Source organism: Ochotona curzoniae, unplaced genomic scaffold (assembly GCF_017591425.1).
Source record: "Ochotona curzoniae isolate NIBS_2020 unplaced genomic scaffold, NIBS_Ocur_1.0 scaffold_1852, whole genome shotgun sequence".
In the NCBI taxonomy this organism is placed as follows: Eukaryota; Metazoa; Chordata; class Mammalia; order Lagomorpha; family Ochotonidae; genus Ochotona; species Ochotona curzoniae.
This window is the reverse complement of record NW_024467087.1, coordinates 53,696,375-53,768,463: the sequence shown is the minus strand read 5'-3', so window position 1 is coordinate 53,768,463 and position 72,089 is coordinate 53,696,375. Positions and strand designations below refer to the sequence as shown.

Genomic DNA, 72,089 nt, shown 5'->3' with positions numbered 1-72,089 from the left:
TTATTTGCTGCTCTGACTCCTGCCATGCGTTGGTAGTTGAGTGACACCACTTGGCTTCTATTATCCCGGAATCAAACTGCAGTCACACATCACTTAATAACAGTAAGACATGAAAAATGTGTAGTTAGGGGATTTCATCTTGTTGTAAACATCACAAAGTATGCTTGTACAAACTGAAATGGCTATGACGTCACAAGACAATCTAATCTCATGCAGATATTATATATGTAGTCTTTCACTGACTGAAATGTCATTATGTGGTACATTATTGTATTCCCAAGATATTCAGGTTTTCCAAATGGAAATGGCTGTGGTCTTCACTTTAATGTCTGGTTTGCAGAGAAAAGAAATAACTAAAGTCTTCAGGAATGATAGGGCATCCTCACAGATGTTTATGTAAAAGTACGTTGAAAGGTCAACCTGAATCCTCCAGATAAGAGTAAATAAATCTGAAACTTCGAGTATGTTCTTAATCCTTTCTCTGTGTTAAACCAAGAGAGATTTAACATTTCCAACTTACTCATGTTGAACCATATTTTATCCATATTTCATTCAACATGGTAGAGCTCTTTTTTAATTTTTTGTATAATGTGTCCATATCAGTAAATGCAGCCAGATCTAAATTAAGGTTCTTCTGCTGCTATCCACACACTTAATATCCATTACCATACATGTTCTCCGATTTTCTAGTTGTATAAATTAGAAAATGGGTCTTTTTTCTGAAGTATAATTCACTCACTCATGTATCATACTTTGTAATAGAAATTAGATACTTTATGGGATTTCAAACGAATTACAAGTTTAAACGGAAAGAGGGGTGGTGATGTTGATTCTTGAGAGGAATAAGAATTGGCTTCCATGGCAACTGTCTCAGAAGAAGCCATACAACTTTATCAGGCAATGCAGCATTGATCCTTTGAGGTTAATGATTTAGGTGGCTACTCCAAAGAAGTTGGATGTGAAGAATACTGCTACCACAGTAGGGGAAGAAGATGAAAACGTCACTGCCACTGGGAGTGGGGAATCACTCTTTTACTTAAAAGATTCATGAGAATTTGTGCACACGAAGTCTTCATTTTCATTAACATATGACTACACATAACTTTCCCATTTTATAGGATCATGCTGTTTAATATATACTTTTAGCAGTATACACAGAATGAGGCATTGTGCTGAATGTTTAGGAATTTCAGTCCCATTGCTACAAGACATGATATGCCATCAGGGAATCATCAATGAAGCTCTTAAATCATCTATGCTGTACTTCAGTTGAAAATTTCAGTCAGTGAATTTACCCATTTCCCATTCCACCATGTCCAAGGACATCTGGACTAATTAGCCAACATCATTGCATGCCTTAGTTTTCAAAACATGTTCAGAAATAAATATCATATGCACAATTACTTAATTGCATTATTATTTTGCCAGTTAAGTTAGCTTTATTTTTTATTTATATAAGATGATCAAATTTCACCTATTTCATATATACATATGATCATAATGACACTTCCCACCTTAACCTTCATTATATCCTTGTTCTCACTCTACCTCCTTTTTGCTTTCCTATACTTTTCTTCCAATCTTACTAGTGGTCCAAGGTTTGCTCAGTACTGCCTGGTGCGCCCATTCCATTGCCTTTTCATACATTGATGAGCCGTTGGTGCTACTTTGCCCAGCCTGTCCAACCTTCAGGTCTGGACCCCCTGTTCACCAGTGGGAGCTATAACTCACCAGGGGAACTTCCCAAGTTTCTCCCCCCAATCCCCTCCCAGACCCAGTTCTCATACATGCCACTGGGCTTTAGGCTAATGCCTGGTGCAGTCTGGCCCTCCCCTTGGCCTTGCTTGAGCTGGCCCACCCCACACCCCACTCAGGATGCACACTCGAGCGCTGCTGCCCCAACTTAGTCCAGACTGCTGTCAATTCTCCAATCTGTGATCAATGGTAGGCTCCCCGGTCACACCTGGCTTAGTCCACCTTCACTCCATCTCTTGAAGTAACCTGTGGGGCTAGAATTTCCATAGGGTTTGGCCCACAGATCCCCCACAGAATCTTCCCCCGGATATGGTTCTCTAGCGTGTTTGTTAATGTCATGGCCCTGCTTAATGTGACTGGACTCCGCTGGGAAAGTTCTGTTTCCTGCCCTACCATCCATTTGGATACATTCATGATTATCTCCTCAAGATAAATTAATAACAGTGGAATTTTTAAGGCAGATTTACAGAGATAAGCAAAGACATAGAGAGAGAGATCTTCCATCCACTGGTTCACTTCCAAATGGCCACAATAACCAGTACTGGGTCAATATGAAGCCAGGAGACAAGATCCAAGAGCTTCTAGTGCATCAGCGGCCCAAGGACATGACTATCTTCTGCTGCTTACCCAGACCTTAAGTAGGAAGTTGGATGGGAAGTGGAGCATCCAGGACACAAACTGGCACTAATATGGGATGCTGGCACTGTATCTGAAGGATTAGCGAGCTATGCCACCATGTTGGTCCTAAAAGCAGAATTTTTAAGTCAAACCATGCATTTTCCCATCCCCACAAACAAACAAACAAAAACCCCAAAAACTCACTGAACAGTAAAATTCAAAGAATTCATATATACTTATCCACTGTTAAAAAATTATTGCAAGGATAATAATCAGGGGTGGAAATGTAATGCAGCTGTTAAGATGCTCTGTAAGATGCCTATACTCCCTTAGTTCAAGTACTGGATGGGCTTCTGTTTCTGGCTTCCCACCTAAAGGCACAACCTGGGAACAACAGGCAAGGCAGAACTAATTGGAAACTTGCTAGTTATCTGGGAGATTTATGTTGAATTACTGGATTCTGGCTTTGAATTGGCCCAACTCTGGCTTTTGTGGCCGTTTGGAGAGTAAACCAAGATAATATGTTTTTCTGTCTCTCCCCTCTGTCTGTAGCTCTACTTTTCCAATCAATAAGTCCATCTCCAAAACAAAACAAAAACAAAGCAAAAATGAAAAAAATCTTAAACCAAAGAGACTATAGGAGAGATCATACCTATGATGAACAGCAACAAAAATACTCAATAATGCATTAACAAATCAAATTTAACAGTAAAATGACAGGTTTAATATACATTTTACATTATTCATGTATTTTGTTTTTAGGTAATTTACATATAAAATTAAATTCTTCTGTCTCCCCCACGTGGTTGTAGTGGCCCAGATACTTGGACTATCCTCTGCTGCTTTCGCTGGCACATTTGCAGGGAGCTAGACTGGAAGTAGCTAGGACTTGAATTGCACACACCTGGAATGCTGGCACTGCAGATGTAGGTTTACCCATTACACCATAGCACTGGCTCCTGGTATAGGTTTAAAATAATGCTGGCTCCATAAAATGAGTTCAGAAGTATTCTTTTGGATGAGATTGAAAGGCAGTGTTATTCAGTCACCAAGTGATCCAGTCCTGGGATTTTCTTTCTAGGCAGGTTTTGGAATTCTTACTCAACTGAGTTAGTCATTGTTCAGTTCAAGTCTTATACTTCATCTTGATTTAATTTGGTATGTTTCGCATTTTCAAGAATTTATCCATTTCTTCTAGGTTATTCAATTTGTTGATGCGTAGTTTTCCAAAGTAACTTGTTACGTTCTTTTGTTCATCTTTATTTGGAATGTCTCCAGTTTCTTTGTGATTTTATTTAAGCTTTTTTTGGTGTCTTAATCAGGCCAATATTTTATAGTATGTTATCATAATAAGCAATCTTTATTTTCACCCATCCTTCTGTTATTCTCTTTTAGAAAACTTGTTTTATTGAAAGGCAGAGTTGAGAAAAAGAGAGAGTGAGAGAAGTCTATTGGTTCAGTTACCAGATGTCTGCAACAGCAAAGATTCAGTCAAGCGAAACTTAAGTCATGATCTTCAATTAGAATAATCTTACACTCCACATGGGACAAGCTGGAGATTCCTCTTTCCTTTTGCTTTTCTTTTGGAAGAGCTTGTTCAAAATTGATACAAATTTTTAATAAAAATTTGTTGAAACAATTCACCAAGTAAAATCAATTGTTCTGGAGTTTATCTTCATCAGAATACTTTATTTGCTATTTCTTCCCCTTTATAGTTATTACTCTATTTAGATTTTTTATTTATTTCCACAATCACTTTGATTTTCACCTTCCTAACAATTATTTTCCTTTTCACCTAAGTTATCTAATTTGTTGGCATATTGTATCTATTTATTGTTATAATCCTTTATATACATTATGTATATGAAATATGTGTGTGATATATAATCACAACTGTTATTTCATTTATGAAATTAATAATTTGAAATTTCTTTCTTTGTTTTTGGTCAACATAGCTAATTGTTTTCCAATTTTATTATCAAATCAATGAGCCAACTCTTATTTCTGTTTATTTTTCCTCCAGTCTAATATTTTATAGCTCATTTATTTCATACATAATTTCTATTATCTTCCTTCTGCTTGATTTGGATAGTTGATTTTTTTTGTTTGTTTTTAAATTTCTTTAGACTGGAAGTTAAGACAATGATTTTCAATTTTCCTGTTTTTAGCATTGTTAACTTTAATAAATTTGTTTAATCTTCTGGAATAACTGTTTCAATTTTATAGTAATAATGTAGGAATGTGCCTTTCAATATGTGAAATTTCCAAACGTTCTACTGTTGTTTTATAGCTTCATTCCATTTTTTTTTCAGTGAAGATACACTCTGTGTAGTTAGTCTCATACCATTCAGATATATCCAGACTTGCTTAATGGTTTATACTCTGTCCTAGAGCATGTTCCACATGAACTTGAGAAGAGTACATATTTTGCGTTCAGAAAAGACCTTAGATATAGTTTAATGCTGCTCAGTTCTTCCATATCTTTTAATTGTGGTCACTTTAAAATCAATTCCAGATCATTTTAGAAGTTATTGTATTGTGATATGTATCTCATTTATTCTTTTTTCATTCCTATGGTGATTTTCTTATCTACTGGTATAGGAAGAAATTTTAAGATGAAATGTAGGCATTTAGAAAGTATTACATTATGAGAAATTTTCTCATCTGACACTTTCAGTAATGGTTGGGAGATAAGATTTCACTACTGACAAAGCAGATTTGTTTGTTTGAAAAAGATTTATCGATTTTTATTGAAAAGGAAGATTTACACTGAAAGAGATACAGAAAGATCTTCAATCTGCTGGTTCACAGTGGCCAGGACTGAGCTGATTGATCCAAAGCCAGGAGCCAGGAGCTTCTTCCAGGTCTCCAATGTGGGTGGAGGGTACCAGGCTACACAAAACAAATTTTAAGTTTAGGTCCCCCCCTACCACCTGGGGATGATTGTCTTGTTTCTGCCCCCATGTGGCCTCCATAGGTATTGGGGGAGATGATGTCATTACCCTTGGTGAAAGTCATGACTCTCCATTACTACTGCTCTGATTCCACCACAACTAAATGATGAAGGCAATCCTTTTCACGTTGGATCTTAGTGGGAGCTCAGGTGCAACCTATGTTCTTCATAGGAGAAAATACGTTGCCACATAATTAAGATAAAAGCCTTCACCCTTCTGTTGCGTTGGACAACTGCAATCAGAGAGGTGGGGGGGTTAAAAAAATCATGTTATATCCTAGGTTGTGTGTGTGTGTGTGTGTGTGTGTGTATGTAAGTGTATGTTCCTGTATATGATGGCAGGTGTGGAGCTGGGATCACAGTCTTTTTCTGCAGTATTTGGTTAGAGCATGAATTCTATTATAGAAACATTTTCATCCTTGCTACGTGCTACTTTTCTGATCCATTGGGTTACCCAATGCAGCTTTTCTTACCATTTTTCTATTATGTACTCACTGACATTTTTATGATGCTGCCTTTCCATCACCAAATGTGGAATACATGAAACAATAAAAAAATCCAGGGAAATACATTTCCCTGCTGCTCCCCAAGTCCTAATATTCATATACAATAGCCCTTCTTTATACCTCTCAGAATCTTCCAACTAGATGTATATAATGTGTGTGTATGTATACACACATTTGATGTTTATGTTTTCATTGTTGCTATTTTTGCACTTAGTAGGAGAAATAGAGGAAAACACATCTGCCTCACATTTCCAGAAACAAAATCAACTAATTTCTTTTCGTTTTCATATCTTTGATTGTCAGGACATTTTTTCAAGTGTGTATCAGCTACTATTTTTTTCCTCTTATTTGTTTCTGTGGTAATTATGTTAGCATTTAGTCAAAATCTTAAACTTTTCTATTAGCTACTTTTTTAGACTAGTCCTTGTCAATGATACAACCCTAATACTCACTGCAAGCGCTTTCTTTATGTTTAGTCATTTTCCTAATTATTAAGAAAACTATGTGGCCACACTAATGTTCTTTTTTTAAAAAAAGACCCCTGCATTTGATATTTTGCCTTCTCTGTTTCAAAGTTATTTATATATCATCACACTATTCTTCCACTGGCATGAAATCCTAGCTTAAAAATTGTTCACTTCTTATTTGTCATTAATGGGACTTTTAGGTTAAACTATACTGTAATATAGAGAAAAGAAAATAAACTTTATTTTCAGTGCACAGAGCCATATATTAATGTTAGCTTCCTAAATATACTTAGTTCTCTCTCTCTGTATTTCCTATTCACTATTCCCTTAACATTAACTCTTTCTCTAAATACTCTGAGATAACAAAGAGCTTCTGGAAACCCCATACTTAGATTTTCCATGCCCTTCTGTAGAGAAACTGAAAACACTTTTTAATGTTAACACCTGGTCATTAAGAGTCAGCAGGGCTTTTACCAGTTCATTAATTATAAGTGGCTCTGATAGTTTCCAGGCCCAGCTCAGACCAGAATTCTTATTAGGAATTAGGGTTTGGCCCTTAGTATAGAAACATTCCTGAAAAAACCAAGATCCTGCCTAATGTTCATTTCAAATATCAGAATTCTACAGATTCAGAAACCAGGGTCTTGGAAAGGTCTGCAAAAAGTGCTGACATCTGTTTGGAGATTAAATGTGTGGAAACAGATCAAACCAAGTTAAGTCCTGTCATAAGAACCCCCAAATTATCACTTGCCCTCTGCACTTCCCTCTGGAGGAAACACCGAGTAGATTTCTCGGCAAGACAAACAGAACACTATCATCCTTTGGCCTCTTGTGTATAGGCTGTCCTGGAGACCTCCTAAACCATGCCACGAGATTGGAAGCCTTACACTAAATTGCAGGAATTTGCTTACTTTTTTTCATTTATTTTGAGTATCTGGTGACCCTTTTACATTCTTGGAGCAGAAGCCAGGTATAAATCAGGGCATGAAAATGTTGGACTCATTTTTTTTCCAATAGGTGATATGTCTCATTGCTGTCCATCGATATGCTTTCAAGATACGCATTTTTGAGGAGAGTTTACAAAGTTCTCTATTCCACCCCCTACAGCCCCGTGTACAGAACACAGACTCTGGAAAGACCACATAGAAAAGTAGTAAAGAGTCAAGGAAGGGTAGTGGAGCTTAACGTTTTCAGATATTTTAGAACAACCAGAATTGAACTCTTGTGAAAATGCAAAGGAAGCTAATTTTGTCTTAAACTTCCTCTTCTTATTACTTGTTCTCTACCTCCTTCTCTAGAGTGTTCATACACCGTTTACTTCCTATTCAAAATGTCCTATATATGCCGAGGTGTGACTGACTTGTTCGTCGATTTTTCATTTATCGTGTCTTTGTACAAGGTTCTAGGTAAACGGAGATGAATAAAGCAGGATTCTGAAAGATCACAACTTAATATGTTATTACAGGCCAAGAGGGTGTCATTTTTTATTGAAACCATTTGTTTTTAAGTTAAAGACTGGCCAAACGTTGGCATTGTAGGCACTGCTGGGAGGCATTTGGAGGTCCCTAAAATAACTTCTGCAAAACTCAGCTGCTCCTAAACATAGATCCAAGTGTGTCAATGGGTTGTGTAGAATCAGTCATCACCAAGAAAGCTTAGAGAAGTAGAGAGGGAACACTTAAATTACACTGAAAATTCTTTGCTAATTCACAATCAGCCACTTTATATAGTTCAGCTGTGAACACCAAGTGTTTACCAGAGTTTAAGGTGCATGTATAGGAAACCTGTGTTCTAGAAGCAAACAGGAGAGGATGGGTTAGATGCGCTTGAGATTTCTCACAAAACACTTGGAGGCAACTGTCTGAGAAGATCCTCTTTCTTTTTTGTTACTGTTGGCGAGGCCTACATTTTCACAATATATTTTTATTCATCTATAATAAGATATTTCACCAACAAGCAAAGGAGCTAGAGTGTAACCAAAATTGGCTTCATCTGGCAAAGTAAATTTTTTTTAATATAGCTGATGACTATTAAATTAGTCAATATGCAAGAATTACACTATGAAGAGTTTCATGTTAAATATTATGCAAAATGAAAAAAAAATAAAAGCAATATATCCTTCATCTTAGAAAGATTGTTTACTTTCACGGAAAGAAGAGAGTTTCTGGACATATAGGGCTTGAAGGCCTTAATGATTAAACGACATGTGTAATGGTTATCATGGACAAGTTGTTGTGGCAGCTTTTAGATATATGTGTTTCATTTATTTCAGAAGAGAGAATATTCCATCAGTCAGGAGCATGAAGTACATTCTAGGTCTCCCATATGAGTGACAGGAACCTAAATATTTGAGCTATAACCTGTTGCCTCCCATGGTGCATATTATCAGGAATGTGGAATTAGAAGTAGAGCCAGAACTTGAACCAGACACTCCAATACAGGATGCTGATGTCCTAAGTAGCGTTTTAACTGTTGTGTCAAACACCTGTCCCACATTAGAGGAGGCTTTTAAACATCAAATTTCTAATTTGTGAAATGTGCATAACAACAACACTCATATGAGGTGGCTCTAAGGATTGCATGAAATAATATATGTATGCAAAATTTTTATTTTGGAGTTAGACTTTGAGTTTCCTGCCAAAGCTTCTCATTTAATCTTGGTATTCATATACTACTGAGGTCTCTGATACATAAGCAATGTTCAGTGTTTTGGCTCTAACAATTGCATGAAATAATATATGTATGCAAAATTTTTATTTTGGAGTTAGACTTTGAGTTTCCTCCCAAAGCTTCTCATTTTAATCTTGGTATTCATATACTACTGAGGTCTCTAATACGTAGGCAATGTTCAGTGTTTGTGTAGTTAATTAGCACATTACGTATAATTTGTGCAGAAATAAATTCACAGCCTATTTTCCAAGGAACAAAGAAACAGCAAAAATAATAGCTTGTTCTGTTTTAATAGGATCAACCATGCAACAATAATTAAAGACTTATTCAAAAATACATTTATAAAGTCTAAATTGCTTCACACACATATACGAAGGCTTAGCACTCCAAAAGAGGATAATCTTATTTTTTTTAAATGTTTTTCAAATGATTTGGAGTGTACTTAAAGTTTAAAGAAAAAAATAAGTGTTTCTCAGCCAATCCTATAAGTCTGAAAAAACAATTACAATTGTGTTGAAATTGCATCACCAACTGTAGGAAATTGTGGAAACAGGACATCTGCAGTTCAATTTTTACAGAAATCTGTGATAGAGTTTGAAGTAGATTAATTTGTTCTGGTCTGGAAACACTAAGTAACCTAGGTATATTGTTTTTACTTAATGATTTGCATGAACACAGTGTTGCAATGCCAAGATTGCACTGCACTGTGACTCTTGGGTATTGGCGTCAAGAAGGAATCACTCTTCAGAGCAGGCTTAAGGCTACCTCCATCACCCCCCAACTAGGTGAACGATACTGGTTTCTCTTGAAGTACTTTTCCGTCTGAGAAATTTGTGCAAGCAACAGAAATGTGGGCTCAAATAAATATGATGAAGGGGAAAGCTCATAGCAATTAGAATTATGTTTAATTCCTGTGTTCTTTACATTCATGTGAATAAAGTAGATTTCCTTTTTATTACCACCAATCTACTCTTTTAAGAATTGTAGATTCCTCTCTATTAGGGTCCCTTCAAGTTGGAAAATAAATCGTGATATGCTGAACAAATACTCCTTGGGTGCAGAGGTCATGTGAGCATAGTGTTGCAAGTGCTGGATACATCCGCCAGGTGAAGTAGCTCTGCGGTCAGCTGAAAACACTGATTATCTTAGATTTCAGCTCCTGTGAATACTTAAGCTTTTCACTGCTTTAACACTGCCTATCCTTATGCAGTAGCCCTGGCTTTGCATACATCATTGTTCTAGCCTAAAGTTTATATTGAGGTGCCACAGCTTATAGCAATATCATAACCACTTGGATTTTCTTCTGTATATTAAGCAGATAACAAAATAATCTTTACGTGCAAAAAAAAAATATCCCAAGGCAAGAAAGGTGACTGAGGATCATTTAATATTCCCAGATCCTCAAGTTACAATTACATGAACAGTAAAGTCAGCATCTGAGCGGAAAATTGAGGATATTCTAAATAGTTCACCTACTATTTGTTTCAAAATACTGCTTTCACTGCCTATATTTCTCTTTTCAGGCTTAAGTTTGCAAATGACTGTTGGCTAATCCTACCAAAAGGATTCAGTGATATCAAGATCATTAAATACTACATGTTTCCCTTTGAAATCCCTACCATTCTTTGGTAAGTTTTCTCCATCTTACGCATCTTACATCTCAAACATCCTATCTTCAGTATTGGTGTTAACAATTTAATGTGGGGCGCGATAGCCTGGTGACTAAATCCTCACCTTGCAACTGCCAGGATCCCATATGGGTGCCAGTTCATATCCTGTCTGCTACACTTTCCATCCATAACCTGCTTGTGGCCTGGGAAAGCAGTGGAGGATGGCCCAAAGCCTTGGAACCCTGCACCCACTTGGGAGACCTGGAGGAAGCTCCTGGCTCCTGGCCTCAGATCAGCTCAGCAACGGCCATTCCAGCCACTTGAGGAGTGAAACAGCGGACTGAAGATCTTTCTGTCTCTCTTCTTCCCTCTGTAAATCTGACTTTCCAATAAAAATAAATAAATCTATTTAACAAAGAAAAGAATTTAATGTGATAGAATGATCATTTTCCAAGACAAGTGTATAGAGGAAAATACTTAAACAAACCCTAAACAAGTAACCTTAAGCCTTTTTATCAAGTACAATGCAAAGTGCAATCTTTCTGGTGACCATAAATCATTTCATTTTGATGAGCCAATAAGATTTGTTGTAATTTCCAATGAAGAGCCTATTATTGCCACGCTTTAACTTTCGAAACAAGCAGTATGGTAGAGTACAGTAGTTTGTCATCAACAATTCAACGCAACTTGGAAAAATTTACCTCATATGACTAGCTTAAATATCATGGTTGATTCACGTGGATGCATGCCTCCATGCACAAAGAAAAAAAAAAAGGAAGAACAAAGATGATGATATAATAAGACAGGCGTGTGCAAACAGGAAGCTCTGTGCATTTTTGACACATTCTCTTTCCAAGCGCCATAGCAAAAACATATGCACATTCATGTCTTTAGATGGAAACAGCAGCCATTGTATTCATGTGATGTCCTAATGGTGTCTAGGAATATATCTTCTGTAAACTTTGCAGGATATGTAATGACTACCTCTGAGACTTCAGAATAATGCAAATGAATTCCCCCGAGAAGTAGATGCCTTGCAAGAAGCAGAATGAAGTTATGGTAAGGAACAAAATACAATGGACAAATAATGCGGGATCAGTATAAAAATAAATTATTACTGCTCTCTGTTAAAAAAAAGTCATTTGTATTTTAACTACATTAATGTTTATTTTTTTTTAAATGGCACACAAAAAAATTCTAACAGTTAAACTGGATTTGCATAACCCAAACTAAACTTTCAGAGTAGACTGGGAAAATTATGGTACTACGTGGCAAATTGAAGTCAGACACTGTTCCTGATTGAAGAAGTGTACAAATCATGGAAACTCTGAATTTATCAAGGCTAAAATTTGAAGCTTCTTTGCCCACAATATCCTCTGAGAGGAATGCTTTCCTAAACAACCGAGGGATGCTGACGAACACTTCTACCTCCCATTAGAGGTAAACGATTTTGTTTTTTTCCTGTTTTGCTGAATAAACTACGTTACTTCCTCTTGTAGCTGAAAAAGGCTTCACTCCTCTACAGGATATCTGGGTAGAAAGGGTAAGATTCTTGGCTTTCTCTTTATGCACTGAAAAAAACAGAACTTACAAATCTCTGTGAATTGAAAACAACAAAGTGAACTTTTCTGCTGCTTCCACTGAAAATGTAGTTGTGAATCTGCTGCTGTCTTACTTTTCGGGGAATATATTGTTATGAAGAATGGAGACTCCAGTGAGGTAATATCTATTTATAAGTTTAAGTGGGTAAAATGTTCATTGAAACTGCTGCTTGCTTTGTGAAAGGAAACGTGGCTGTCTAGATGGAAAGCTCCTTTCTCTGCAATTGAATATGTCGTTGACAAAAACCAGGAGTCTAGACTTATATTAAACACTGCTCCTAACAATTCTGTGCTAAAATAGAAATTGTGGTTCATTAAATGCATTGCTTTTTCTGTGAGCAAAGGGGGGGGGAAAAAGCTAAAGTTTTAAATCCATGGCTTATGTCAGCCAAATTAAGTGGCAATCAAACAGTAAATACATTTAAATACCTAAATCTTTTCATACGCTGAAACTTGACATGTTTTCTTGGATGGGACATTTTCCATGTGTACATTCTCGTGTGGGATGTGATGGCCTCAAATAGCACAAAAGGATTTTCATCAAACTGCGGAAGCTAAGCACAGCTGTCCAATCTCAGTGGAGCTGATTCTCAATTTACAAGGAACATTTCTTTGGATGTGTTTTTATGTTAAGAACAAGGGAAATATTTTAGTAAGAAGCTCCAATTATTTGGCTGTCTTTTTAAAAAAGATATATTCTTTTTACTTTCCTTACTTGAAAGAGTAAGAGCCCCTTATTGCTGTTCAAAGTCAGCTAATTTCACAATTGGAATTTGATTCTAAAATATAGAAGATTATCGCCAATATATAAAATTATATGTGGTCCTAGAGAAAGTTAGTGTAAGCCATTATAAGATCAGAAAAAATCTCATCATGTTGCCACATAATCATATGGGCAAGTTAGTATATTATGTATTGAAATTTTTTGGATGAAAAAGTTGGGCATACTAAATTCCCTTTTAGTAAAAAGTGCCTCCGTGAACTATTTCCTGTGAAATATAAGAACAAAGACTTTATTGTATGCTTAGCTTTTTCCTCCGGTGTGTGTGTGGGGGGCGGTGGGAAATGTTACTAACAGCTGTAGACTACATGAGCATGAATCACAGGATGGCCCTATCTGTATATTGTGGTTGCCAAGTGGCACCATAATATTGGATATTGAAAGCAGCTCTGCCTAATCTCTCTGACCACAAGTATAGGTGGAGTTTTTCCTCTGTTGAAGTAGTTCCAGAGTGACTGAGGGTGGGACAGTGTATGAGCTGGCTAAGAAGCTGCATTGCTCCAGGGGATCTCCCAAAAACTGTTGAAGCAATACTGCTTTAACAGACTTTCCTCAGAAACTGACTTGTGGTGGAATTGTGAAAAGAAAGGGCCTTCTCAGCAGATTTATAATCTCAGGATGGAGTTTTTTCTTGCTTTCAGTTGCTTTTCCCTCCCCACCTCAGTTCAATGAAGAGGAGACCGGTTACACAACAGATTGCTGAGGCCATGGATGCTGGGGACACTTGGGCATTCTGAAAATCAAAGTTTAGCCCAAAGCTCGTGATTAGTAGAGGTTAGACACTGGATGAATTGGAGAGCCCTGGGGAAGAAAAGGACAGCCACTGGCTGACTCTGTGGGGATGCCTTGCTTTCTGCAGCTGTGGATGTGGGTGTCCTAAAAGACAGAAATTATTACTAGATTTGAGACATTCTTCCACATAGTCAAGATTATTGATTGCTCCAGTCTGTAAACTGATAATTGTCTGTAGTTTCTTGAGGTGTGAAACAATAACACACCACTAGAATTAGACTTCCAAATTGGCAACTGCTTAAGCATACAAGTTCAATGCAGGGAAAGCATATTATTTTAAGGCACCCCCAGTCTGATGTGTTTTCTTGTACTCCCTCTGTCAGGCTCGAACTAGAACTACCATTATTAGTAATATTTTCCTAGAGGCTACTAAGTGCCACTCTAAATTACTATTTCTTGAAATGCAAATATTCCCGCCAGTGTTAGATTTATCATCTGGCTGTTCCAATGCTTCAAACGAGGAATGCTTGTATCTCAAAACATACTAAGTGATTCAAAAGATGGGAAGAAGAGCAAAGGAGATGTTACTGGCCAGCGTAAAGGGAAATTGGACGGAATACACAAATGATGCTTCTACCCCATATCTACTCAAAAACCTGTGAATGACTCATAGGGTAAACTTTTTTTTCTTGTACCTGTTCTGAAACAAATCTTGATACTATTTCTTAAAATTAATCATGAAATCATTTTATTTTTACTGCATCAATGTCTATTCACAAGTTTATTTAAATCATCTATTTCTATTCTAAAATTTATTTTAACTGACAGATAATAATTGTACATGTACAATGTGATGATTATAGCACGACTCAAACTAACTAACATACTCTCCAGTTAGGTCTCATCTTTTCTAGTAATCATATTTAAGATCTATCATTTTGGTCACTTTGAAACATGCCATATAGTTTTATTCTATGGCCACCATAATGTGCAATGTATCACTAAAATATATTCACCCTATCTAGCGAAACTTTGTATTCTGGAGAATATCTTCCCTTGCTTTACTGTTTCCCATTTCTTACTCATCCTTTAGAAATTACTTTTCTACCTTAAGTTTGTATAAGATCAAGATGATTTAGATTACACATGAACATGAAGTCACGCAGTATTTGTCTTTATGTGTCTGATTTATTTCACATAGTAAAATGTCCTTCAGTTTCATCCATGTTTCTGTGTGGAGGGCAAACTTCCTTTCATTAAGGCTGCATAATATTACTCTGTGTGTGTATGTGTGTATTCATATATTCAGATTTTCTTATCCATTTATTCCTTACATTGCTTTTATAATACATTACTCCCTTCTTTAAAAAGATTTATTTATTTTTATTGGGAAGCCAGATTTCAAGAGAGAAGCAGAGACAGAAATGAAGATCTTCCAAGTGGCCTCAACGGCTGGAGCTGAGCCAATTCAGGACTCAGGAGCTTCTTCCATGTTTCTCAGGCGGGCACAGGGTCCCAAGGCTTTGGGCCGTCCTCTATTGGTTTCTCAGGCCTCAAACAGCTTTCTGGATGGGAAGTGGAGCAGCTGGGACAGGAGTTGGTCTCTGCATAAGATCCTGGCAGTTGTAAGGAGATGAGTTAACCGCTAGACTACCACAATGGGCTCACATTCATCCCCCTTTCACGACTATAAAATGCCTGAGAGTGGATAATGTTTTAAGAGAAAAGAATTCATTTGGCTTAGAGTTTTGGAGGATGAAATCCCAAGATCCAATACCCTCATTGGTTCAATCTTTGATTAAAGATGTAGAACAGATGATATCACAGTGGTGGTCATGCATGCAAAAGAGATCAGATGGTGAGTAGCAAGTTAGATAAAGCAGAGAAAAGTCAGTCTTGTTCTTTTATAACAAATGATTTTCTCAAAAACTACTGAAATTCCATAAAACCTAAATCAACTCATTCGGAAGGCACTGATCCGAATACTCTATATACTCACAATAGGTTCTACCTCTTCAAAATATTATCTTCTCTCAGCATGTATGCTGAGAACTAAACTTTCAGCAACTGAATTTGCAGAGATCAGATACAAACTGTATGTGAATACATATCTTACCTATTGTGAAAATAATGAAATTGAACATGGAGCTACAGATATTTGTTTGAGATAATTATATCCTTTTCTTCAGATATATACACAGAAGTGGGATGACTGGATCTCATACTATTTCTATTTTTAGTTTTCTGGGAACATTCCATACTGTTTTCCAAAATGGCTGTACCTATATCAACAGTGTGTAAGTGTTCCATTTTCTGGCAGGGTTTTCTTTACTGACTTTAGACTGAAGCAATGTTATGCATTTCTGTGAGCAAGTCAGAGAGGCAGGAGTTGGCCTGCTCTTAAAAATCAAACTTTCTGAATGTCTTGTTTCAGTGCTGGCTCTAACAAGAGATTTCGTTCAGGGGCTGAAAAATGACCTCATATTTTCCCAGAGAGTTTTCTGAAGGTGTAGTTGTATTTCCCAAAGCCAAAGAGCAGTTTTTATGCCAAACAAAACCAAAGGAAAAAAAAAACCCAAAGAACTTCTTGATTATGGATCAACATTCATGACAATAAATATCATGGAAAGTTTCTGAAAAGTGTTTTGTATATGAAAAACCAATTAACTTTTCATTGGTTTCTTGACTGAGCCTACCAAAGATGCATCAGTGTAGTTCAACAAGACTTAAAAAGTTTTTTTGAAATATTTTAGTCTTATAAGAAGAAGTAAAAACTAATACAGAAATCATTGAGCACTCTTCACTCAGCTTTCCTAATAATAAGTAGTTGAAAATCTGCAGTACAATATCCAAACCACACTGTGTATTAACTAGATCACAGACAGACTTTATCTAGTTTTTCAACAAGTAACTGTTGTGACATTGGCATCCCATATGGGCACTATTTCATCTCCTAAGTGCTCCACTTCTGAAACTGTTTCCTTCTAAGGGCCTGGGAAACATTTTGGAAGATTTTCAAAATGTTTGGACCTCTGCTACCCATGTGAGATCTGGAAGAAACTTCTGGATGCTTCCTTCCTCCTGGCCCAGCCTTGGCTGCTATGGCCATCTGGGAAGTGAACCATCAGGTGAAAGATGTCTCCCTCTCTCTGCTTCTTTCTTTGTCACAATTCCTTTCAAATAAGTGAGAGAGAGAGAGAGAGAGAGAGAGAGAGATCATCCATCTGCTAGCTAGCTTTGCAAATGACTACAATGGTCTAGGCCAGGATGAAACCAGGAGCCTGTAGTTTCGTCTGAATCTCCCACCTGGGTGGCAGTAACCCAAATACTTGGACCATCTTAAAATAGTTTCTTAGTTGCATTAGCAGGAATTTGGATTGGAAGCAGAGCAGCTGGAACTTGAATGGGTGTTCCAATATGGGATACCAGTACTGAAAATGGTGACTTAACTCCCTGAACCAAAATGCTGGTCCTATTTCATCCATTTTAACATACACTTATGCTTACGTGTGTATGGTTCAACCACATTTCTTAATTATTTTATTTGTAAAAATTAATTCATCTGCCTCCATCTGACATACTGCCTTTCAAATAAAGATAAATCTTAAAAAAAAAAAAGCATAAAATGGCTGGAGCTGCTGTTTTGCAAAGTAGGTTGACCAATTACCTATAATGTTGGACACCCATATGAGCGTTGCTTAGAGTGTCACCTGCTCCAGTTCTGATTGAGCTCCCCGCTGATATGCCTGTGAGGGCAGCAGAAGATTACTCAAGTGCTTGGGACCCTGTCACGCGCGTGGAAGGCCCAGATTGAGGTACTAGCCTGCTCAAGCCCTACATGTTATGGGCATCTGTGGAGTAAGCCAGTGGTTGAAATATTTCTCTCTCACCCTCCACTGCCTTTCAAGTAAATGAATACATTCTTTAAAATAATTGAACACAAATGTGGCACATATATATATATTGGCATATATATATATATATATATATATATATATATTTCCCTGATACTTGCAGAAAAGGATTGGATTTGAGTTTATATAGCAAAGTGAAATAAGCTAGACCCAGAAAGACAATCATAACATCATAACAGACCCCATGTTCTCTGTTACATATGTAAAAGTCAAGAAATCTGCAAAAATTGTACATTTTGTAGTATACAGTGTAAGTGTTTTAATGCATACATGCAATATAAGCAGGCCAGGCCATTAGTATTTCTTTTTTAGCTACTTTAATTTCTTAAATTTCCATGTAAGTTATAGAGTAAGCTTATTGGTGCCTACAAAAATACATGCAGAGATTTTATAGAAATTTTATTAAATATATTGATCAGAGTAGGAAAATTTATATTTGTACTTTATTTATTCTTTCCAAAAATGAAAATATTATATTTCTCCATTTATATAAATATTTGATTATCAACATTTTATAGTCAGGCATACAATTAATGTGATGTTTGTTACATTGACATCAAAACATTTCTTGGATATTTTTGAGATATTATAAATGGTTTTGTGTTTTTAATTTTGTATCTCACATGCCCTTGCGGCTACCGTATAGAAATATAATTCATTTTGTGTATTAACATTATACCGCATAGTCTTTCTAAATACATAATTATTTCTAAGACTTTTTTGAAGGTTCATTGATATTTTCCACATGTATAATTATGTCACATAAAAACAAAGGTTTTTTTTTTTTTCCTTTTTAATTTTTTCTTTATTCCTTTTCCTTGCCTTATTGTCCTGGCTACAATATTCAGGAGTATCTTGACCAAAAGAGGAGAGAATGAATATCATTATTTTGTTAGTGAATTTTGAAATAAGATCTAAATGTTTAATTCTTAAATATAACATATCGGTGGGGGGTTTGGGAGATACTCTCAAGCTGAAGTAAATCCTCTTTATGTCAAACTGAAAGGGTTTGATGTTTTGTGAAATGCCTTTATGCATTTGTTAATATGTTCATGCATTGTTTCCTTCTCTTACACATTCATGTACTAGATTACATTGTGTGATTATGATTTCAATTTTAAGAAATTCTTATTTAATTAAACATATCACACTATTTATGGGTTACACATATTTATGGGGATTCAGTGTTAAACTGGGGAATACTCTTATTTTCTGCAAGTGCTTGTCTAGAACTGATGCTATTTCTTTACTAATATTTGAGGAAATTTGTCTGTAATACCATAGGGGCCTGATGATTTTTTGGAAGTTTCTGTCCGATTAATTCAGTTTGTTTAGTAGTTACAGTACTGTTAAGATGATCTGTTTTATCTTTGGTTGGTTTGTTGATTTGAGGTTTTTTGAAGAAAATACATTTATTTCATCTAATCTGTCGACTGCATAGACTAATTCATACATGGAATAATTCACAGTATGTGACTGTTTGTCAGGTTTGAAGTGAATTTTTTTTATTTTTGATGCTAGTAGTTTATACATTTTCCTTTTGTAAAATTTGCTGGTATTGCTAAAGGTTTGTCATTTTCACATGTCTTCAAAACTGGGAAAGACAAATAATTGAGGAAATAAATCAATAATTGAGGAAATTTGTTTTATTTATTTCCTCAATTATTGATTTATTTCCTCAATTTATTTCCTCAATAAATAAATAAATAAAACAATAAATAAAACAAATTTCCTCAATTATTGATTTATTTCCTCAATTATTTGTCTTTCCCATTTCAGGGATTTCTCATCTTTATTATCCCATTCCTTCTGTGTGTATTATTTTTCATTAATTGCTTATTTAAAGTGAAAGTGTATATTATTGCTTTGATAAGTGTTATTTTCTAATGTAAGTTCCTAATGATCTCAATACACGTCTAAACAAGTTTAACTGTCTTTCGCATATTTTGATATATTACATTTTGACTATCATGCAGATCAATGTGTAGTAGTATTTCCCACTAAACCTACTCTTTGACTATTGTAGTTAAAAGAAATGTGCCTTTTTATTTCTGAGGATTTAGAAAAGTACTTATAGTCTTTTAACTTGAGCTCTAATGTATTATTGATTGGTTAAATTCCTAGATTGGCTTTCATATTGGTTCCATCATAGTGAGAGAACACACCATGCATTTATTATTTTCTATGATACACTTTTGTAGGTTAACGGATTCTTTCCTGCAACTCCCCTTATTCCCCATCCCACTAAATCCACCCCCCCATATCATTATAATACTGTAGTCCTTCAGCAATAGTCACAAGTCCATCATTCTGTTCTTTAAGTGTATTATGGCACTGCAGGTATAAGCAATGTTAGACAATCTAGTTTTATATTATCAAGGTGTATTTAACAGTTTCATTGGGAGTCCTTTATTTGAGAGTAGAGATGCATACTTCAGCATGTCTTCACTTCCTTGTATGCTTGTCTCCATTACACAGTTAATCTATGAGACTATATACATGTTTATGTGTGTATCTGTTTGTTTTGTATTTTGTGTTTAAGTCATGGACAAACATTATACAAGAACTGATTGCATAACCCAAGGCACATGACTTATTACAACCACTTTTCCTAGATGGATAGATAGACAGATAATGGTTTGAATGCAATCTGTCTCTCAGAGGCTCACTAACTTGATACTTGGCCCTCCATTGTTTAATATCAGAGATTGAATATCAAAGCAGAAAAGCATAGTGAGAGAAATTATGTCATTACATTATGTCATTATGTCCCTTTCCTCAAAAGGGACTACTTTAATTCTTCATTTTAAAAGATTTATTTATGTATTTGAAAGTCAAAGTTCCGAGAGAGAAAGACATAGAGAGAGGTCTCCCCTGGGTGTCTCCAGTCTTCAAATCACCACAACTGCCAGGGATGGGCTAGGCTGAAAGTAAGAGTCAGGAGTTTCCTCTGAGTCTCCCATGTGGGTGCAGGAGTTCAAGCGCTTGGATTGTCTCTTGCTATTTAACAAGTACATTAGCAGGGTACTGGATCAGAAGTGGAGCACCTGGTACTTGAACCAGTATCCATATGTAATGCCAGGGTCACAGGCAGCAACTTTATACACTATGCCATAACACCGGCCTGTTGTCTAATTTTTCTTGGACGCTGAGTTACTTCCCACTAGAGTGAATAGTTACAAAAGTAAAAGGCTTACTCCTCTTCACTCTCTGGCCTCCTGTTTTGCCATGTGACGCCTTCACACACTATTGTGATGCTATCTTCTCTGAGGTTTTCATTAGGAGGCTTAATTGATAGAGATACCTAATCTTGGGCGTTCACCCTCCAAAAGTGTGAGACAAACATTACATATATATATATGTATGTATATACATATATATGTATATTGATATCGATATAGATAGATACACTTCACCCACTCTCTGCCCTTTTGTTTTGAACATTTTATTAGTATCAGGTCCGGCACACTAGTCTATTAGTTAAAGTCTTTGTCTTGCTTGTGCTGGGATCTCATATGGGCACCAGTTCTAATCCCGGCAACCCCACTTCCCATCCAGCTACTTACTTGTGGCTTGGGAAAGCAGTTGAAGATGGCCAAAAAAGCTTTGGGACCCTCCCTGCACCCGCGTGAGAGACCTGAAAGAGGCTCCCGGCTCCTGGCTTCGGATTGGCTCAGCTCCGGCCGTTGTAGTCACTTGAGAAGTGAATCATCAGATGGAAGATCTTCCTCTCTGTTCCTCCTCCTCTCTGTATATCTGACTTTGCAATAAAAATAAATGTATCTTCAGAAAAAATTTATTATTATATCTCTCTCACACATACACATATACACAATTTTATTGCAAAGAATCATTTTATGTAATTGCAAGTGCTGCCTAACCAACTTTAAAAATCTCTATGACAGATTTCAGAAATAAAGTGGTTGTGCTCTTGGAAAATGAACATTTCAGTCCGTATGTGCTATCACTTCTACACAGAAGTCTCAATAAAGGGTCCTCAATGGACTGAATCAGATTCATCTAGGACATTTATACTGACCTTCATTAAGTACTATAAATGAGAAGGTGATATTTGAGATACCTATACTGATCAGTCTTCAAATAAACAATTGTATAGGATATTTAAGCAACAAAAATTATTCTGGTTGGGCCCAGCGTGGCAGCCTAGCAGCCAAAGTCCTCACCTTGTACACATTGGGATCCCATACGAGAGCTGGTTCTAATCCAGGCAGCCCAGCTTCACTCCAATTCCCTGCTTGTGGTATGGGAAGGCAGTCGAAGATGACACAAAGCCTTGGGAGACCCAGAAGAAGCTCCTGACTCCTGGGTTCGAATCGGCACAGCTCAGGCCATTGAGGTCACTTATGGAGTGAACCATCAGACGGAAGATCTTCCTCTCTGTTTCTCTCTTCTGTGTTTATCTGGCTTTCCAGTAAAGGTAAATAAATCTTAAAAAAATTAATGTGGGAGCTGTCAAGGGCTTATTTAAGAATCTGATCCAATACAGTAGAATAAAAAAAAAAAAGTCTAAAAAATAGTTGTCCAGTATTCTCTTTGAGTAGAGCAGCATACTTGAGGTACCTTCTGGCAGGCAGGAACAAAGAGGGCAGCAATTGTGGGGCAAGTGCCAACACATGTCTAGTGCACTCAGAAGAGCACAATGACATCTTTTCTCATTGAAGAGTACTGCAGCTTCCCTGGTAGTTGAGAAAGAGATAAGTAGGATCACAGAACCTACACTCTTGAAAATTCCCTAAACCCTTGCTTCTATTGTCAATAATCACACAATTTTGGCTGCTGAGGAACCCCTCAATTGTTGCCAATATTGATCTCAGTTTTAAAGCTGCACCAAGAGCACACCATTGGGTCTTCATTGGAGTCAAAACATCTGCAGGTTACTCAGCTGAGGTTATTACACACACACACACACACACACACACACACATTGGGGAAGGTCTGTATCTGCTGGCTACTGTGGGCATTTAGGGAATGAACCAGTGAATAACAATGCTCTGACAGTGAATAGTCAATTGCAAAATGCTATAATATAATAATGCTACATAAATGGCATATAGGTGATAGCAAACAATCAATTACAATGGCATATGAAAAGTAAAAAAAAATGTGGAGCTGAATAATAAGGAGAATGAATCATTAATAATCACAAAAAAAAGTCCAAAACTGAGCGACTTCTACCAAACATTGAAAAGATAAATAACAAACTTTCACTACTTTTCCCCAAAAAATTAAAGGGGAAAACTTTTAATCTATTCTTTTCTGATTTTGGCTTATTTTATTTATAGAAAATGAACAAATTTCACTTACTTCACAACACAGATTTAGGAGCATAGTGATACTTCCCATGCTACCCTCCTTCCTGCCCATGTTCCTACCCACCCTTTTCCTTCCTTCTTTGGTCTATTTTTGGATTTTTACAAAAGCATACTGTCAGTTCACGTCACAATCACAGGCTCAACTTTTCGTTAGAAACAAAACCCCTCAAACAGCAAGTAAGAAAAAAAAAAAAAACCCTACTGTTCATAAAGAATATGGACAAAGGTTATAAATTTGTGAATTTTACTCAAAAAGACTGCATTTTTTAGACTCTTTGTGTTAGTCCCTACAGACCAAGGAAAACATGATATGTGTCTCTTTAGAACTGGCTTATCTCAATAATCATAGTAGCTTTCACTTACATCTTTTTAAAACAGTTGCAAAAGACAGGATTTTGTTATTTATATGGCTGAGTAGTTTTCTATAGTTTATGTGTACAATATTGTCCTTATTCAGTCACCTTTTCATGCATATCTGGACTGATTCATATCTTTTAAAATTTCATTTATCGTCATCATCATCATTTTATGATACAGTTCCATAGGCCCTGGGATTTCCCTTACCCCTTTCCCAATGCCCTCCTCCCAAGTGATTTCACCTATATTATTACAGTAATATAGGTCTTCTAGAGAGTCATATGTTCATCTTTGATGTGGAAGTAGAGATGCATCTTGTGCTGTATCCTCATACCTAGATTTGACAGTCTCCATTACACAGTTACTATACATCCCCTTAAATGAAAAGCCACAAAACAAGCTCAAGAACAGGAAGAAAAACTGAAATTGACAATGCCATGAAGTTATGCAACATGCTACTTGATATTATAGTCTCCATTACACAGTTACTGTACATCTCTTAAATGAAAAATCACAAAACAAAATCAACAACAGGAAGAAAAAAAAAAGGAATTAAAAACGACATGAAGTTAAATAACATGTTACTGAATAATGTGTCGCTGAAGAAATGAAAATCAATAATATTCTTGAAGAAAATGATGTTGCTGTATGATCTACAAGTCACTAAAGAATTTAATAAGAAAGTGTTTTAAGAGATGAAACTGGGATCTGGCAGTGTGGCCTAGCAGCTAAAGTCCTCACCTTGAACGCGCCAGGATTCTGTATGGGCGCCGGTTCTAATCCCGGCAGCCCCAATTCCCATCCAGCTCCCTGCTTGTGGCCTGGGAAAACAGTTGAGGATGGCCCAGATCTTTGGGACTCTGCACCCACATGGGAGACCTGGAAGAGGTTCCTGGATCCTGGCTTCGGATTGGCGCAGCACTGGCTTAATTTCTGATATATCTTAATTTCTGATATATCAGCTTTCACTTGATTCATTTCCTGTGTGGCAAGTTCCTTAAATTTCTTGAAATCGGGTGTTACAGGCTTCTCTTTGTTGATAAGAAGCTTTATAGCAATTGTTATTCTTTCTCAATGTCTTCTTCAGTTATCAGTGAGGTTGGCAAAGGCTTTTTTTTTTCTTCCCTTGCAGGGGAAGCTTCAGTAATATTCATTGTGCTTTTGTCTCCTCTTTTGCTCTTGGTCACTGTACTTCTGGTTGGCAGATTCTTCTTGGGGCAGGGCAGGTTTCTAAGTTGTGTCACCCACAGATCTCCAATTCAATTTTACTTATTCTGATTAGCACACTAACTTGTCTTTGTTTGTCACCACTTGTGTCACTCCCTACATCGAATTCCAGGTGTGGGTTCTTAAGTGAGATTTCCACCATTGTCTCTGTAGCCCCAACTCCTATCTCATTACTCTCCACCTCATGTGATACTATGCTGAGGCTGCACCATTATGTGCATGACCTTTCTCCCACTTCCAGTTTGGGGAAGTCCCCGGGATTAGAGACACACACTGAGTCATATATAGCTAGGTTGTTGATGGTTCTGATCTTGACTGAACCTCTTGGCCATTATGTCTTGGGGCCACACAAACCTCTTTTAACATGTGTGATGCCAAAGTCAGTATTATTTTCCCTGTGGAACCAGTGCAATGCACTGAGCTCAGCGAATTCGCTCCCAGCTCAGCACTTGTGCAGCTCACTGTTTCCCATGTAGTCTTAATTCCTTTGCCACACCAAAAAATGTCACCTGATGTGTCACTACTAGAGTTTTTGTTCTGCTGGCTGTCAGCTCCGAGGGCTATCCCGACCTATCTTGGTTAGAACATGTATGATGCAACATTATTGCAGTTCACTGAGCCAGAAATGAGTTCACTCCAAGCTCAGTGCATGTGCAGTCCTGTCCTGTAGCCTTTGTCTCTCTAGACAAAATGGCGCCCTATACAGCTCTAGGGGATAGTATCAGCTGTGAAATCCATCCTGTTCTGGCACCTCCGTCTGGGACCTTCACCCTGTCTCTGCTCCTGATCAAATCAAACAGACCAGCAGGACGGGCAGTTCTTTGTCTGGGTTTGCCTCCTGAGCTACTGCTGATTCTCTTCTCACCTTGTTGCTGGTGGAGTTCTGGCCGCTGCTGGAGTATCAGTCACTGCAGCACCACAACATTGTTTTCACTGCTTTCCTGTGTCTGTCAGTCTCCAGGTACCCCTCTGCTGTTGTTCTGTTCTCTCCTTTTTCCTGGAATGTACCCTTTGTGCTTCACACTGGCTAATGATTTTCCATCTGTTTAAACGTGTGTTTACCCTATTCCACTGTCTTGATTCTCCTGATTCCATACCTTATTGGAAATTGAGCTATATATATGGGTGTTCAAGAAGCTCTCTTATATTCTGACTTCATTTCATGTGGGTATAGTACCAGAAGTGGAATGGCTGGGACACATAGCACATTTATTTCCAGTTCTATTGACAATGTCCAAATTGTTTTCCACAATGGTTGTTTTAAAGGCCATGATTGCTTCTACACCAAAGCCAGGCAAAGACACTACAAGAAAACTCCAGGCAACTATCTCTGGCAAGTATAGTTTCAAATATCTTCAATGCAATACCAGCAAATCACATTTAAAAGCATATCATTGAAATTATAATTTATTCACCAAGTACAATTTATCCCTGGGACAAAAGAATGATTCCCAACACACAACTCAATAAATACAGTATGCCATGTTAACAAAAGGAAGAAAAATTTCAAAAGATACAGAAAAAGCATTTGATAAAATTCAACATCCTTTCATGATAAAACTTTTTTCGGAGATTTATTTGTTTTTATTGGAATGGTATTGCATAAAAATACGAGAGAGAGAGAGAGAGACAGAGGAATGTCTTGCAATCCTTGGTTCACTCTCCAAATGGCTGCAATGGCCAGAGCTGAGCTCCTCTGAAGCCAGGAGCCGGAAACTTCCTCCAGGTCTCCCATGTGGGTGCAGGGTCCCAAGATTTTGGGCCATCCTTCACTGTTCTCCCAGGGAGCTTAGTGGGAAGTGGAGCAGCTAGGGCATGAACTGGTGCCCATATGGGATCTGGGGCTTGCAAGGTGAGGATTTAGCCATTCAATCATCATGCTAGATTTGACAAAATTCTCAAAAATCACTTGTTCATGGCATGCCCAGATGCTCATGAAAGATATGGCAGTACATTGGGGCCTGCAAAAGACATCTGGTACCACTGAAGGGGAAGAATGGCAGAACAAATTTGACAACTGCCCCAGCCCAGCATTGACAACAAATATCTGGGCAAATGGAGACTCTAAAGAGTACTATGTCAGCCGATGGTACCTGGAAAGATTTCCTCACACTTGGAGCAACAGCATTTCAGAACTATTGAAACCACTTGAGCAGAACTTTTAGCACTCTCCACATCAGGGACCCTTGGATGATATCTGGTGGCCATTCCCCATCCCTGGACACTGGGACGCTGGGAGTGTTTTTTTTTCCCTTAACCACCCCCAGTCCTCCAGATACAGGCAGAAGAAATAAAAAAATTTGAAACAGTGCTCTCACCCACTTTCCCTTAACCCTCAATCCTTCCCACCCTCATTAACTATGTAAACATCATAAAATAAAATTAAAATATAAATTTTCCTATTAAAGAAATGTACCCTAGCATAGTAAAGTCCATGTCACAAACACATTGCTATTATGATACTCATCGTAATGATGAAAAGTTGAACACATTTCCTCTAATATTAGGACTAGAACATTCTAATCTGTCATCTTTAGCAGATATTTTCAACTACTTCTACCACTGTCCATTGCATATTTTCATTTCCTCCAGCAAGTACTTTGTCTTTCCCTGGATCTTTTCTTCAGGGTAGCAAACCAAACTTTCATTTGTTCCTCAGTATTATAGATTATTAAACATCTTCCCTGACTTTAGACATTGTACTTTTCATTGACTTTTCTCACAGATCTTGATAGACTAAGACTTCATAAAGGCACATTCTTCTATCCAGACATGCTGTTCCTTCAACCAGTAAACCAGTAAACTCTTTCTTACCTAGGTTATGTAGTAGCAACTTGTTTTAATCTGTCTTTAATTAGCATAATGAGAGCAGATTATTTTCTATGAACAAAATTTGTTTTAGTTAATGGTTCTGGAAGTGGGAAGTCTATGAAGCTTACCTGGTGATGTCCGTGTTGCTAGAAGAGTCTCCAGGTAAAAGACAAGTAGCATGTGCAGCCTAATTTTTAATGTCACTACATCTCAATTGTTAAGATGCCATCATATTAAACTGATATTAACAATTCATATTTTTGAAAGTCCTGCCTCCTAAATATCATATGGGACTAAGTTTCTACCATCTTAATATAATTAGCATATGATTTGGTGTTAAAGTCCTGAATGATTTTGGAGAACAAACCATATTCAAACTGTAGCATAACTCAATTTCCCCCTTGTAATCAGAATCACAATAAGTGAGGTCAGCAAGCCATTATCTTATTTGCCTTTGCCTTAGAGATGTAAGTTACTCAGTATCATGGAAAATAATAACAATAAAACGTTTTTAAAAGTGTTTAAATGGTAGTTTCAAACTTCCAGTTCAGTGGTATCATTGTCATGTTTCTACAGAAATCATTCCTCCCTTTCTGATTCATATCCACATAGTAAAAGCCAAGGTTGTAAAGATAGGAAGCAAATATTTTGCTAGGAGGTCACCGAAACTAATAGTGAGTTATGTCACTCCCATTTACATCCTTTTGATTATTGGATTCATGAATGAAACCACCAGGGCACCTATGCAACAGCAGAGGCAAGTCTCCTGAAGACTATAGATTTAGGCTTGCAAATTTTTTCCAATTAGTTTATGCTATAATCAAGTCTTTATACTGTCATTGCAGTCCAAAAGTCATTCTAATCCATTACATTGGGATCCTGGGGAACACGAGAAGAATATTGAAGCCTTAATTTCTGTTACTCCACACAAAATAATGGGTGGCACAGAGGGAATACAGGTTCATATCAGACAGGGCAAGCATTTAGGCTAGTGATTTTCCACTAGGAATTCCTGCATCTTATGTTGGAGTATATGGACTGAAGTTCAGGTTTACCTAGCTTCCTAGTAATATGCAGCTTGGGAAGCAGCAAGTGATGATTCAAGCTCTGAGTCCCTGCTACCTATGTGGGAGATCGGGTTTGCATCCCTAGCATATGGATTCCAGCTGTTGTAGAATTTGAGCAAGAGAATAGGAATCTTTCTCTCTCTCTCTCTCTCATTCTCTCTCTCTCTCTCTCACACACACACACACACTCTAAGATAAAATAATAAGTGAAAATTTAAGAACAGTGACTGTATGCTCTAACGAGAAAAGAGTGACTCTCCATTCATGAACTCAAGATAGAGATCAAATAAATCTGCCATGAGGTAGTGAGGTAGTGGGCTGATCAACATGCTAAGCCGGTTACTTAATAATGTTCTCCTTTGGTGTAGTTTTGGCTACTCAGGAATGATTTTTACCCAAATTAGTCTTGGCAATTGGAGATAAGTGTTTCAGAGGTCATATATAGATTCTGTTCCAGCAACTGTGGTCATTTGGTCATGAGTAGATTTTTCAGTTAGTATAGCTGGTGAAAGAAATTCACTTGTATTCACAGTCCATCATCCTATTCATTTGATTATTGAACATTCCTCTAATAGGGGCACACTTTGCTCAACATTCATGAAGGGCACAGATGTAATCACAATAATATTCAGACAGCTTTTACCCACATTTACCTGTCACTATTATACAATCTTGTTTTTCTAGAACTCCATCAAAATCATTGACTATGGCGCAAGGTTTGGCATGCACTTGTATTTTCTGTCATTTCTTTTTGTGATCAATATGAGCAACCAAGTGTACTACTTGTGTGTTCTACCCAGTGAAAGTGTTTGCCCTAACTATTCATCTTCATAGATGCCCCACAAAGAGACTATGTAAAGGTTGCAACTATCTACTTGGCAGTGGTACTGGTGAATCATGCAAAACCATCTGTAATCCTAGACAGAGCTATGTCTTATTAAATCAACTGCTTGAGGGGAATTATCCCATAAGGCCGTATTGACTGTAAATAAAAAGAAGAAGAAGAAGAAGACAATGTGGCAAGAGTGGTGGAGGGGAGAAGAACATTTGGGACACTTTGAGCAAAGTGCTTTTTTTATGATGTACTCTTCATGCTTGGTCCTGAATTCACTTCCATATGATAAACAGAGCACTGTTGTGTGCTATGGGAGTATATTTTCTGCATTTTTTAAATTCCAGATTCTTGCCCTTGTGCGGGATTAAAATTTCAAGTAGCGTAAGTAAGGTGCATAAATGAAGTCAGGGTTGATTTGGAAGTGAGATAGAAACTGAGAAAATATTCACATACATGGGGGTCAACCTGAAGAGGAAAGCTCCCAATGAGAGAGAAAGAGAGGTGCCCACAAGGACAGAACATGTGAGAAAAGACAAGAAAAGGAAGGACAGAGCAGTTAAAACAAAAACAAAAAAAGGACTTGTCCAACTTTCAAAATTTTACTTGCTAAAAGATTTACTTTTTATTATTGTTTATTTGGAACACAGAATTTTATGCACATTGATAAAGGAAAGAGAGCATGACGGACACAGAGAGAGAGAGACAAAGTGCTCAGCCAAGGCTGAGGTTAGGTGCCTGGAATTCCATCTAGGTTTCTCCCACAGAAAAATGATCACAATTACTTAGGCTGTTTTCTGCCGTTTTGCCAGATGTATTAGAAGGGAGCTGAGTCTAAAGGAGAGCAGCATGGACTCAAATTGGAGCTCTGGTATGATGCCATCATGGTAGCGTTTTAACCCTCTATACCACAACAGCAATCCTGAGCACTTCCTTTTATGCAATAATGGGTTGCTCAGAACTGAATATACAAGTAGGGTGATGTTTGGGTGGAGTTTAGTATGATTGAAGTTTTCTGGGAGTTTTTTTGATGAGTTCATGTGCAGTTTAACTCACATATGTTCATTATGGTGCTCCTCCTTCCTGGTCCTGGAAAAGCAAATATACTAGATCACTGGATAAAGGTGTGGAGATACAGTGACGGACTATAGAGAAAGAAATTTTGAGAAAATCCCAAGTTCATTTATTTCTACTTAACTCCCTGCCTAGTTCTTCCATGTAAATGTACATACCAAATTTATAATGTAGGGGTCAAGCAGCATCTAGTTTTCTGATGAATAGTTCAGGTGGCGTGCTTATTGACCCATAGTTTCATATTCAGTAACCAATAAGACCTGGTAGAAAACCATATATTTTAAGAACAATATTTATCTGCAGTGAATGACAAGGCTTTTCTGCAAATTCAGAGTATCAATAGTATGATTCTAAGATAGAGCTCCCTCAACAGTTCACACACCAGCTTTATCTTCAAATAACATTTTAAATATCAGACCTTGCAATGCTGTGATACACAAATAGCAGAATATTGGACTTTTAACTCTTGCTGAAGGACTATGTTGGTGTAACAGTATAGGAGAAAATTGTAGGGGAGAATGGGGAGGGAGAAAGGGGAGGATTCCTGTAAATACTAAATTATGTCATGGAAAATTTTTGAAAATCATCACATCTGTTAAATTATGCGATGCAAGTGGTAGAACATCTTGCACACTAGTCTCGATTTATTGAGGAGCCTTTCTTATTTTGGGATCTAATCACAGCTAGTAGCTTTTTGGCTCACTCAATGAATGCCATTGTCTTAGTGTACTTGTATAGCTCTAATAATTTACCATAAACTGAGAAGCTTATAAACAATAGAGACTTATTTCTCATTTTTATAGAGACCAGTAAGTGTGAGATTGAGGCGCCTTGGTATCTGATGATGATCTTTGTGATCCATTGATGATAAACCCTTGCAAAATCCGTAGATTATGGAGAAACAAGGCTGCTTCTTAGTGTATGTTTCATGAAAACACTAATCCTATTCATTAGGGACATGCCTTAATGATGCCATCAGTTGCAAAAAAAATCCCTCTAATGCCATCATACTAATGATTAGATTTCAATATGTAGATTTTGAGTAAACAAACATTCAAACAAAGTGCAAAGAAAGCACACTCAACTGCAAACTAGGTTTTTGGTAAAATTCAACAAGGTTGATTATATGTTCTGTTTCTCTTTTGGTATTAGAAGGGACCAGATACAGATATTCCCCCTTGACCTTAGAAGAGATGTAACAACATGGAGAATTTCTTTAGATACCGCAAAATTTCACTGAGATAGTAATCTTCAGAAATTTTGTGTGACATTTTTCCCAATTTCTGATATTCAAATGTCTTACCAATATGGCTGGAGTTACTTTCTACTCATCAAGTCAAATCAACATATCATCAAAATTGAATTCCTTATCTAATGCAAAGGAGAGATGATTACAGTGCGTATAGACTGGGCCCATTATTGTGGCATATCAATTGAATCTGTCTGTCACCAGCAGTGCTGGTGCCCAATATGAGAGCCAGTTTGAATCCCATACGCTATAGTTGTAATCTAACTCTTCATTAATGTGCCTTAGAAAGCAACAGGAGGTGAGCTGAATGCTTGGGACCCTGTATTTACATGGGAGACTTAGATGAAGTTCCTGGCTCTTTACTTAAACCTGGCCATTGTTGTCACTTGAGTAGTGAACCAGCAGATGAAAGATCTATCCTCTCCTCCTACGTAACACTTCATTTAAAATAAAACAAGTAATTGGGCCTGGTGCGGTGGCATAGTGGTTAAGGTCCTCACCTTGCAAGCCCGGGATCCCATATGGGCGCCAGTTCTAATCCTGGCAGCCCCGCTTCCCATCCAGCTCCCTGCCTGTGGCCTGGGAAAGCAGTCGAGGACAGCCCAAAGCTTTGGGACCCTGCACCTGCGTGGGAGACCCGGAAGAGGCTCCTGGCTTTGGATCGGCATAGCATTGGCCGTTGCACTCACTTGGGGAGTGAATCATGGGATGGAAGATCTTCCTCTCTGTCTCTCCTCTCTGTATACCTGCCTTTCCAATGATAAAATAAATCTTTAAAAAAAATAAAACAAGTAATTCTCCCAAAAAATACCCATATAGATGAAAGTATTTCACAAAACTGGGGAGTTAGCACCTCTGAGGTATAAAGGCATATTCCTGGCCTATCTCTTCTTTTAGTCTTTGCTGGCAGGTTAAAACGAAGCAAAACAAAACAAAAACAAAAACAAACAAAACATCAATAACAACAAAAGCTTTCTTAGTTTAAGATATATGGAATTGATATGGTGATGCAGCAAATTAAGTTGCCTCTTGAGACTCCCACACCCCATATTTCAGTCCTTGGTTACAATAACAGCTGTCCTGTGCTTCCAACTCAGTTCCTCTATTGTAACTAGGAGGCAACACATAATGGCCCAAATACTTGGTGTGTGGATTCATGTGGTAGACCAAGGTGGAGTTCAAGGCTCCTGATTTTGGCCTGGGCTATCCCTGGCTGCAGCAGATATTTGGGTAGTAAGGTGGTGTACTTGAGATCAATTTCTCTCTCCTCTCTTTCTTTCAAATAAAAAGAATTGAAAGGGAGATATGCAGGAGCTGACAATGTGACATGGTAGGTTAAGCCTCCTAGGGGTGTTGGAATCACAACATGGGTACAAATTTGAGTCTCAGCTTCTGCACGTCCCATCCAGCTCCCTGTTTGACTTTTAAAAAAAAAAACAAAACTTATGCTAAGTATATTATTCTTTTTAAAAAAGGTTTATTTTTGTTAGGAAGGTACAGTTACATAGAGAGAAGGAGAAAGAGAGAGATCTCCCACTGGCTGGCTTACTCTCAAAATGGCTGTAACAGCTGGAGTTAGGCCTGTCAAAAGCCAGAAATTGGGAGCTTCCCCTCCAGCCCATAACTCCCACAGGATTACAGGGGCCAAAAACACTGAGCCATCCTCCACTATCTTCACAGGCCACCAGCATATAACTGGTCAGAAATGGACCTGCCGGGACTCAAATTGCTGCCTGTATGGGAGACTGGCACCGCAAGTGGAGGTTTAGACTGCTACACCATGGTGCCGACCTCAAGTATTATATTCTTATAAATGATATTATAAATGATATTATGTTTTCAACAGCATTTAGGATGGTCTATTGTTAGTAGATAGAAGTACAATATCGTCTTTATATTGAGTCTGTATTTCCAAACAGAAATGCTGAAATTGCTGTCTTTTTTTTCTCATTTCATTCAACATGATGTGCTCCAGTTACAACCATTTTGCTGCAAGTAACAGAATTTCATTCTTTTCGTAGATCTGAATAATATTCCATTATATTTATTTTTATTTATGTGGGAGATCTTCTGTCTGCTGCCTCACTGCCCAAATTTGTTAATTTGCTTGGTATTATATTTTTTTGGTATTTTCTGTATTCAAAATTACATCATTTACAAATAAAAACGTTTACTTTTTCTTTCTTTTCTTGCCCAATTTCTCTGGATACAAATTATAGTGCAACATTCCATGGAAGTGCTAAGAGTGAATATTTTATGCTTCATTCCTTTCATTTACCTTAATTAGAAAGCATTCAATATTTTATCTAGGGTTTAAAATTAGCTGTGGATATTTACAGATATCCTTTTTCTGGTTGGGTAAGTGCCATTTTATTACGTTTGTTGAATGCTTTTAATGAAAGGAAGTTAGGGTTTTTTTTTTTTTTCATTCTTTTGAACTTATTGAGATGACCGTATGGCGTTTGGTTTCTATTTTTACCTTGATCAAGACTCATGTGGTAAACCAACTTTTGTTATGCAGTACAATTATTCACCTTCATTTCAGGATAATACTAACATCCTTATAGAATGTGTTGGGAAATGTCTCATCCTCTTCTGTTTTTTGGAAGAATTTGTAAAAGATTGGAGTTATTTCTTCTTTAAAAGTTTACTGTATATATTCTGGGCCTGGCGGCGTGGCCTAGCAGCTAAAAGTCCTCGCCTTGAACGCACCGGGATCCCATATGGGCGCCGGTTCTAATCCCGGCAGCTCCACTTCCATCCAGCTCCCTGCTTGTGGCCTGGGAAGGCAATCGAGGATGGCCCAATGCCTTGGGACCTTGCATCCGTGTGGGAGACCTGGAAGAAATTCCTGGCTCCTGGCTTTGGATCGGCATAGCATTGACTGTCACGGTTCACTTGGGGAGTGAATCGTCAGATGGAAGATCTTCCTCTCTGTCTCTCCTCCTCTCTGTATATCTGACTTTCCAATAGAAATACAATAAATCTTTAAAAAAAAAGTTTATTGTATATATTCTTAGAAGTGATATTGCTGGGTTATATGGCCTAAGTGCTTTTAATTGCCTACGTATCTTAATTGCCTAAGTATTTTCCATACTGATTTCCATAGTGGCTGCACCAGCCTGCATTCCCACCAGCAGTGGAGTAGAGTTCCTTTTCCTCCACAACCTCTCCAGTAGGTCTTGTTTGTAATTTTCTGTGTGGGCAATTCTTTCTGGCATTAAGTGGAACCTTGGTATTGTTTTTATTTGAATTTCCCTTATTGCCAGAGAGCTTGAGCATTTTTTTCATGTGTCTGTTAGCTATTAGAATTTGTTCCTTTGTAAGTGTCTGGCAATTTTTGCATGAGAAAGCATCATGCACCCCAGTGTTCATTGCAGCACAATCAACAATTGCAAGAACATGGAAGCAACCTAAATGCCCATCAACAGAGGACTGGATAAAGAAACTGTGGCTCATCTACACTATGCAATACTACTCGACAATTAAAAAAATGAAATGCATTATTTTGTGACTAAATGGACCAAACTAGAGACGATTATGCTAAGGGAAATGAGTCAATCCCAAAAGGTCTGATGTATGTTTGCTCTAAGATAATATGATGTCACATCTAGGGATATTATATGTGAATCTTACTCTATGTCACTTCATACTTACCTATACCTTCTGTAACAAGATCTTGTGATGTAATTCATTAATCAACCGTCCATAAGAGGCTGATTGTTTATAATCACCTGAGATGGTCAGTGTCCCCTTTATCACTGTTACTGGTACTGTCCAAAAATAACAAAGATCTAATCCTCATTGAACCTACTAAATTAAGGCCCCAGGATGCAAGAATGAACCAACAACAAAATGACAGTATCCTACATGGTTGGGAGACACTCCAACAGCAGCATGATGGACTTGGGAAAATTAATGAAAGACGCCCATTGTGAGACTGGAGAGGAGAACAGTGGGGAAGGGAGGGAAATTGGGGGAGGAATAAGGGAAAGCCCAGTGCCAACTAAGTTGTATCAAAAAACAATTTAAAAAAGTTTACTGTAAAAGTGAATATTTTGCTATGATAAATTGAATTACTGCTTGGGGAACCTAAATCCATTATCAGAGTGCCTGGTTTGAGGCTTCCTTGCAAAATGTGCCAGTACCCAGGGATGCAGAACCATCACCTGATATCAACCCAGGGTCCCGATGTGGTGAATGTTCCAAAGATTCTGCCCAAGTAGTTTAAGGTGTCTCTGAAATGCTGTCAATTTTGCTGATCCTAGGGTGAGGCAACCCTCCCAATATCCGTTAGCTGACATAGTCGACCTCAAGTCTCCATTCACCCAGATTTATGCTGTCATCATATGACTGGAGTAGTCCATTCTGTTTAGTTCTACTATGGCACTCAATGAGCTGCCAAATTCTCCATGTACATCAGGGTCTGCATCTACTGCTCCACTGTCGCTGTCCTGCAGCGATGGACTTGGTGCACGGAGCTGATAATAACATGCGTGGACTCTGACTGATGGTCAAAAGCCAAAGTTTATTAGGGGCATCAGACTTTATACTCTGAAAGTCCGTATGGGGTAGGGGAGGAAGTATCGATAGGGGAGGAAGTATCGAGCTCATACACAAAACCATCAACTGTTATCGCACTCTAGATTGGAATTCCTTTAGTCTTTACATCGCGCTATGTGTTCTCATTTACATGCTGTTTACTCAACCCGTGGGAACTATCTCCCAACAGGTATGCAAGAGATAGCCATTTGGTTGTTTCTATGCAAATACTGCCCAATGAACTGCAATCCTGTGCTGCTGGCCTTCCAGGGACACAATGTCCTCTTACACTCCACCTTTTTCACTTGTAAGCAGGCACAAAGACCCAGACCAGACAAACTGAGTCCCACCAGGTCTCCCACCGCTGGGGCTCACAAACCTATCATCTGCCTCACATACAGGCCCCCAGAACCCAGGCTAGGCAACTCAAGCCCTGCCAGATCCTTCACACACAATGCATATGAACCCAGAACCCATCTCGCAGTGAGCCCCAGGACCCGAGCCAGGCAATCAAAACCACAGCAGATTCCCCACCTCTGGGGTTCACAAACCTTGCACCCACAGACCCCAGGCTGACACGACTCACCTCACCTCAGCATTCAACATTGTGTTGCATAGCCTGGCTCAGTCCAACCTGCCCCCAGTTCCAACACCTACTGGTGGGTGCTACAGTCTAGTGAGCAAGCCCAGTGAGATCCCTACCCCAGCTCTAATGTGAGCTGGCTGGTATTGTGGTCCAACCTGGTTCCCCGCAGCTTGTCCTGGTTCTCAGGTGTACCAGTGGATATTATGAACTGGCCCAGCTTGGTCTGTCCCCAGACCTGAGATACATGTATGCCAGTGAGTACTGTAACTTGGCCTGGTCTGGGCTACTCTTTGACTTGATACTTGCACTCCCAAGCTCCTCTATCAGATCTCTTCCAAGTAGCAGATCTAGTGCACACCAGTGGGTTCTTGGTACAGATTAATATTATTCTTTTTAATGGTTGCGTAGTGTTCCATGGAGTAGGTGTACCATGGTTGCTTTATCCATTCCCCTTTTAATAGGCTTCTGGGTTGTTGCCACATCTTGACTATTGTGTATTGGATTGCAGCTCATTTTCTCATTCACAGACTTCACTTCATTTGGATATATGCCCAGCAGTAGGATAGCTGGGTATTATGGTAATTAAATTTTCATTATCTTAGCACTCTTCAAACTGACATCCATAATGGTTGTACTAGTCTACATTTCCATTAACAGTGAAGTAGGGTACTCTTGGGATGCTGAGTCAGTATTGCTTTCCACATGGGATCAGTGAAATGCAGTCAGCTGAAAGTAAAGTCTCTCCTGGCTTAGTGCATACAATACTCACTGTTGTCCCTCCACAGAGACTTTGCCACAGTACTCAGAATTGCTCCCAGTGTGGTATTGGTATGGCTCTTGACTGTGGAACCCACCCTGTTCCAACATCCAACTGCTTGGGCTTTGTCACTCTGCTTCTGCTTATAGTCAGATTTTAAAATCAGCAGGACCTGCAGTTCTATGGATGGTTTCATCTCCTGAGTTCCCAGTGGACACTCCTTCCCAACTGGCTGCCAGAAGAGCTAAAATGGACAGTGGGAAATCTGTTCACTGTAATATCACTTTGCTGTCTCTGCTGCTTCTCCATGTTCACAGGTCTCCATGTGTTTCTATGCCATCAGACCATCTTCTATTTCCCATGGTCAGGTCCCTGGCTAGTTCTTCTTCATCTGTTTAAACCTCTCCTCCTCCTATTCTGCCATCTTGATATTCCACAATGTTTTTATATTTATATTTTTATTTGTGTTACATAGATGTTTTCTTGCAGGTCACGTCAATTTATTTATCTTTCATTTTGCATGAATGTTGCAAAAATATCAGATAAGATATCAGAGAGAATATATGCTATTTGTCCTTGTGGGACTGGCTTATTTCACTGAGCATAATGGTCTCCAGTTGGGACCGTTTTGTTGCAAATGATCAAGTCATTCCTTTTAATGGCTGTTTAGTATTTTATACTGTAAATGTACCACAGCTTATTCATTTCTCTTTCAATGGGCATCTGTGTTGTTTCCGTATCTTCACAATTGGGCATTTTACTGCTATGGACATAGGGTTGCATGTTGCTTTCTCATATGCAGACTCACTTCATTTAGATATATTCCCAGGAGTAAGATATCTGGGTATTATTCAATTTTCAGGTGTCTTAGCACTCACTATCCATACTGACTTCCATAGTGGCGGTAGTAGCCTATACTCCCACAATATAGTGGAGTAGTTTTCTCCCCACATTCGTGCCAGCAAGGGTTGTTGGTAGAGTTCTGAATGTGGACCAATCTCACTAAAGTTAAGTATAGGCTAGTATTTATTTGCAATACCCTGATAGCCAGAGAGACATTTATCCTTTTTTCTAATCTTTGTTACTGAGGTATTTTTTTAAATTTAATTTCGTTTTATGACAGTTTCATAGACTCTGGGATTCCCCCAACTCCTCCCCATGGTGGATTCCTCCACATTGTTGCAGTAGTACAGTTCAAATCCAGTCATGATGCCTTCATTGCAAGGATGTACCATACATAGAGTCCAGCATCTTATTGTTCAGATAAATTCAACAGTTTCTTGGGGAGACCAGCCCTGATCTGAAGGCTGAGCTGGCAGAATATCATCCCGACCAATGAAAAGTTACAACATAACGTCAACAACAATTTACAACATTATGGAGTTAATTGACATGGTATTGATTGACCAATATGTTAGAAAACGCAAGTTCTTAACCACTTCCTGTGACTACTTCACTGACTTTTGAATTTCAGTTTATACACAACTGGCTGCTATACACCTTAGAATGGTTACAGAGTACTATTCAGCTGTCTAGCATCCATTTTAATTTTAGTATTTTGCAGTTTATACTATTGAAAGATAATTTTTATTGAACTTGGCAAATTTTAGGATAGTCCAAACTGGCTTATAACTCTAACAAGGTATACGTTAATAATTGAGGTGCATATGACCTCCTGTTAACAGGTTGCCAGGATTGCTCTTGTATCCCCCTGTATGTCTTCATAGTTCTGCTAATGTCTAATGCTGATTCGAGTCTGCTGCCTGTAAGTTACCTGTTATATTCTTGACAGGTTATACTTAACATCTTCCTCACACATTCTAAGAAGGTGGAAGATTTCTTTGCTCTCCCGACCCATTACGGAGTAACATAGGGCATTAAAAGTACGTTAGGTTTTACAGTTCTTTGATGTAGATCATAAGCAGTCTGACTCACATTGATTGTCGGTTCATTGGTTACATCACAATATCTTATTGCATGTGGTGAAGGCTGTTTGAGGTTGAAATAATATTACAATTTATGAGACATTTATTCTTTTAAAAATGTCTGCTCATTTCCTTAAACCATTTCTTCACAGGGTAGTTTACATTGTTATCACTGAGTTTATGAATCTCTTTGTAAATCGTAGGTATTAGTCCCCTATTTGTTACGTAGTGTGCAAAGATTTTCTCTCCTTACTTCTTCACTTTGTTGATCATTTTCTTTGCTGTTCAGAAGCTTCTTAGTTTGATGTAGTCCCATTTGTTTATTTAGGCTTTGATTGCTTGTACTTTTTGTGAATTTTCTAAGCAATCTCTAGCAATGCCTGTATCTTTTAAAGTGTTTTTCATATTTTTCTCTGTTGGTTTCTGGTCGCAGATTTAGGTCCTTGAACCATAGAGAGCTGATTTTTTTGTGTAAGATGACAGGTGGGGGTCTTATTGATTTGACTGGGTAAAATTATAAATAGAAGTAATTTATACAGGCTGATAATAGTAAGAAGTAAATGATATGATGGTTGTTTGAAGTAGAATAGAGGTGATAGATAAAGAAGTGGCTAAATTTGTAAAGACATCCTAGGATTTGTTGACTGGGACTAGGGCAATAGCAGATGAATATAGTAATGATATCGCCTAGGTTATATGGGTGAGTGTACTGCAGAGTAATCATACATAACATCAACAGCAATCAGATACTTTATAAGGCTGTGCTATTATTAATTGTAGTGTATTGATACATAAGCCAGAATTGTGAAAAGCAAATCAGGATACATGAATCATCAAAAACATGGCGACAATAGTGGAAAAGTAGCAACGTAAGATTTGTTCTAAATACTTACTAGGCTACACTTAAGTAGCAGAATGATGAATTTATGACTGCTTAAGAAATACTATACTATTGTAATAATATAGGGGAAATCAGTAGAGGGGAGAGAATTTGGGGACAGGGTAACTGAAATACCAGAGCCTATGGAATTCCATCTAAAATATAATAAATAAAAATAAATAAAAAATAAATCACATACACACAGTTAATAAGTAAATGTACTTTCAAAAAAATTAGTTTTGGGGCCAGAGTTGTAGTGTAGAAGCAAATGCTACACTAGCATATCATCTGGTACAGCAAGTGTGTGCTGCGGTGTAGGACCAGCACATGTCCTGGATGCCCCACTTTAAATCTGTTAGTTAGCTGTTTCCCATACCTGAGTCTTACTTATTCTCCAAAATCAGTAGTAGTAAGTGCAAATAGGAACAGAGACGATGTGCAATGAATATAGATAACATAATCCTTTCTGTTACCAAAAATAGTAGAAAGGAAATATTATAGTGGGGCTGGATTTACATATGTAACTGCAATTGCTATGATCTGAGGGATTCAAATATATCTCTCACCTCCAAAGAATCTATGAGTTAGATTTCTACTATTTGAAGTTCTACCATTCACGTTTGAATATTTTTTTTTAATTTTTTTCAGTTTTCTTAATTTTTTCCATTAAGTAGAAATATCCTTACAAGGAATATTGTTTGACTATACCCAGCCATCACCATTTCAGTGTGCTTTTGGGTTTTATATCATTGATTGGGCTGCTAGGGTAGAGATTGCAATAGAAAGGCTGTGAAAGGACAACGTTGGTGACACGAATGCAGGTAAAATGGAACCTTGATAAATAGGTAATAGTTCTTTAAGTGGAAAGAGGATTTGCTGTAATACAATCAGATTTCAAGCTCCATAAGGGAATAGAACATTTCTGTCTTTATGCCATTTTACTGCTAGTACCTAAAACAAAGTCTAAACATTGAAGGCATGGGGAATGTTACTCAGGTAATATCTTCTATTGGGAAGATAATGTTGTGATATGAGGTCCAAATATAGTTATGCATGTAGAGGTAACATGAAAAGCTATAACTAAGGGAAACATCCTAAAGTACTGTATGGACTCCCCCCAAAAAGCAGATAGGTGGTGATAGAAAAGATTAAATCATCCCAGGGAAAACAGGTGTTTGGGAGGCTGGGTGTGGCTTCTCTTTTTGTTTTCTCCCTCCCCCCAGATACAGGAAGTAAAAAAAAAAAAAAAAGAGAATGTGGAAATGGTGATTTCATCTAACTTCCTGTAGCCCTCTACCCTAATCACCCTAGTCAACGATGTAAAAATTATCAAAAATTAAAATAATGAATAATCTAAAAAAACTAAATGAGTATAACCAAAACTTTCTGTCGGAGCCCGTGTTTTCTCCCCACAAGAGGACAACTCATTTACTCCAAGATCTCCCTTACCCTTGTGCTTTATTTGTTTATTTATTTATTTATTTTTGATGAGGTGGTTGGTCAGGGGTTTATCAGCACTCTGTTCACTCATCATAAGTAGGGAGCAGCTAGGTGACATAGGATTATTCTTATTGCGAGTGTGGACTTCTGCCAATTTAAAATCTAATTAGTTTGGCAAGTGTTTTGATCATTTCATGACTGTTCATCCTCAAAAAAATATTATAAAAGTGGCCCCAGCATGATGGCCTAGCAGCTAAAGCCCTTGCCTTGCACACAATGGAAAGCCATTATGGGCACCAGTTCTAATCCTGGTGACCCTGCTTCCCATCCAGCTCCCTGCTTGTGGCCTGGGAAAGCAGTTGATGACGGCCCAAAGCTTTGGGACCCTGCACCCGCGTGGGAGACCCGGAACAGGATCTTGGCTGCTAGCTTCGGATTGGCACGGAACTCCTGCCATTGTGGCCACTTGGGGAGTGAATTGGCCACTTGGGGAGTGAATCAACAAATGGAAGATCTTCCTCTCTGTCTTTCCTCCTCCCTGTATTTCTGACTTTCCAATAAAACAATCAAATAAATATTTTTTAAAAATTATAAATGTAAACATTTAAACTGTTCTTTTTATTTTCCATGGGTAGAAGTTTCCGATGCTGAAACCAATGAGGTGAACTTTGCCTAAGCAGATAATTCGCTGTAGTTGTGTCTCGCAAATGTTTCTGAGGAAATAGTGTCCTGAGATAAACCGCTTGCAGGATCCTCAGTAAGAAACATGGAATTCAACAACAGTCAGAGGAGTATAGTAGTAGTGAGACTATCTTGTGCTTAACCTTTTTGGAAAAAAAAAAAAAAAACAACACTGAGACAGAAAGCTATCTCTATCTTAGCAGGTTTTGTCAAGCTGAGGTAGCATTCTTTGTCCCTCAATTCTAGAAAATTGGTAGCAATGGAGAATGGCCAAGACTAGGAAAGACTAAAGTCAGAACCCTAAAAGTTCATTTGGGCCTTTCACATAGGTGGCAGCGACACAAACCATTGGATCCTCTTCTACTACCTTCCCAGACACATTAGCAGGAAGCTGCGTTGGACCTGGAGCATTCAGGACTCAAATCAGCCCTCATATAGGATGCAGGTATCCCAGGAGCTGCTTAACTAACTTGCACACACATCAGCCCAGATTCTCTGGGATTCAATTTCTCATCCTTTAGGAACTAGCACATGGGCATAAGAACAATATCTCCTTCCTTAAGTGATTGTCAAAGTATATTGTCAAAATACAAAGCATTGGTTTAAATATATTTAGCCGACTAATTAGATAAATAGATAGATAGATAGATAGATAGATAGATAGATAGATAGATAGAACAAACTGTAGTGCCTGGCACAAACAAATGTCATTGTCATTAGTACTGCTGCCATGTGTTATATATTGCTAGATCCTTCAAAAATCCCAAGAAAGTTAAGGTCAACAAAGACAAAAGAAGTCAAAAGCAGTTTCCTGGGGTACATGAAACTTAAGCTGAATTTTGGAACATATTTGTGTGTCATCTTATTTCATAACTTAGAAAAATTATACAAAATGAAATGGAAAAATAGCAATTCTGGTTGTAATAATATGATTTATTAGATTTATATTGAATAACTATTTGACTGTAAGAATCCCAAGTTGTAAATTGTATAATGTAAGAAATTGTAGATAGTCTAAGTTAGGAAATATGATTCATATTCAAATTCAAATATTTCTAGGTCCAATGACTGCAGTTGGAACCACTGCATTACACTGAAAGTCAAGAAGAGTAAATAAACCTAGAAAACGAAATTAACATGTTGGCATTAGGTGAAAAGGCGTTTCAAGTAGGTGTTTGTAGAAGAAAGTTTATGTGACTTTCCATTTCTCAGGGAAAAGTTAAAATCAGAAATACGCTTTCCCTTTATAAATGAAAATTAGTCATAAGTTGGGCCCGGTGCGATGCCGCAGTGGATAAGGTCCTCGCCTTGCACGCCCGGGATCCCATATGGGCGCCGGTTCTATCCCGGCAGCCCCGCTTCCCTTCCAGCTCCCTGCCTGTGGCCTGGGAAAGCAGTCGAGGACGGCCCAAAGCTTTGGGAACCTGCACCCGCGTGGGAGACCCAGAAGAGGCTCCTGGCTTTGGATCGGTATAGCATCAGCCCGTTGCGCTCACTTGGGGAGTGAATCATCGGATGGAAGATCTTCCTCTCTGTCTCTCCTCTGTGTATATCCGCCTTTCCAATAAAAAATAATAATAATAAATCTTTAAAAAAAAAAGAGAGAATTAGTCATAAGTTATCAAAGCACTTACCAGTCACATTTTGAAAGCTAATGCAGTATTTTAAATCTATTGTGCTATTTTCTTAGAGTGAATTCACTGTCTCCAACTTTGGCATTCTAGAATACAGGAATGATTAGGTGATTATCTAAAATTTTATTTTTCTATAACATGTGGATAGTTTAGAAGTTTATTGACAACGGAATTTAAAAGTTTGTTTCCAAGTGAACAATGTTGACGTATGTGCATAATTGTTTCTTTGTGATAACCAGAACTCAGTCTTGAATAACAAGAACCCAATTAGTTGATCCATCACTACTACTGCCCACAGTCTGCACTGGTGGAAAGCTGGAATCATGAATTAGAGTTATCTTATCAGACTTAGGTACATCAGTGTGTGATGTGGACATTTCAGCAGGTGTCTGGACTACTAGGCCAATGCCCACTCCACACTATCTTCTGAGCGTATTTTCTCATAAACATTTGAAATATTTTTACATATGCTTTGATTTATATTACTCTTGAATTTTCAGAAATTATGTTTCCCAAAGTGCAAAAGTCACAAAACAGTTGGATCTGAAAATTAATTATAAATCTTACATTGAAATCAATTGGATAAGATTGTAAAAACGTTTCAGTAGTAAGTTTTTAAGGCTTTCTCAAAGATATATAGTAGTAAAAAATAATGATTAAAAGTTTAACTTTTCATTAGGATATTCAGAGAGGTATCATACCCTTCCAAATGCAGTAATTTAAAAAAACGAAGAATTATGCTGCTTTGATTTCTAAAACGAAAATGCAATACAACATTTTTGTTATGGTTGTCTTTTTTCTTACTATCACTTTTTATTTCCCAGCAAGATAGAACAAATAATTCAATGCAGGGAAATTGACCAAATTATAGTACACGATTGTAATTGTTAGGCCACAAACTTTTCCATGAGTTTCTTTGGGTCCCATATGAAAAAGAAATTATTACTGGTCTTTAATTGAATGATTCAAATGATTCATGATATTCATAAGGAGATAATATATAGATTTCTCAGATAAAGCATGGTACTTGCTTGTCTTAACAATCTGTTAAGGTGATGATTTTCAAAGTCTGGTCTCTGAGTCATATGAAAACATGTTGGAAATACATATTCTCAGTCTTCACATCAGAACTACTTAAGAAACTCTTTGAATAGTATACCCCTTTGGATAATTCCAATGCTTGCATAAATTTCAAAATCATAGTTTTAAGATGAGATTGACAAATCCTCTTTGGATTGGTTTGTGACAATGTAGAAGTTACTTCTCAGTTAAGTCTTAAATAATGAAACAAATTCTGAAGAGCTATCACATATCATAGTATTAGGATTAATTAAATGTACAGAAGACTTGATTATTCAAAAGCAGATTTACAAAAGTAAGCATGTTGGGTTATGGATATATTAACGTGAGTTTAGCATTGCAAACTGTATATCTTGAAAGATCACATTGTTCATCAGAATTAAATGAGTTCAGATTCTCTCATGTTTCTTTTCCCAACCAAATAAAATTTGTTATGTTTGGAAAACCCACATATTTGAAATTGTAATGTTATGAGAAAGAATTACTTTGGAATTTCACATAGGATGACTTCTTGAAAGATAACTCAGTATTATGCAACAAAAGCCTAGAAACTTCACTTTAAAAAATTTATCCAGCGCACGGCGCAGTGGCCCAGTGGCTAAAGTCCTCTCCTTGAACGCGCCAGGATCCCATACGGGGACCCATACGGGCACCCAGCAGCTCCACTTCCCATCCAGCTCCCTGCTTGTGGCCTGGGAAAGCAGTCGAGGATGGCCCAAAGCTTTGGGTTCCTGCACCCATGTGGGAGACATGGAGGAGGTTCCTGGCTCCTGGCTTTGGATCAGCAGAGCACCGGCCATTGCGCTCACTTGGGGAGTGAATCATCGGAAGAAAAATCTTCCTCTTTGTCTTTCCTCCTCTCTGTATATCTGACTTTATAATAAAAATAAATAAATCTTTTAAAAAAATTATCCAAAAGAAATAGTTGCTCAAGTTTACAAAGATGAGTGTACAGAAATGTTTGTTTCTAAACATAAAACAATTAAAATCTACCTTGCTCTCTAGTAGTTAGCTAAATTATGGTATAAAATTATAGTTCCATATTTATTGACATATATGTACATTAACAATTATTATTGAATTGCTAATAATTTTAGAAGAATATGTTTATACAAGTAAAATTTTATTAAATTAATTGCATAGGTGTCATTTATACATATATGTGCACATAGAAAAAGCCAAAAATGTACACACACAAAAATGTTACTAAAAGAAATTCTTGATATACATACATTTTATTATGTATAATATGTTATACACATAATTCTGGCTATATACATATATATTGTTTTATTTATCTTTGTTTTCTAGTATGAAACTCTAATCCTGTGTGAACAAATCATGGGAGTTTAAAAACAAAATAATCCAAGATACTTTAACTGGCTTCTTACACAATCTTATCACTAGGGACTAGAAATATTCATTTTTACAAAAAGGTATTTGTCCCAGAGTATTTGAAAGCAACTAATCCTTCTTGCTATAGTAGTTCACAGTGAAGGTCAATAGTCTAAAATCTGGCACCGATTCATTTCTGAGCATTTGTATTATTATTAGATAATTGTAAAAATATGTTTTTCATTTTAGAAGTCCCTGGAAAAATAGGAACAGCCAGTAATAAGACACAAGAGATCTTGGTTTAGCCTCTGCTGTTAGCATTTTGTATGCTCTTGGAAATTTTAGCCTCCCTCTTTCCTGGCCTTGCTTTCCTCACATAAAAAGTAACTGAATCAAAAGTTCTTGATGGCATTTAGCAGCTCTAATAAACTAGGAATCTACAATGCAGTTAGAAGTCAAACTGTCAGTAGAGAGCTATATGAAAAAAATGTGGGGGCTAAGAAAAATAAAAATAACCCCCAAAATTTTACAAACACTCTTTAAAAGAGTCTGCTTCCAAATTTGCACAGGGTGTGGTTGATATTTCTCTTTCTTAGGAAGATTTTTACTTTAGTGACTTTTAAAATATATATTTTCTGTTAAATACCAAAAGCTTCTTGAACGTTGGTATGCTTGTGACACCTGGTGGTCAACTTAAAAATCACAGCTAAATTTCATCTCCGACACTCATTCCCATGCTCTCAGTGAGCCATTTTATTTCTAGATTCATTATCCATCAGGTACTCAGTTATTCACCTAACAAGATTCAGTAATATTTTAAGTTTTGTGAATCTGTGAAATGCTTGAGGCACTTTACTAAACACTTTACGGTTGAGGAAAAGAGGAGGATGAGTCAACTGAAACGTAACCATCGTAACACAACTGAATCATAAAAAGTTAAATTACAATAGCATACTAGATGTGATAAGCATATTCTCGCTAAAGAAAATGATTAAAAATATCAATTCTTGAAGCCAGTAAAGATGTCTTTCTTGAGGTCTCAAATGTCCCATATGTAAGTTAATACCAATGATTTACTGTGTCACAGGAATGCTGTGAGAGATTGTAAGTGTATACAGAGTGTTGAGCAGAGAATCTGGCCAAAAGTAGATATTCAGTGACTGTTAGTAATTTTTATAACAAAATCTCAAAGTGTTTAGGAAAAACTTTATGTTAACTGTTGTTCTGCAATTTTATTTCAGGAATGCTTCTGGTCCAATATTGAATTCTAGTATATATATGAAGATTATGAAATATATAAGTATATTTTAAATTCACACTCACTAAACATGAGGTTTTTTGTTGGTTCAGTTGATTAGCAAATGAAACCACACAAAAAATACAGTAAGGTGTCTTTATTAGAATAATTGCTTGATTCAACAAACAGTTAACTAAATCTAAAAGAAAACAAAATTAATTGAAGGTAGCTGACTGAGTGACAGGGTTATTTGAATGCAATGAGCTGTCAGTTCAGTAAATAAGATGTTTCTCAGAGCCTCACATGAGCAGTGTAAAGCCATCAAATAGGTTGTCTGACACTGTGTGGGCTATACACATACATTTTCACGTTTTTAATGGTTGTATTTAAATTTCAGTAGACATACCTCAGACACTATATTGCTTTTCAAACTCTTATTTCAAGAGTTGTTGCAAAATGTGCACTCACTTTTGCACTATATACTGCCAACTTAATATTAAGACTCATTTCTCCTTTATTTCATTAAAATATATATCAAAATAAAACTAACTCCAATTGCAAGCAATTTAAATTACAAAGGAGTGCTAAAATCCTATAGTTTTGCATCTACAATAAAATGAATACACTGTATTTCCTAAAAGCATTAAAAATTTGAGTAGTTGAACTGTTCATTTTCAAAAATAAAATAAGCTATTTTGTTACTGGCTTTGGGCCAAAAGCAATAATGTTTGGACACAAAATCAGGAACAAGACCCATGTCATATTAGGAATGCATATTTAATCTGGATAAAGAAGATTTGAGATAGAAAAGGAGTATTATCTTCAGATATTTTAAGTGATTTCTTTTATAAAGGGAGTAGACTTCATTTTATTTGGCTTTGGCAACAACTAGATTGAAATGACAGGAACAGGTTTTGACTCATAGACGGGAAAATGTTTATTAAGAAGCATTATTTAAAAAGCATAACTTTCCATATCAATAACTTTTCACCAGAGTTACCCTGGGAGTTGGATGATATTGTTTTTTGTTTTGTTTTGTTTTAAGATTCATGTATTTGTCTTGGACAGTCAGATTTACAGAGACAAGGAGAGACAAAGAAATATCTACTGATTCACTCCCCCAAGTACCCACCACAGCTGGAGCTAAGCCGATCCAAAGCCAGGAGCCAGGAGCCTCCTCCCGGTCTCCTACGCAGGTACAGGGTCCCTAAGGCCTTATGTCATCTTCAACTGCTTTCCCCGGCCATAAGCAGGGAGCTGGATGGGAACTTTGGCCACTGGGACAGGAACTGGAGCTGATGTGGAAGACATTGAAAGGCAAGGGTTTTAGCCACTAGGCTACCGGGATGGCCTGAAAGTGCTTTGTTGTTGTTGTTGATGTTGTTGTTGATTATTTGCTTATTTGCTGCTATACTTACTACCAAGGCCTTTCTATCCTTCACATACTTTGATAGCATGATCTTCTGAAAGCATGATCTTCTGAAACTGTCATGAATTTGTTAATGGACATAAATGTTTAGTTGCAGAAGCCTGGCTGTCCAGGGGTCGGGGAAGTCCCAACTCTGCTCTGTGGAGTGCAGACCTGCCCCAGGGGTGGGTGTGCTGGAGCCAGGCTCTTGGCCCACACCCCAGATTCGCCAGCCGCTGGGCACCATTGGAGCCCCTCCCTTGCCTTTCCTCCTCACTTCCAGCCCCCTCAAATTCAGCTCCAATCCCACAGGTGGAGGCTGCGCCTCGGGGCCCAGCCTGGGGACATCCACAGCACCCCAGATGGACAGTCGGTGCCGGCTAAGGTCCAATGTCTCCCCTCCAGCTCTCGGCAGGGCCTGGCTGGGGCTGAGGGCACAACACAGTCTCTTCCTAGAGTTCTTGTTGTTCAAGAGGGTGGCCGCAGTCCTGGCCTGCAGGATCCTTCTCCCTCCTGGTGCCGGGCTGGTCACCTGCGAGGCCAGGACACCTTGCGCTCTTGAGTGAGCGCTCCTGACCCTGAGGTGACAACTCCGACCTCACCAGGGCCCTGAACCAGAAAGGGCGTGTCAGGCTCCAGCCGCCAGGCTGGTCTGCACTTGGCAGATGTAGATAGCAGATCGGCTCCACGCAGCAGGCCTGGGCACCGCTGTGGCTGTTGGGGTACACTTGCCTCTCTGTTCCTCCCGTTTCCATCTCTTTTGCATGTTTCTTTTGGGAAAAAAAAAATTTCTTAACTGCCATAAAACATACCCAAGAATAATTTTGTCCTCAGTAAAAATCAAGAAGGGAGAGGTAAATATTGTCAGAGTTGTAGTGTCTTTTCGAAGCCTCTGTTCTTCCAAGCCCTCGTGACCTGTCAGTCAGGGTCCATATCCCATATCTCATTCAAAAAGGTTCTAAGACACACCTCAGAAGTCACAGAATCCAGTAAAAGACTGTAGTTGAAAATGGAGTAAGTTTTCTCTCTTCCAGGATTGATGATAGGGAATTTAATTATATTGAAAGTAGAGCTGGTGACAACTGGAAAACAGAAGTGTGAAACTACCCCAAATATTGGAATATATGTGTAGGGTTATTTGGTAGTGAAGGCATGCCAATTGATTATGACTTGTGTTACTTTCTCTTACCACTAAAGGGAACACCTGACTATGGTTATTGCCAAAATACTACTGAAAATTTCTTTCTCAGTATTGTTATCCATTTGCAGATTGCGATGATATTTTCAGCTTCCACAGGCAACATGCTTTAGTTTCATAAAAGTTCTGAATGTCTCTGTGGTACGAAACAAATATACTTGTATACTGATATATGGATTGGCATATCCTTGATCCTGTTTTTGTTCTGTTTTCTGCAGATACCATCATTCTAATGCTTTCCAGAAGGAAGGAACATAAATACTCAAGATGGGAAGTAACAGCACCAACAGCACAAGAACAAAGTGCACTGATCTTCAAATGTCCTTTCAATACTCCCTCTACGCTACCACATATATTCTTATATTTGTCCCTGGTCTTCTGGCCAACACTGCAGCCTTGTGGGTTCTGTGCCGCTTCATCAGCAAGAAAAACAAAGCCATCATTTTCATGATCAACCTCTCTGTGGCTGACCTTGCTCACGTGCTGTCCTTGCCCCTCCGGATTTACTATTACATCAGCCACCACTGGCCGTTCCAGAGAGCTGTTTGCCTGCTGTGTTTCTACCTGAAGTATCTCAACATGTATGCCAGCATTTTCTTCCTGACGTGCATCAGTCTTCAGAGGTGCTTCTTTCTGCTCAAGCCCTTCAGAGCCAGAGACTGGAAGCGTAGATACGACGTGGGCATCAGTGTGGCCATCTGGGTCGTCGTGGGGACTGCCTGCCTGCCAATTCCTATTCTGAGAAGTGCTGGTTTAGCCAACAACACAGAATTCTGCTTTGCTGATTTAGGCCTACACAATATCAGCATGGCTTCCTCAATTGGCATGGTAACTGCAGCAGAACTTGGAGGGTTTATATTGCCTGTTGTAATTATTACTTGCTGCACTTGGAAAACCAGAAAATCTTTACAAGAAGTTCAAATCCCCCCTCAGAACACCAAGGAGAGGAAAAAAGCTCTGAGGATGGTCCTGATGTGTGCAGTGGTGTTTATTGTATGCTTCACCCCATATCATCTTAACTTTCCATTCTTCATGATGGTGAAGCAAGAAGTCTTTTCGAATTGCTCCTTTATTAAGGTTACTTTATGTTTGCATATCATTTCCCTGTGTCTTGCTAATTTGAATTGCTGTCTTGATCCAATTATATACTATTTTATGACCTCGGAATTTCGTGATCAATTTTCAGAGCATGGTGGCTTAGTTCTTCAGTCATGTATAAGATGTAAGGACAGTGCTTTGGAAATTCACCAGAGGCAAGAAGATCTTCAGACCATCTCTCTCGAATGTTTGGAGGATTCTAGGACAATGTAATCACATAATTTGTTAAAGAGATCTATATACTCTGTCGATTTAGCTATGTTCCCGAGAAGACATTTTCTTTAAACATGGTATTCCTGAGTGATTTAATAAAATATGGGCTGCCTCCTTCCCTTAATCACAAAAAAATGATAATTCTGAAAGAACAATTTGTGCCTGCTTGTGAACATGGAAATGTACTGTCCTGCAGAACATGTCAGAAGATATCTTTCTTTACAAAAATAATGAGCAACAGCATGAGTTGCACACCTGTTCATCAACAAGGAGTTTGGTTTTTTCACCCTCTCTTAAGTGGAAAAAAAAAACATAAATTGAATGTGTAGTTATGGATGAATTTCCCATTGAAAATGACCTATCAGACACATATATGCCTAGCATTATTTACAAAGTGTGTATGACTTTGAACAAAACAGGTTATGGAGAAAAGAAATTTTAACATCGAGTTATGAAAATTAACAACCTTATAACTTAGAATAACAATTTTTTTTCTTTCCTCGGGTAAATAAACAATTCAGATAAAATCCAAATATGTCAAATGTTTCATGGAATTTGCACACAACACATGCTTTAAACACAAAATAGAATCCTGTTGTAACATCCCACAAGCTTAAGTCTCGGGAGTTTCAATGATGATTCTATGCTTCATGAAACTAAACTGCAGCCATGGTGTGTCTAGATTTAAATCTCTAAATACAGTTTGAGTTGCAATTGCCCTTGATTTGTGAGAATCAGTGAGTTGATGAAAAATCAAAAGCAGTTATACAGTATTTCAGTTCCTAAACACTAGTCGGATTTTGTTTCTAGTATGTGAAGATGTGTATAAGAAGACTATTGTTGAACTGAATTCTATTATGGGTAGGGAATGAAAAGAGTAGTTATTCTTGAAATCCCCGAAGTTAGATCATTTAAAAACATTAATTGCTACATTTATATGTATTCAAACTGGATTTTTATATACATATCCATTTTTCCTTAAAATAATATTTTAAAGGTAGTGATTAGTTTCACAACGGTAAAAATACTTATCTGCTTGTATATGATTGGAAATCCACAAAAAAATTTGTGGGACTTTTTTGGTAACATATTGCTTATCAGAACAACAGCAGGTAACACGTACCACATGGGAGTAAACAAGGGAAGACCTAGGTGTTTGGAATTCTGGAATGGTACTATCATTCAGACTGGTGTATTTATGTAGAAAGAATTGTTTAACTCTGTAAGTGCCTGAACATTTTTTTAAAAACACAGTGCTAGGTGCAAATGTTTCTGCATTATATTTCTTCTGCCCTCGAAAGCAATTTGTGTTAAATTTGGTGAGTGAAAAAACTGATCCAGATTCAGAGGACCAGGATGCTACTTTGAGGCCTGTCACCATTAGGCTACTTTTGATAAATTACTTCTGAGTTTTACCCTTATTATTCATATGTGCAGCCGCTAGAATAGCTGGAGATCAAAGTGAGGCATGTTTTCTGGCACATGTGTTTTAAATACTAACCACTTCACAAATGTTTGTTGCCATTGTTGTTTTTACTATTACTAAAGAATGTCTAGCATTTGATGTACTCTTCAGTACCATGAGGGATCATTGCTATAAACACCAGTTACTTTCCTGACTGTACCTATTGCTCCTCCCAGGGCTTTAGAGATCTATGTTATTAATAGGTCCACGGATTTTTGTTCTTATCTATAAGCTATATGTATAGTGTTTCTATCTCTACAATTCCAAGGTATCAGTTCTCACATCCTGCCATTGTTAGTGGTCCTTTCTCAATAAGTCAATCTTTCTGATTAATTATTTCTAATCTTTGGTGGCATCCAAAACACTAACTAGTTTGGATAGAGGTACAATTCAACAAAGTTAGTAAAAGTGTATTTATTTTGTTTGGAGAGGATTGCATGGAAAAGGGAAAATCTCCTAAGGGAATGAAGTGTGCAGGGTTTCATCTGTACATTTTATGATGTCTATTTTGGCAGTTCAGAGCTATTTTTCTTCCTTCCTGCTCTGTCCACCTGTGTGTGGACAGATAAAATTGCCAGGTGCTTGAGCTCTAGATTACTGAGGTATGATTAGCTACTTTTGGGCACCTGAAATATCTTGGAATATAAATATTACTGGATGGGTGGCTAAACACACGTCTGTGTACCTAGCTACACAGAGATATAGATATAGATATAAATTTTGGATATATTAAAAGCCATTACTCACTTCATCAAGCATGAGTTTATAACTATTTTATTACTCTTAGTGAGATTATTTTCTATTTCCTATAGTGCTTTCCAGAAAACATTTCACCATGGCTATTGTTTCTTTCTTGTACAGACACACTTTGTTGAGATTCCCCTAAGTATTTAAAGTCTATCTGAGATACATTGATCTGCTTCTTGCAACTGACTTACTGTTATTCTGAATAATGAACATTATCCATTATATTTTAACAAAGATAATGGATTAGCTTACTCACTCTTCTGAAATTGTCAAAATTCTCCAGAAATTTTCAATTTATTCTTCTAAAGAAATATACACAAGAGTATGTCTGGGGCAAAGTAACTAACCACGTTTTTAAATTCACTGTTTTCTGAACCACTGGACTATAGGAATTCTAAAAATAGTAGCCTTGGATCTATAGCTGTAAATGACTGAGATTATATAATTTACCCACTAGTCCTACCCCTATTTTTACTTAACTGTGTGATGTCAAGCAAAATATTTTATCACTTCTCAAGACTCTTGGAAAGTTTAATAAGGGGATACATATACAATATATAATATATACTATATACATGTATATGCAATATATAATACATACCATATACATATCATATATAGGTATATATCATATATTGTATATAGATGTATATATGTGCATATATAATATATGTATGCATATATGTATATGTATAAAGCCATTTTAAAACTATAATGGTTAAATATAAGGCAATATTAAGAATGAAATCAGATCAGGGAAAATGCCTACTCAACTAATCACATCAGACAAAGCATTAATAAAGATGTTTTTAAACATTACCACATAGAAAGCATGAAGATTTGATGTAGTGCCCAGAGTGAAAACAGCAGTGGTGAAGATCCCTGTGTTTTAACATACGGAAGTATTTGCCTGCGTCCCTAAAATGAGCTCTTTAGGTTATGCATTAATGGAATTCATCAGTCCTGCATCTTTGAAAACTCAAGTGAAAGACTAACTATTGCTTTAGGAGCACAAGGAAGATCCAGGAGAGCATAGTCAGTTTCCCCAGTGGTTACACTGAGTAGATGGGAGGCAAAGTCTGTAGAACTTTGAAAAGGAGTGCATTTGAGAGAAAATTAAAGGAATATACACTTACAATGGAAAGAACTGAAGACATACAAAGGTTATCTAATTGTTGTTAGGGCATGAATGAATTTTCTCAGTGGCCTTTAAAGGTTCAAAAGCTTGATCTGGCTAATAAGTTGAATAATCAAATCTACATAAGTATGTAATACTTAGTTTAAAAAATTAAGTATTATTTCAAAAACTTTTAAAGAAAGATTTATTCATTTGAAATGCAGAATAACAGAGCAATAGACATAGAGAGAAATATTCCATCCACTGACTCACTCCCCAAATAGCCACAATGATTGGGAATGGGCTAGGCTGAAGTTAGGAGTCAGGAACTCCATTTGGGTCTCCCACTTGGATTATAGGGATGCAAACACTTGGACCATTGTCCACTACTTTCCTAGGTGCATTAACCAGGACCTAGATTAGAAGCGAAGCATCCAGGATGTGAATCCGTGCTCTGACAATGAAATGCAGGCAATTTCAAGGGGTAGTTTAACACTCCTTGGCCACAGTACCAAACCCATTCCAAACTTCATGAAAAATCATTGAACATGCACGTGTTTGGCATTGCTCCCACTGATTCCCTGTCATCCTTTCCTTCACTTATCTATACAACTTGATGCAAATATTTCTGTATTCAGTTTAAATAAACAGAGTACACATCATTTCTTATACTGAACGACGTAATTAGTTTGAATTTATATCTTACAGGAATATTGACATTTTGGCAGTTAATTTACATCAGTAGATTAGTTAGGGGGTTAATATTCTTTCTCTATGGGAGTGTGTTTACAGGAATAAACTAGATAGTCTTTTGATAGAGTAAACACGCAAAATAGTTCTCTTACATCATGAAAAATAGTCAATATGCTCCTGATGAAAGATTTAAAGGGAAATACACATTGATTGGACTGTTAAAATACTAGTCTTTACAAAATTTGTATCAACATATATCAACTTTAGGATGTAAAAGTTTTATGCAGTGGTCAAGATGTTGCTTGAGATAACTGCATCCCATATTGATATGCTTAGTTTTGGGAACTAAGTTTGTTTACAGTTTTCTGCTAATGTGCACCTTAGAAAGTAGGAGGAGATGTCTCAAGCACTGGGTTCCTGCAGACAGCATGAGAGATATAGTTTGAAATGGTCACTTCAGTCTGGCTTAAACAGATGACAGAAGGGGTGTGTATGTGTGTGTGCACGCACACGTGCACATCAATTTTTCTTTGTACTTTTCAAAGAAATTTAATTTAAAAAGCTGAAAACCATACTTTTGTTCTGCATTTACCATAACAACTGTTAAGAATTAGGGGCCTATAAAAAGGTTCTTTCAATGAATACCTCCCATTAGAGTCATAGCATCTTGGCAGATTTTGGATTAGAAATAACTCATCTGAAGTATATTCTGCCTTTTGTGGTTTTTTTAAATATATTTTTGAAAGATTTATTTATTTTTATTGCAAAGTCAGATATACAGAGAGAAGAAGAGATAGAGAGGAAGATCTTTCATCCAATGATTCACTCCACAGGTGACCGTAATGGCCAAAGCTGAGCCAAACCAAAGCCAGGAGCCAAGGGCTTCCTCTTGGTCTCCCACATGGGTGCAGGGTCCCAAGGCTCTTGGCTGTCCTTTACTGCTTTCCCAGGCCACAAGCAGGAAGATGGACTGGAAGCAGGGCCACCGGGGCTAGAACCGGTGCCCATATGGAATCCCGGCACATGCAGGGCAAGGATTTTAGCTGCTAGACCACCGCGCTGGGCCCAGAAGTTTGGTAATATATGTTTTTAAGCTATACTTTAAATTTTTCAGAATTTTTTTCCTTTTGATATTACATTTGTTGTTATTAATAAATGGTAACTTCACCTTTCCTTAGTAGGGAAATGAAGGTGTGAAAGAGTAGGTGCAGAACAATGACAGTAGCTCATTGAATCAGTGACTTTTGTTTGTTTGCTTTTCCTCTGCTTCATCAATTCTTTCTTTTTTATTTCCGGCTATTCCAAAAAGGTGCTGATAAACTCAGAACTGTGTGAATTCCATCCAGGTTCTATTTTATAGCATCATCTTCTTAAGCTTCCTCTTAAGTAACAATAACCTGCTCCTGTCCTCAAGGCCACTACAATTCCCATCTTAGCTTACCATTCTGAATGGGTCTTTCTTTCTTACCTTCTCTGAGGCTTTGGTTCACTTGGTTGAAGCTTTCTACCAAGAATTCCGTTGAACTTCGGTAGGTTTTCTTCATTAAAGAAAGTCGCTGTCACATTCTAGGCTCCAAACATCTGTCATACCAAATAATAGGAAAGCAACTTTGACAGGAAGGATAAGACCAGAAGACCACCTGTAGTATAGAGCCATGATGAGAGTGGGTATACAAGGGGAGCTTAGCATAGGTCATTGAGCATTGGGGTGATAGGTGTAGGTTTATTACTTCAGTGCCTCAAAATGTGTTAAGTGCCTCCTTCAATTTACATACCTCAACACACCTTCTTTGGCATCCACTGACTGACAGATCAACTTAGAGTTCTTGGTCTGATATTTAGTGTAAATCCAGATTACTTTACCCATTCCCACCTCCATCTGTTTCTATAATCACCTTAGTTTTTACTGTCCCCCAGGAATCCCTTAAGGTTTTCAGTCTCTGTGGCTCCTCATCCCTCTTTTGAGAAAATACCTTCTAATCCCCAAGCTATTTGAATCTCAGCATCTTTCACTATGTGTCCCACTTGGTTTACTAATGTATTACAAGGCTGGAATTATGGTGCAGTGCATTAATCTGTTGTCTGTAATGCCGGCATCCCGTATGAATGTCAGTTCAAGTGCCATGTCACTTGCAGTCCAGTTCATTGTTAATGTGCCTGGGAAGGCAACGGAACAATGCCTATTACATTTGCCCTTGTCATACATGAGGGAGATGAGGATGGAGGTACAGATTCCTGGTTTTGAGCTAGTTCAGCCTTCTATGCTTGTGTATGTGTGTGTCCATCTCTCTCCTTCTCCAACAATGCCTTTCAAATAAATAAATCTTTTAAAAGGAGTGTACTCCAATTCCCATTACTCTTAGTGATGATTTTATTTCATTCTTCAACCTAAACTGCCATTACCAATTCCTGTAAGTTCAGGGGAGGAAACAGAGTCAAAACATTTCCAGAGACACACAGTAAGTGATTTCACAGAAAGTCATGTTAAAATAAGAAATCAAACTTAGATGTTCTAATTGCCAGTCCTGCATTCTTTCCAGTATATCTCCCTTAGCTATGTTTAACTTTGTGAATACATTATTTTAATTCTGTTATATAATGCTGAATTTCCTTCATTCAGAATCTAGAAGCATTCACACTCATCTCCATTTCTTAAAACAGTTCAGCACAGGTTAAGAGAAATGGGTAAATAACCTAGAAAGAGTTGGCAATTTACATATTTACATTTAGTGCCTTATGATGATTAATATTTTTACTTTGCCATTATTCATCTTGTGTCACTTGGCAGCATAATTGAGTGGTCTTTAGCATAATTGCATCTATCTATGTATCTGTCACAAGACTATGACACTAGGCTGTGATTGATACTTTTGAAACCTTGAGCAAACCACAGTCTCTTTCAGGACCTTGTGGGATAACACAGTGTATTTGACAAACTTATGTAATTTTTATGTGTTATTGTAACACTAGTATATGCATGCCTGCAAACTATTGTGGTGTAGCGCATATTTACTAATATCTTTTCAACACTAAAATTTCAATAAGGCTGATTTATCAGATTTTCATTGCTTAAAAAAAATCTCATTACAATAAGAACAGTTCATATAATCGGTACATACAATAAGGAATCCATCAGCCTTTGTGGCACAACACGTTAATCTACTGTCTACTGTCCTGGCATCCCATATAGGCACAGATTTGAATTTTGGCTACCCACTTCTGATCCAGCTCCTTGTTATGGGCCTGGAAAAAGCAATGGAAGATGGTCAAAGTGTTTGTGTCCCTGCCACACATGTGGTAGACTTAGATGGAGCTTCAGACTCCTGGCTTCAGCCTGTCCCAGTGGTAACCATTGTGGCCATCTGCGGACTGCACCAACAGATGAGAGATCTCTCTCTCCCCGACCCTCTCTTTCATTGTGTCTCTCTAACTCTGCCTTTCAAATATATAAGTAAATCTTGAGCATAAATATGTATCACATCGCAGCAATTATTATCTTTTTAAAAATGTCTTTATTTATCACTGCTTTTAAAAATTATAATTTGAAAGGCAAATTTACAGACAGGAGAGACAGAGAAGGCCGTAATGGCCAGAGCTAATATGATCCAAAGCCGGGAGTTTTTTCCAGGTCTCCCATGTGCATGCAGGGTCCTAAGGACTTGGGCCATCTTCTGCTGCCTGCTCAGGTCATAAGCAGCGAGCTGGATTGGAAATGGAGCAGTCAAGACACAAACTGGTGTCCATATGGTGTGCTAGCACTACAGATGTAGAATTAGCCTGCCATGTTGGCCCTAATAATTACCATCTTAACAACATGTAATACCTGATGTTCACATGAGATCAATTTTAGCTGGATGGACACCAAAAATTGGTGACTGAAACTTGAGTCTATGAAACAGATCAATTTCCATTTATCTCTGGTACTTTTAATTTCCAAAATTGGGACAATATTAATATTCACTCTTTTTTAGTACTGAAATACCAAAGGAGGACAAAGGCATTAAAGTTGGATAAACTCATTCTTAAATGCCTACTGCTGCATTGACCATTTACCTTTGGATGAGTTACTTGGTTTTTCAAAACTGTAATTCTTCACTGGAAATTGGAGGTGAAACTCTTAAAGAATTGACATGAAGACAAAAAACATATACAGGAAAAGTCTTAGAATGACATATGACATCTGTTAGAGCTGCGGGACATTTTAATGACAAGTTGTTTCATGTGTGGTTGGTATTAGGAGAGGGCTTTTTATTATATCTTTTCTATGCAAAGCTAATAACGTATATCCCACTCAGAAATTTATAGTTTGGGCAATGGGATTGGTGAAAAAAGCACAAAATAACCTCTTCCTACTGATATCCTATGTACCATACAGCCCACAGTTTAACATTTACATGACAAAGAAACAAAAGAAGGACAAGGTGGTAGATGTTAAGAGGTGTGGCTTGAAATGATACAGAGTACAACAATACGCAGGCAGTCAGCAGAATTGTTATGAGCTGGTTCTTAGTACGAGCAGGCCCTTCAGCCCACTGGAAAAATCAGAATTCTCAGTTTTTAATAACAGATGCTGATTCATGGACCCCCTTAATATTGGTCATATACATAAATAAGTCTTGAGTGAGACAACTATTTCCATGGACATTGGAACTTGCTGTCATCTGAATCTCTCAAATGTACTACCAGTGATTTTGTCTTAATCCCTGTTTCCTTGCTTTACTCAATAGGTTTGATGTTGTAAATTCAAAGCACTGAGGTCAAATATAGAGAGTTGAATGAATAGATCTTTAAAAGAGGCAGAAGGAACAGAAATGAAAAACAGTGGAAAGCATTTGTCTCAGCAGTGAAGATGATGCTTGGAATGTGCACATTGAGTATTAGGAGTGATTCTCTGATTCCCCTTCTTGCTAATGTACATCCCTCGGAGGCAACAGAGGATGGTCCAAATATCTGGATTCCTGCCTCTTATATTATGTGGGAGATACAGATGGAGTTCTGAGCTCCAAGCTTCGGACTGCCCCAGCCCTGGCTTCTTTCTCTCTCTCTCTTTATCTTGCTCTTACTCTGTCCCTCCCTTGCTTCCTAACTTCCTATATTTTCAGTAAACTGAAAGTAAATAAATGGAAACTAGAAAAACAGAAAGGAAAGAGGAAGGGAAATGAAGTAAAGAAGGGAGAAAGGAAGGAAGGAGCTAGGGAGGAAGGGAAATTAAGTCAAGAATAAAGTTGTAGAAAAGAAACCAATTCACAAAATCTCCATACACTATAACCTAGAGACCAAGCTAGTCTTAAGCCAGCAAAATGGCAATATTTACTCCCCATGAGTCCCTAACTTGTTTTCAATCCTCAGGCATAAAATTCTACCCTGTCTCTGTTTCCTCTATCGTTCTGACTCCGTTGCTAATGGGACTTATCTTGGTGGCTGGATGTGCTAGTAATTATGAGGCAAAGTACTACTTTTGTAGAGGAAAGCACTGGCCTACACCCTAAGAGACCCTGGATATGTGGTCCTCCACTCATTTACTAGGGCTTGACAAATGATTATCTCTTTTAGGGTCACTGTTTCCTCTTCTGACAAAGGAGAAGGTTAAATTTAACCTTAGCTTTTTTCTTAAGCACTGTTGTTTGGTGACAAAAAGGGGTTATTAAAGTCAGCAACCTATAGGTATACTGATGCAAATATCTGAAGTGTCTGAGGTAGAGGAAAAACAGGCTACAGAAGATGTCAGTCTTCAAGAAGGGAAGATTAGCGCATAATGAATTTTATGCTTGCTGAAAATAGCCAGGCCCTATCATTCATCCTGCTTACCTGGGCCTATTTAGTCCATAAAAACTTATAGGTCTCCAGGAGAGATACAGTAAGGAACAAAGAACAGATCTAAGTCTAATGCAACTGGGAAACAGGAAGCACCTGGCCACTACTTTTCTTTTCCAACAGCCCTATTGAAAATGCATTCAAAATATTTATGTAAAGCAGTTTTCAAATCAGTATGCAGTTTAGAATTGTATTTATTTATATCCGGATAGCAGTTACTGGAGAGCAAAGTTATTTTCTGTGTCATTACAACGTTTTTATTATTATTGTTATAACCATCTTATCCACTTCTTAATATACTCCTGATCTCCTAAAACTATATTTCATACAGATTCTGGAGTACCTTTCCCTAAAAATATGAATCAGATCATACGAATCACACGGATCACTTGCTTAACAGCCACCAGCTGATTCTTATCACACCGTTAACCCAAACTTTCCAGGTCACTCAAAAGACCTCTGTCAGCTTCCTAACAGCTCTAGGAGCTTCCTTTCTTTCTGTTACTCTCCCTTCTTGGTCTACTCTATTTGTCTCCTAGAACTCCTCAAACCCAGTCCTACCTCAAGGCACTCTTCATTTTGGCTTCATGCCCTTCCTGTAAGTTTTCACTACTTATTTATCACCATTCTCGGTTTCAAAGTGACATAAGCACACAGGTTTTTCGCATCTCCATTTTATAATAATTCTTCACTCAACAGTATATTTTCTTGTTTGTCATTTTCACATTTTGTGACTAACACAAAATACAAATATTTCTTTTCAGTGTTGCCCACTAATCTGTAAGCTCTGTGACAGTAGGGACCGTATTTCTCTTCACCACTGCGTCTTCAGGCCTACTGTGTATGTAGTATATTAGGTGCTCAGTGTTGATGGAGTGGATAACTAAATAAATAACTCAGTTGATTAGCGTAAGTTACGTTTTTAAGAAGAAAAATTGAGAGAAGCAATTCTGTGAGAGCACCACTGCCACAGGACATCTTTAAGTGGTCTATATATCCCAAGAGTGAATGATAAGACCATTTAAGATGAGGAATTGGATCTAGAGCACGTGTCTGCCTTAGCAGTGTGACTGTTATTTTTGGGGTGTTCCCAATACCTAGGTCTTCTAAAAACACGCTGCTTGATTCTTTTATTCTAACCCTGTATTCTGTCTTATTAGTCAGTTATGTATCCAGTGATAATGTTATGAGTATCAATTAATAGAAAGTCATTGAAAATCTATTAGCCACCAGAAAGTTCTATAATTTCTAACAGAATTATCAAATTGTACAGGAAAATCTGGGGCTGTGGATCCAGTGGCACAGCCTTATATAGCATTTGCATGACGAATGTCAAAGGGGTTGTAATACCAGTAAGTCTGCTTGAGAAAAACCAGAAATATTTTTGTGATTTTAGAACTTTCAGTCCCATGAATTTATTGTTCAAGATTATTTTGACAATTTATAGAACTTCACAATTCTATATTAACTATTTTAGTATTTTATTTTGAATTTTGAATTGTATGATACAATTCCGTAGAGTCTTGGATTCCCCACCTTTCTAATCCCCACTCCCCTACTGATTGTCCCCATATTGTTACAATAGTATAGTCCTTCATAAGGAGTTATATCCTATCAGTCTCTTATTTATGTGTGCCCGACATTGCTGGTACAGACAATGTCAGTCCAGCATTATATTAAATTAATCTCTAAATAAGATTAAATTTCCCATTTCTGCCAAAAGGGTATTTTCTGAAGAGCATCACAATGAATTTGTAAGAAACTTACAGAATTTATCTAAGCAATATTAAATTTTGCAATCCATGAATATGGGTTGACATTGCATTCTTTTAATGTCTTTCAGAAATATTGCCTTAACAATCCCTTAGATACTTCTCTTAGAATTCTTTAATTAACAACAGATTTATTTGTAAATAATTACATTTTAATTATTGATAAATGTCTTGCCGTATTTAATTCACATGTAGCTATTGGACACATACTCTTATAAAAATTTATTTATTTGAAATGCAGAGTTACAGAAACAGAGAGACAGAGAGAGGCAGAGACAGAGAGGAAGAAATCTTGCATCTGCTAATTCACTCCTCAGATTGATTAAATGACTGGAGCTGGGCCAGGCTAAAGCCAGTGGACAGGAACTAATAGTTGGCCATGTATATATACCACATTTTTTTTTATCAAGTCATCAATTGGTGGACATCCAGATTGGTTCCATATCTTTGATATTGTAAACTGGGTGGCAGTACACATGGCAGTGCAGGCATCTCTTTCATATGATGACTTCACTTCCTTTGGATATAGTCCTAGAAGTGAGATATCTGGTCTTATGAAATGAATTTTTGCTGCTCTCCTTCCCTCTTCTCCCTTCCCCTAATCTCCCTCCCCTCCTTCCTTTCTTTTCTCTCCTCTCTGCTTTTCTCCTCCCTTCCCTTCCTCTCCCTCTCTGCTTTCCTCCCCTCCTCTCCTCTCCTCTTCTCTTTTTTTCCTTCCTTCCTTCTTTTTTTTTGTTTTTGGGGAACCCCTGTTATTTTTTTCCATAGTAATTGTACTAATTTGCCTTTCCACATACAATGTATTAGGTTTCCCTTTTCTCAGCATCCCCACTGGTATTTATTTATTAATTTTTGGATAATGATAATTCTAACTAGAATGAGACGATACCACATTGTGGTTTTTATTTCCGTTTCCCTGATGGCTGGGGAACCTGAACATTTTTCATGTGTTTATTTGTCATTTTTGTTTCTTCTATTAAAAAAAAAAAGTATATCCTGATCCTTTTCCCACATTTTAACTGGATTGCTTATTTTGTTGATGCTTTCCTGAGTACTTTATATATTCTGAATATCAATTCTCTATTTAACCCATAGTTTGTTAATTTTCTCTCTTGCATTTCATTGTCAATTGTTCCCTTAGTTTAACATAATACCATTTGTCTGTTTTTGCTTTTTTGTCTGTGGTTTTGGAATATTATGCAAAACCACTGTCTATGACAATGTCTTGGAATAAATTTCCTAGGTTTTCCCTTGGAGGTTTGATGACTTTTAGATCTTATAATCGTATCTTGGATACATTATGAGCTAATTTTTTGTAGGATGTAATGTGTGGGTCTTGTTTCAAAGGTCTACATCTGGAAATCCAGTTTCCTGACAGCACTTGTATAAAATACTATCCTTTATCCAGAGAAGTGTTTTTTTTTTTCTTTCTTTCTAAAACACATCTGTCAGAGATAAATAGATGAGTGGATTTATTTTTGAGGTTTCTGGTCTTCTCTGTTCTACATGTCTATTTCTATATCAGTATCATGCTGTTTTGGTTACAGTAGCCCTGTAGTTCATCCTGAAATCTAGTATTGGAATCTCTCATGCTTTATTTAGATTGCTTTGCATATTCAGTGTATTTTGTGATTTCCATATAAATATTACAATTTTTTCTACGTCTGTGAAGAATGTCATTGGTATTTTAATGGGATTGCATTGAATCTGTGAATTAGTTTGGGCATTTTGAAAGATTAATTATTCTATCCATGAACTTGGGATATTTTTCCATGTTTTATATCTTCTATTCATTTTTATTCTTTAAACTTTTTCTAGAAAATTATTCTACAATAATTTTCCATTTTTATAAATTTTACAGATAGAGATTTTTATTATAAGTATTCTATAATGTTCTGCAGTTCATTTTTATTCTATAAAAATGTATTCTGCAAGTTTTGAGAGATATTTCAAATCTTTGCTTTAACTAATCTCAAGAAATTTAAATTCTGACGGTTATTGCAAATGCAATTGTTCTTTTTGTTTTATTTGCTTGTTTTAATTTTCATTTATTTTTAATACTGTATATTGCATAGTTGAGAGTGACACGCACCAACATGAGCAACTAATTAGGGTGGGGAAAGTTGTGGTATGGAGGAAGGTGGTGAGACAAACATTTTAGTTCTCTTCTTGTCACTCTCTCTCTTTTTTTTCCCCCCTGTGTCTACTGGAGAAGTGAAGGGGAGTGCTCCATGCTGTCAAATTACATCGAAGCCTAGGAATGGGGGATGGTCATTTGATAATGCCTTAGAGACCTCCACGTAAGGAAGAATGTTCTGACGCTGTTACTTGAGTGTTTTTGATAGTTCTGAACCATTATTGGCTTTGTTGCACCAGCATTAAAAGATCTTTTCAAGCTCTATTGGCAAACCAAGTCTACCTTAGTGTATCCACAGACCCAGGAACATGCTACAAAGTGATCCAACATAGTCTACTTTCCATCCTTTGATGAGGCACTCACAACATCCTATGCTGACCCAGATGACACAGCTGTCATGCTCCCTGTGTGAATCTGCGTATGCTTTCCACTGCATGAACATCAGCAACTGAGGAGGCCAAGTTCCCATACATATATTCCAATGGCTGATCACATGTATTATTATTTTCCCTGTGGCTAGGGTTTGAGTTCAGTGATCTAGTTGAGGAATACCCGCAAGAAATCTCCCTTGGGGTATCTCAGATTATCTCTTGTGTGCAGCAACTAGTGTAGGGTCAGGTTTGGTTCATCACCTGCATCAGTCAATGCATCAGTAGATGCAACTGCCTTGTCAATTCTGCCCCAGCCCCATATATTTCAAATGAACTGATGGGTGTTGTGGCCAAGCACAGTCTACCACAGGCATAGTCCTAGTAAGGGTGAGCCTCATTTTTTATATATGCCAGCATGGGCAGTGGCCTAGCCTAACCTGGCCCTCATTCCATCCAGCTCATGCACACCCATCGGTGCTGCAGTTTAGCTCAGCCACACTTGCTCCCACCTGACCTATATGCATGCTGACAGTCATTGCCCTCTTGTCCAGGCTGGCTGCCCTCAGCCTGACTCTCATGCTCAATAGCAGGAGCTGCAACCTTGCAGGAGAGCAGTCAGAGTTCCCCTACCAAGCCTGTTCCTGGCTTCAGATTTTGCGCTTGCCAAGGGGCATTATGGTCTAGTCTGACGTGACCTACATCCAGTCCCAGCACTCACTAGTGGGTGCAGCAGCCTAGCCCAACTGGTCCACACTCATTTTGGCTCTCATATATGCCATTAGGTTTGTCAGCATAGCCCAGCCTGTCCTTCCCTCATACCCAGCCAACATACCAGCTGAAGAATGCTGCAGCCCTTTGCAGACAGGGCTGCCCCCAGTTCCAGATCTTATATTCACAAGTGTAAGGAATAATGTAGTAGAGGATTTCCCAAAGTTCCTTTACCAGGTCCTCATGTGACCTGGCAAGTATTGCGGCCAAACTCAGCCTGACCTGCACCCATCCTGTTTCTTGCTTTTGCCAAGCATGTGCTGTGGACTGGCCTAGCCTGGCCCACACCCAGACACTGTCCACACATATGCCAATGGGTGCTCTGGCCTGACCTGGCTTGCCTGCAACCCTTGCTGTTGTGCTCAACAGTGAAAATTGTGGTCTAGTAGTGGAGTTCCCCAAGTTTCCCTACCAGGCTTGCTTTCAGTCCCAGATCTATTGTGTGGTAGCAGGTGCATACCAGGCTGGTATGGCCCGCCCCAGTTCTGGCCCTCACTGGAAAGTATGACAGTCTAGCCCAATCAGCCTGGATCCATTCTTGCTCTTGCCAGCATGTGCGACAGTCTAATCCATCTTGGCCCATTCCCAGATCTGGTATTCATGTGAACTGGTAAGTGCTGTGGCCTAGCCCATCTTATCCTGCACCCATTCTGTTTCTTTTGAGTGTCAGTGGGTTCTGGGGCATAGTCCAGTTTTACCCACCCCCACACAAATGCCAATAAGTGCTGCCACCAGAGTTACCCTACCAGGTCCATTCCCAGTGATGGATTTTGTGTGTGCTGGTGGGTGCTTCCACTCTTCTTGGCATGTCCCTCCCATGTCACAGATCTGTAGGTGGTTGTTATATCCTAATCCAGCCGAGCCTGGCCCACAACCTGTTCTAGCTCTTGAGCACGCTAGTGGGTACTGAGCTTGGCCCAGCCCCTCCTAATCTCAGACCCAGTCCACACAAATGCCATCAGGTGCTGCCACATTATCCAGCCTGGCCTACCCCCTAGCCCTGGCTCTTTTGCTCCCTAGTGAGAGCTATAGCCTAATAAAGGAGTTACCCAAATTCCCCACTAGGCCTGTTCCCAGCCCCAGATCTCATGCTTGCTAGAGGGTGCCACAACCTTACTTGGCATGGTCTGCCCTAAGTTCTGGCCTTTGCATGTGCCAGTAGAAACTACAGCCTAGCCCAACATGGCCTCCTCCCAACCCCAGTTCCAGCCGGTATTGATCAGTTCCATGGTCCAGCCTAACTTGGTTTGTCACCTCCCCCAGATCTAAAGCAAACTGCTGGGTGATGCAGTGCTATGGAAGTGAGTCCACATGTTCCATATAGAATTTGCCCCAAGATCTGGTTTTTCCACATTCTGGTGGGTGCTGTGACCCCACATGATGTGGCCCATCTGTTGTGTTAACACAGCCTTACCCAGTCAAGCATGCTTCTCAGGCCCAGCTTTTGTGTCTATCAGCAGGAGGTAGGTAATGTTACCTAGTCCAAACCAGGCTATGATCCATCTTCCTGCTATTGTGCATCTTGGGAAACAGCAGGTGATAGCTTGCTCCCATGTGGAAGACCTGGGTCCATGCTTCCTATTTGGAAGACCTAGATGAAGTCTTTGGCTCCCGGCTTTGGCCTGAACCAACCCAGCTGTTGTACATGTTTTGGAAGTAAACCAAAATATTTGGACAAGTTCTGTCTTTCACTGTGACTCTGTCATTCTGTCTTTTAAGTTAATAAAAATGAGTAGACTTTTAAAAAATTCTATTTGATTCTTGTTTTGTAATTTCTAACTATTTATATTATTTGGTAATACATTTGTCACATGGTTCTTGATTTCTTCGTTCATTTTTTTCACCTAATTCTTTCACTATGTTCAAAGAAGTGGGCTTAAGTTGTTATCTGGGAACTTAAATGCCTATACTTTATCCGGAGCAGTTTATTTTCATTTATTCCCCAAACATTGGGAATGGATAAGGATTTATTGCTGTTTTTATTACATTATTTTACTTTTTACTAAAAATTAAATTTTTGCTGTAATACAAAACCATTGGAAATGAAATATAATTTCTTCCCCATTTGGGATTTGGTTTGGGTGCTTCTTGTGGGTTGCTATGATTTGTTTTTCTGTTTATTTATTGTATTGATTTTCAGCATCGCCACTTGTCTGTGTTTCATTGTCTTAGTGGCAAGGTGCTGTCTTTACAAGGATTCTTTAAATGCCTACTGAGTAACTGAGCGTGCTTTTGGCCTTGGAATCAGTCTGAAAGCAGGGCTTAAGATCTCTTATTTCCTTCTGGAGAATGCATGTTTTGCGTGCTCTGTGTGACCTTTTTGATTCCTATGTAGAAGTGTCTGCTTTTGGATGTCTTAATTTCCAAAGGGTCTCATTTCAACTTCTTTTGTTGTCTTAGGGAATTTATTTTATGTCTATATGTACAATATGTTGCTCCAAGAATCTTTGGTTTTGTAGTTGCCCTAAAAGCCTATGGCTTTCTGCCACTTTTCTGTTCTGGGATCTGAATCATACTTCTTGTCCTCACCTGATATTAGAGTTTGTAAAAGCACAGAAAAATCCTTTACACAGCATCTACAATAATTAAAACTTGCAATAAAGTCTGCTCTGTCCCCTCTTATTCTTGAAAAAAAAATTGAGGACATATGCTGCCACCTCCACCAGAGCAAGGCCATATATACCAGAGAGAGTAGGGTACATAAAAAGCACCATGACAATTCCTACTGTTTGAAATTTTCTTATTTTTTGATTGAATGCTCATTTAGTTCCTGTAAATAATTTTCTGCTTTCCAGATTCTCTATTATTTTAACCCATCTCTGGTTGCTTTTGACATGTTTGTGAAAATGCATTCATATCTGTTAGGTATATTAGAGTACATTGCTTTTAATAGTTCAAAGTATGTTTATATCATTTCATAAATAAGGATAGTCCTCCAATGTCATTCACTGAAACTAGATAGTTGGACAAAATCTCATTACATAGCAGATCAAGATATGTTGTTGTCATTTGTAACAACATGTCTTAAAATGTTTCACATAAAATTAACATTCCATTTCTTTTAAGATTTGAGGGAGCCTGTCATCAAGTATATTTAGGAAACACCGAGGTAGCTGGATAGTCCCCCTCAATCTATCCCTGTGTGTGTTCTTTTGTCGGTCATTGTTTTGATTTATGTCCCTGCTGGCTGATCCCTGAGAACTCCACTATACTTCTCTTGCCCATTGGCTAGTGAGAAACACCTAGAAGAGATCAGAGATTTGATAAAGAGAATATAAAGTGTCACACAAGAAGTGACAGTTGAGTTGAGCCTTAAAGAATGATGAGGAGTTTGCTAATCAAACAAGAAATAAGAAATTTTGTTATGCTTCAACATCCTCGTTGAACAACAAAAATCTGTCTGGATTCTCTAAGAAGTTTCTTTGTTAAAATATCTTTATTCTAACGATGCGAAATAAACTATTTTCCTTCCAGGGTCCTGACTGAGTTAAGCAAAATTTAATAGGGTTCTTTATTGAAAAGACTTACAGAGAATTTAGTATTCTAATTACATTGCTAATCTCCCAAAGGAAGCTGGTGTTTGGCATAATTTCCCAAAAGCATTTGTTCATAGAGTCCATTTAGAATAATTGTTGTTTTTTATTCATTTATTTGTTAGGGCTTGTTCTCATTTTGTTACTCAACTCACTTTTGGAATTATAACTTCCATTTATCAAGTGTTATGTGTAAGCATTACACTGAGTAATTTCCTTGACTTATCTCACACAGTCTTCGTCAATATCCTCTGATGAGGGTTTTATTGTTTTTATTATTATAATCTTATAGCTGTCCTTTCTGATTCTTTTAAAGATTTATTTATTTTAAAGTCACAGAGAGGGTGTGGGAGAAAGAAAGAGAGAGAGAGAGAAAGAAATGGAGAGGGAGAATTTTTCCAGGCCCATTAGCAGGGAGCTGGATTGGAAATTGAGCAGCCAGGACTCGAATTGGCACTTGGCACCCATATGAAATGTTGGTACTGCATACAGCGACTTTAAGTACTATGTCGTAGCGCTAAACTGTACCATTCCCAATTTTTACAAGTAAACACAAGTTTCAGAAAATTGGTAGCATATTTATGTTTTTTTGTTGTAGACATTTCACTGTTTTTCAGAGCACCTGTTTTTTTTTCGTCCATGTTGGTTGTTTTCTCATGTTGGACAGTTCACAACTGGTAGATTACACTTATAAGATATTTTGACTCAGTGTGGGGAGCTGTGCAGTTGGGTTGGATGGCATGGGTGTGTGATGAGCACCGCTCCTCAGTTAGCAAGGCTGTGAGGAGTTTCTGGCTGTGAGGCAAGGCCCGGCAGAATGTCTCTGGTCACCTCATTGCTGCCTCACCCCATTGTATGGAACTCAATCACCTCTCTGATGTTTCATAGAATTCTTTTGAGGGTGTTGTTGTTGTTTTTTTGTTAATGTGAAGTGATTCCTGTAACTGGTATGACACCTCCAATTGATAAATCATGTTACAATAAATACACCTTTAGTAATGTAAGGCTATGACACACAGCTAAAAGTATACAATAGTACAATTGAGCCCACTATGTTTCCAAACATCCTGTTATGTGCCCACTTTTGTCCTGAAGATTGCCCTAGTATAAGTAATGTTTTCCTTAAGAAATGGCTTGATAATATCCTGGAATAGATGGCAATCATGGAGGTACAAAGAGTTTGTTTACCATACACCTCGAACTGTTACAACACATGATATGACGCATTTTAGTTTCTTACCACAAGAAAGCAAAAATAAATGAGGCATCTTCTAAAAGGAAACAAAACAAAACCCCCTCAAAATGGCTTAAAATCTCAATCTTATACTGGCATTTATATTTAGGGAAAGAAAATAGTTTATATAGATGAAAGGAAGTTTCTTGTAAAGGCCCTCTGTTTGTAGATTAGCTGAATTGCCTTGATCCCTTTCACTGTCCTTTAACAAAAGAATGAAAAACAATTGAATCAGCACTAGGTGAAGGTGACGGTAATTAAAACATGATTTGATTATAAGAATTAGCAAAGAAATCTATGTTATATACTTTTATAAAATCCTTTCATTTATGATCTTTTAATTCTGTACTCTTAATATTTTAGGCAATATTAGTTTGATTGTGTTTAGTAAAAATTGATTTTGAGTATAAGTAAACTACTTGTCACTATGTAACCACATGCGCCGCCAACCGTGGAGTTCCTGGCTTCAGCCAGGTGACTGCAGGTTTCAATGAGTAATGGTTTGTTGAAAATATTTTCCTAAAGATTGTTTTTTGCATTTTCATAACCATGATGTAATGAAAAATGAAACAATTGGATGTTGTGCAAAAGCTTGTGATGATTTATGTATAAAGAAGGCAACTTTTCTGAGTTGTCCATTATGAGCATCATGTCATAGTGGTCCGTGTCTTATCTATTCCTATCATCTCGCCAATCCACGCATCCTTTGCAAGCTCTCAGTCAGCTGGAGCCGGTCTCCCGCAACTCAGGAATCTTTATCCCTCACACAGCTAAAGCTATATTGAGTTAAACTGAGCCTGCTGTAGTGCAGTTGGCCTGAAAACAATGCTCACCACATACGAATACTTTAAGTGGAATTATCTAGTT

At 37.8% G+C, this 72,089-nt stretch overlaps 1 protein-coding gene across 3 annotated transcripts; it reads left to right on the top strand.

Moving 5' to 3' along the window:
• The first annotated feature begins 11,781 nt into the window (after positions 1-11,781).
• Positions 11,782-52,517, top strand: LOC121169222 (putative P2Y purinoceptor 10). 3 transcript variants are annotated; one of them, XM_040999738.1, is made up of 2 exons: positions 11,782-12,019; positions 50,479-52,517. In XM_040999738.1, the coding sequence occupies exon 2, from the start codon at positions 50,528-50,530 to the stop codon at positions 51,569-51,571; it is 1,044 nt and encodes a 347-aa protein (XP_040855672.1). In that variant the 5' UTR covers positions 11,782-12,019; positions 50,479-50,527; the 3' UTR covers positions 51,572-52,517. The 3 variants fall into 3 exon arrangements, with proteins under 3 accessions (XP_040855672.1, XP_040855671.1, XP_040855673.1); XM_040999737.1 differs by lacking the exon at positions 11,782-12,019 and adding an exon at positions 12,027-12,298; XM_040999739.1 differs by lacking the exon at positions 11,782-12,019 and adding an exon at positions 34,784-35,127.
• Positions 52,518-72,089: the final 19,572 nt, after the last annotated feature.

What these genes read in the sequence shown, in the direction of transcription:
- LOC121169222 (XM_040999738.1), top strand. Translation starts at nt 50,528, where the DNA reads ATGGGAAGTAACAGCACCAACAGCACAAGAACAAAGTGCACTGATCTT.